General features: G+C 44.1%; 2 protein-coding genes across 7 annotated transcripts in view; one reads left to right on the forward strand and one right to left on the reverse strand.

The window, feature by feature from the left end:
* Positions 1 to 5,701, forward strand: part of Snx14 (sorting nexin 14) — a 57,125-nt gene extending 51,424 nt beyond the window's left edge. For 4 of the 5 annotated variants that reach the window (XM_050118907.1, XM_050118909.1, XM_050118908.1 and 1 more), the window contains 6 exons: positions 1 to 91; positions 317 to 481; positions 651 to 746; positions 1,967 to 2,058; positions 2,634 to 2,690; positions 5,504 to 5,701. The exon at positions 1 to 91 is cut by the window's left edge and continues 33 nt beyond it. In XM_050118907.1, the coding sequence (XP_049974864.1) occupies positions 1 to 91; positions 317 to 481; positions 651 to 746; positions 1,967 to 2,058; positions 2,634 to 2,690; positions 5,504 to 5,542 (540 nt within the window). In that variant the 3' untranslated portion in view covers positions 5,543 to 5,701. The remainder of the gene's footprint in view (positions 92 to 316; positions 482 to 650; positions 747 to 1,966; positions 2,059 to 2,633; positions 2,691 to 5,503) is intronic. The other variant, XM_050118911.1, reaches the window with a different exon arrangement.
* An 8,418-nt stretch (positions 5,702 to 14,119) lies between these two features.
* Nt5e (5'-nucleotidase ecto) lies at positions 14,120 to 60,204 on the reverse strand. 2 transcript variants are annotated; one of them, XM_050118905.1, is made up of 10 exons: positions 59,705 to 59,831; positions 36,534 to 36,628; positions 35,687 to 35,909; positions 32,780 to 32,968; positions 22,923 to 23,120; positions 21,755 to 21,909; positions 19,661 to 19,766; positions 18,802 to 18,951; positions 16,916 to 17,116; positions 14,120 to 16,010 (listed from the first exon to the last, which is right to left on the reverse strand). In XM_050118905.1, exons 2-10 carry the CDS (start codon positions 36,591 to 36,593, stop codon positions 15,847 to 15,849), a joined length of 1,446 nt encoding a protein of 481 aa, XP_049974862.1. In that variant the 5' UTR covers positions 36,594 to 36,628; positions 59,705 to 59,831; the 3' UTR covers positions 14,120 to 15,846. The 2 variants fall into 2 exon arrangements, with proteins under 2 accessions (XP_049974862.1, XP_049974861.1); XM_050118904.1 differs by lacking the exon at positions 36,534 to 36,628 and having other exon boundaries at positions 59,705 to 60,204.
* Between the last annotated feature and the right edge of the window lie 3,395 nt (positions 60,205 to 63,599).

Below are 63,599 nucleotides of genomic sequence, written 5' to 3' on the forward strand. Positions count from 1 at the left end.
CGTGCTGAGAATACAGAGCGAAAGCAAAATCAGAACTACTTCATGGAGGTGATGACTGTGGACGGAGTCTATGATTACCTGATGTATGTAGGTAAGGTCTAAATGGTCTTTGTTGTTCGTCATTAATCTGCCTCATGATGCAAATACAGCCCTACCTCAGCTTTGTGAAAGACACTTCTTTCACAGATTTACTACACTGGCCTTGAACATGTAGAAGTCATTAGTGATTGTAAATAAAACTGACCCTTGCTACTTGTATCATTTATCACCTTGAGCAACTACGGGTCTTAGCTGTTTCTCAATTGGTTTTCCTCAGGACGAGTAGTTTTTCAAATCCCAGATTGGCTTCATCATCTTTTAATGGGAACACGAATCCTCTTTAAAAACACACTGGAAATGTACACCGATTACTATCTTCAGTGCAAGCTGGAGCAGCTCTTTCAGGAGCACCGGCTGGTTTCTCTGATCACACTTCTCAGAGGTTTGTATCTATCGAGTCTTTGTTTTGTGTTTTGTGCTTGTGATTTTTATTTAGGTCTAAGAAAATAAGGGGTGGTTTTTGTTTTTTCAAAACTAGCATTTCTGCTATTAGAAAATACTTGTGTATGAACTGGAAAATAATTGTATAAATTTCTTGTACTCATTTTTAGATGCTATATTTTGTGAAAATACTGAACCTCGCTCCCTCCAAGATAAGCAAAAAGGAGCAAAACAGACTTTTGAAGAGATGATGAATTACATTCCGGGTATGAATAACTCAATTTTATATAGATCAGTACCCTCTGATGCTGGATTGTAACTATTGAAACTAGTAGTTATTATCAGTTTTTACATTAGAAATAATAGTTAGGACTCATATTAATTAATCCATTCACAAATGCAATTCATTCTTTTGTTGATACCATTAACATTTTGTTTGTTTGAGACAGAGTCTCAAGTTGTAGCCCAGGCTGGCTTTGAACTTGTTTCTGTCATTTGAGTGTTTGAATTTACATGCGTAGCTACCATATTTGGTTCATCCCTAACATTTATTACAAGGTTATTTTTACTCACACAATAATCAGGGGTTTTTTTGTTTGCTTGATTTTTTGTTTTTTTGAAACAGCAGCTGTCTTCCTAGTTGACTTGGAACGTGCTATGTAGACCAGGTTGGCTTAAAATCCTCCTACTTTTGCTCCAAATGATGAGGCTACAGGTGCCCACCACATTTGGTTATAGACATTTTCTGTACATTTCTATACATGTGTACAAAAATTCACAAATATCATTGGAATTTAAATTCTTTTGCTTGGGGGCTGGCAAGACGGCTCAATAGTTAAGAGTATAGTTTAGTGTATATAGCTGGTCAGTGGCAGTGCATGCCTTTAACCCCAGCATTGGGGGCAGAAGCAGGTGGATCTCTGAGTTTGAGGTCAACTTGGTCCACCGAGTAGCTTCCGGGGCAGCCAGTACTGTTACATAGAGAAACCCTGTCTTGATGTGTATGTGTGTTACATTCTGTCCTAGCAGAGAACATCACATTAAGTGGCTTTAACTCCAGCTCCAGAAACTAATGCTCTCTTCTGGCCTCTTTGGGCACTGTACTCATGTTCACATCTCTCCTCACAAACACAAACCATATACATTATTAAAAAATTTGATATTGTTTTATCATAATGTTTAATAATATATTATTATATATTAATGTATATTATACATATATTCTTTTTTTATCACTTAGTTGTAGTTGATTTATATGCTGCAGTATGTCCTGTGCATTGCAAACTTTCAAAAGGATTAATGACAACTACATTCTTTTGACTTGATCTTAAAACTTGTTTCTAGGAGCTTCTTGCAAACACTGGTTTGAGAAGTACTGGCTCACAGCTTTTATGGGGTGTCTGTGAGCAGAGAGGAGGCATTTCTTCTAAGAGGCAGTTAGTGATGAGTTGATATGAATTGTTTCACATGTGGCTTTCTTGTTTAGATCTGTTAGTCAAGTGTATTGGTGAAGAAACCAAGTATGAAAGCATCAGACTTCTGTTTGATGGCTTGCAGCAGCCAGTGCTCAACAAGCAGGTAAGTAGGCTAGCATTGGTGTGATTTGCTGAGCAATACGATGTCTGGTTTATACAAAATCAAATCCATATAATCTAAAAATCCAGATAGGAAAATCTATATATACAGTTTTTGCTGGTTATCTTTTTTTACAGCATGCAGTGTTAAAGTTAATATATCTTCCTAGTAGAAAAATTTGAACTTATAGAAGATTTATGACATGAGGTAACATTTAAATTTTGGTAATTCAAGTCATAAAATAACCAGTTAACATTTTTATCTATATAATGTCTATATATTTTGTTGAGATTTTAATATAATTTCAATGTTCTGCTTATTTATTTAAAATTTGTACAAAACAATTTACATAAAAATGGGTGAAGTATAATAATGTCAGTCTTTTTATTCACAAAGGTCTCTATCATGCATATAAGGGTAGAGCATTGTTAGTGGGTGTTAGATATATTTTATGCTTGTTTTACGTTGTCATCGCATTCCCTATTTTCTCACTTAGCGAGTACCACAGTCCTGGATTTTGTGTCTGTCATTTTTACTGTCTAGTATTTTACATCTTATTACGTGTTTTTGTACTGCAGCTGACCTATGTCTTGTTGGATATTGTGATACAGGAACTGTTTCCAGAGCTAAATAAGGTAATTGGAAAGCAGTAATTTATTTGTTCTTTTCTGAGTGGTGTCTGGACATTTAGTTAGAATTTAAGGAAACCATTATGACTGCAACCATTTGAAAGCTGAACAACCTAAGCCAAGTGTCTTTTTGTATTGTCCTTATGTGGATTTGGGGCAGCAGACGCTGAGAAGTCTCTGCCTTGACGTCTTCTTTTCCTAGCTACAAGCAGGCAGGAGCCATTGCTGTGCTCTCGATTGAAGACATCACTAATCTTAGCATTAAAATGGACCTAGCTGTTCAGATGATCATCTGCAATATCGTCTGCTGTATAAATCAGAGACTCAAATGTTTCTTGAACATGGATCTATGAATCCAAGAATACAAAATGAATTGGAGTTAGCCTGTGGTGTTACTACTGTATATAACCTTGAGGATGTTGAGCTTTTAAAAATATAATCAAAACATTTAATCCTTTAACATTTCATACATGTATATCATGTATTTACCTGTCTACTCTTTAATCCCGTAACTTCCTCTGGGCCGCCTCTCAACACATCTTCCTCCCAATTTCATTTCTTTTAAAATACCCCGCTGGGGCTGGGCAGTGGTGGCTCATGCCTTTAATCCCAGCACTTGGGAGGCAGAGGCAGGTGGATCTCTGTGAATTCCAGGTCAGCCTGGTCTACAAGAGCTAGTGCCAGGACAGGCTCCAAAACCATAGAGAAACCCTGTCTTGAAAAACCCAAAAATAAAAAAAAAAACCCCACTGGGTCCAGTTAGTGCTGCTCACGTGTGTATGGGGATGGGGCATCCAGCAGAGCGTGAGTACCCTCCCAGTGGTCACTCTTCAGAAGGATGGCTCCTCTTAACAGCCATCATCTGCCATTAGTTACCCAGGGTGGGGCCCTTCACCCCCTCCTGTATGACTGTTTTTTTAAGTGTTACTGATTAATTGATGGTGTGTGTTGGGCGTACATTCATGTGTACACATGTATACATACACACACAGTGCAAGTTCACAGAACAACTTGCAGGGCTGCTTTTCTCTTTCCACTGTGTGGGTATCAGGGATTGAACTCAGGTTGTTAGGTTTGGAAGCAATGCTCTTACTACTGAGCATCTTGTTCTAATGTATCTCCCCCCCCCCCCCCCCCCCCCCCGCACGCTTTTTTTTTTTTCCCCTTTTTGAGATGCCGGGGGTTGAACCTGGGCCTGATGTCTGACTGTCCTAACTTGTATGGGTGCCCAAGTTACTGTGAGTTCATTAGTGGGAGAGCATCTCACAGCACTGCTCCCCATCTCGGTCTAGGGCTCTTCTCCCTCCCCTTCTTCCTAGATGTTTCCTTAGCCTTGGGATGTGGGGTGATGCAAGGGCCCCATTTAGAACTGAGCACTCACAGTCACTGACTCCCAGCACTTGGACCAGTTAGAAGTCTGCACAAAAGCTCTGCCTACGGCTGAGAGCAGCACTAGTCTATGGGTATAATACGTGTTTAGAAGGTGCTTCTCAGCAAGACATTTTAGCAGTGGTACTAGGCCCCGTCTTACGGCCCATGACTTCTCCAGCCATTGCTTATTGACCAGATTTACAGTATTGGGCATGAATTCCTTGCTGTGGAGCAGGCCTTAAATCTAATTAGAAAAGGTTCTTTAGCCCCACAACAGTCACACTGCTATTGTACTCAGGGCATGTCTTGCCTGGCAAGTTCATATTGTAGCATGCAGGATCCAGCACTTGTTGGCTGGTCAACCTTTGATTACTTTTTTCCCTAGTAGCCTGTAAACGACTCTTTGGAACTTTGAAGCCTAGCCAGCAGGGGAGGAAGTTTCCCAGTCAATTTCAGATGTATGGTAGCCAAAGTGTGTGACATCCTTATAGGTAGGGTCTTATAATCTGATTATGTTGGACAACCATTACTTATTCTTTAATATTATTTATTATTATTATTATTATTTATTATTCATTATTTATTGTGTTTTTATTTCTTTGAGACAGAGTGTCTCTGTGAAACAGTACTGGCTATCCTCTGTAGACCAGGCTGGCCTCTAACTCACAGAGATCCACCTGCCTCTGCCTCCCAAGTGCTGGGATTAAAGGTGTGTGCCACCACCACCTGGCCTCTTATTTTTTTTAAAAGGTGTACTTATTTTTGTGTATACGTAAGTTTGTGTGTGCATAGGGGGTTGTATGTATGTGTCTGTGTGAGTGCGTGCATATTTGGAAGTCAAAGAATCAAAGCAATTCTCCTGTCTGTCTTCTTAGGAGTTATATTTACAAGTACAGTGCTTGGCTTGCTACATGGCTAATGGGGTCGTAATTGTAGTTCTTACACTTGTACAGCAGGAGCTGTTAACTGCTGAACCATCCCTCCAGCTCCCTTACTTTTTGACTAATCCCTTTAGTTAGATTAAAACAGACAGACTGTTGTCAAGGTTGTGGCATGGTAGTGAGAATCCACTTCCGTAGAGTAGGGAAACCAGACTTGGGCTGTTCATCTGTTGATTGTAAGTTTTCAAATTTTAGTAATATTAAATGTATTTTTAAAAGGTGGTAATGTTAAATATTTTATGTTAAATTACTTTGAAATGAATATCAGAAAACTTTTAGCTCTGAGATTTTTATCAGGTCTATGACCTCATAAGTGCATTGCTATTATCTGCTGCGCGTGCCTTAAGTATTTTGTTCTCTCTGTCTCTGTCTCTCTCTCTCACTTTGTGTGTGTGTGTGAGTGTGTGTACACTTTCTTATAGTATTACTGTAGTAGAGCTGTTAGGTAATTAAAAAATGAACCCTATCCTATTGTCTTCTATTAAGTGGACTTTATTTTTACTTTAGGTACAAAAGGAAGCTACCTCCATGACATCCTGGATGTAAACACTTGGTATAGAATATCATACCAGTATAATAAAAATGTACTTTTTCTTTCACTTTGTATATTTTTATAAATATCATGTACTTTAGTGTTTGAAATATATTTTTGTTTTAATAAAGACTAACAAACTTAATAGCAATAAAAAGTGATTAGTTATTATAGCTTTCTCTTTTATATTTACTGTCTTGATTCTACGAGAACATAAGTCATTTATCTCTAGGGTCTTTTTGAGTCTGTGTATATGTATGAGCATACACTGCGCATATGTGTTCATGTGTGTTCAGTACAGGTGTGTGGCTGCTCATGCTCATGTGTGCACCTGTGTGTGGAGGCTTGAGGTTAATATTGGGTATCTTTCTCCATCATCGTCTAGCTTGTTTACAGAGGCAGACTTTCTTACTGCCTCTGGAGCTTTGCAGATTTGGCTACTGTAGCCAGCCAGCTTGCTCCTGCCCTCCCAAGTCTCTGCCTCCTGAGTGCTGGGATTATAGGCATGCCCATGTGCTTGCTGATTTTATGTGGGCACTGGGGATTCAGACTGTGGTCCCCAGTCTTGCATCGCAAGCACTTTCATCACTGAGTTATTTCCCCAACCCCAAGGTGCTGCTTTGGAAAGAGGTCAAACAGGTAAGACCAACAATCTTTGCATTCTTTTGATTTGAATGTAGCTGCGTTTAGTGTGAAGACACAGAAGCAAATGGGCCGAAGTTCAAGTCTCTCCTTGTGTATTTAGCAGGACTAGTTCATGTATACATACCACAGCAACTAGCAAGACACAATCACTCATTTATTCTAATGCTGACTGCATCTGAAATCATAAATACACAGTCTGTTAATAATGCTGGACATATTAGACTTCTGTTTTTATTTTATATTGTAAAATTGAATATTTTTATCAAGTCAATAAAGATTAAATGCTTGCTTTCAACAATTTGAAGATTTACCTGTATCTAAATTAGAACACTTCAAAGACAATCTTAAAATGTGCTTTATAATTTTCAGAGGGTTTTCCAGCTAGTATTGACTTTACTGTATTCTTCTAACCATATACCTCCTTTTGGTAATTCTGTTTGTAGCAACTTATTTAAAATATGTTCTTCATGCAGTTCATACATTAAAGCACACATCAAAACAGATGGGAAAGAGTGGGCACAGTAAAGCATTTAAAATACACTAGGGCACCAGCCTTCTGAAAGGGGCCAAGACTAACTACTTTTGGAGTATCAAGTATTTCTTGATACTCCAGCAATAACAAGGACACGAAGATTAGAGAGATCCAAATGTGACTTCTACCTTCATAGTTCTCTGTGGTCTAACATTATCATCTACAAGACAATATTCACAGTTACCATGAAAATGCTGCATACAGAATGCCTTGAGGAAATAGGAACTGTGTTGTCTTTTCTTTTTCCTTTTATAATATGAATGACTTACTTAACTTTGTCTGAGTATCACATTTTTCTGTAAGTAGGGCTCACTCCTTGTTATGGTCTGAATTATATCTTTCCCAAATTCCTAGTGTTGAAACCACAAATCCCGCAGTGACTTTATTTGGAGACAGAGCCTTTCAGAAGGCAATTTAGGTTAAAAGAGTCATTTGGGTGGGGCCCTGCTGCAACAGGATTGATGCTTTCATGAGAAGTAAAGGAGGGCCTGAGAAGAGTACTCTGTGAGTAAAGTCACTTGCTGATAAGTCTAGCGACTTGAGGTGTTGGAAGAAAAGAATAGATTCCTCCCGGATGTCCTCTGACCTCAACGTAAATGTTACGGCACAATTCAGCTTACAGAAATGTACGTCAGCTTGGACGTGGAGGCAAGTCCCAACAGCTCACCAACAAGGCAGAGGCTGCTAAGCTACTTTATTCAGATATTTTATGTTTTGGGTTTTGAGACAGAATTTCATTATGTAGTCTAGGCTAGACTAGAACCTGCTACGTAGCCCAAGATTGGCCTTGAATTCTTGATCTTCCTCCTTCAACCTACTGAATGCTGGGATTAATAGGCGCATGTGCCATCATATTTTAACGGCTTTAATTTAAAAAGTTGTTTAAATAAACTGTAAAAATTATTTTAAAAAATGGTATAAATAGAAAAATACACACTGGAATTAACCAAATCCCAAAACTGTACAGCTCAGTGAACTTGTATACAGTTAGAATAGACATTGGGAGCAGCGGCTGTGGAACTTCACATTGGATCTTTTTTTTTTTTAAATATTTATTTATTTATTTATTTATTTATTTATTTATTTATTTATTTATTTATTTATTTATTTATTTATTTTTTATTATGTATACAATATTCTGTCTGTATGCCTGCAGGCCAGAAGAGGGCGCCAGACCTCTTTACAGATGGTTGTGAGCCACCATGTGGTTGCTGGGAATTGAACTTAGGACCTTTGGAAGAGCAGGCAATGCTCTTAACCTCTGAGCCATCTCTCCAGCCCTTCACATTGGATCTTATACTTTCACTATCGAATATATCTTCATGCACTTACCACCAGCTATGAAAAAATGTTTATATCCTCATCCATTACTCTTTTCCATTACCTGCATATAATCTGTCCTCATTCCCTAACACCTAGCCTTTCCTTTTCTCTTTTCCACATGTTATTCTGTACCCACATGTATATTTGTGTACATATATTATAGCTAGAGTCCACACTTGGAAAGATTTAACTAATGTTTTTAGATATTTTATTTTGTGTGTATGTACACCTTGTACATGCCTGGTGCCTAGGAAGCTTAGAGGGGACATCGGACCTCTTGGGACTGGAATTCCAGGCGCTTGTGAGCTACCATATGGGTGCTGGGAATTGAACCCCAGTCCTCTGTAAGAGCAGCCATTGCTTTGAACCACTGAGCCAATTCTCCAGCCCAAGATTTAAAGCCTGGCAAAATGAGAGACATTGAAGTTTCATCTGTAAGGGAATGAGCTCTAAGCACTGTGTGACCAATTTAGTTAATTGTCTAGCTTTTCTAATCCATTTTAGCAGTATAAGAATGAAATGTGTTATTTTCCTTGAGGGATTTGACAGTTTTTACTTAACACAGAATGTGCTTGACTTCTGCCTCCTACACCCACTTATGCATGTCTTCAGGGAAGCTTTCTGAAGTTCTCTCCTAATTGGAGCCAGTTTTTGTTTTTGGTGGCAATGACAGAAATTGACAGTTTTGTTTAGAGAGAATACAAAGTGTATCTTTATGAAATTCAGCCACAGAGGGGTAGTGGTAAAGCTGACCTATGTAGGAGTTTGCCAGCCCTTAATTCATATGGGGTCGCCGCATGGTTTTTGTCTTATCTTCAGTCCTGTTGACTGTTTATTGTTCATTTACCTTCATTTGGTGGAAGACAGCTTCAAACAACGGTGAAATCACTGTATGGACGACAGAAAAAGCTTTTTTTGCATTTCCATACATGTAAAAAAATGTCTGGCTGGAGAGATGGCTAAGAGGTCTTAAGTTCAACTCCCAGCAATCACATTGTGGCTCACAACCATCTATAATGAGATCTGGTGCCTCTTATGGCATACAGGCATATATGCAGGCAGAGTACTAGATACATAATAGAAGAATAAATCTTTAAAAAAAAATGCCACTACAGGTCTCTTACTGCCTTGGTTTCGGTAGCATTCTTATCAGTGGATCAATAACTTGAATCAAGATGAATGGCACCATCATTGTCAGACATAGGTTGGATGTTTGCTTCTGTGCCTAGGGGGTTGTAATTAGCTGTCCTACCTATTAGTAGGTGGGCCAGGAGAGGCGCAGTATCTACCAAAGTAAGGGTGGGAATGCCTCATAGGACAATAGAAGGTTGAGTTTCTGTTTTTAGAATTAATGTAGTTTTCTGTGTCATTATTCAGTGATGGACAGCCTAAGCACAGAGTTGTGCCCTGCTTACCCTCTGCTTCTTGTTTGTACCCCAGCAGTAACATCCTTTGTGCCTGGTACTGTTGGGGTACAAGATTTATTATGGGGATGGGGGCATGGAGGTTAGTTCTGCCTCAATTTGGTATGCCAGACCTTGTTGACTCCCCAAGGAAGCCTTACGCCCTCTGAGGAGTGGACAGGGAATGGGAAGGAGGGGAGATGGGGGACAGGAGAAAGGGAGGAACAGAGGGAGGGGGAACTGGAGTTGGTATGTAAAATGGGAAGTAAACTTTTTAATAAAAAAAGATAAATTGACTAGTGGTCTTTTGCAAATTTTGTGGGCTCATGGTAATTTTATAGTTTCTAATATTTCATGTAATACCATTCACCTGTGTGATGCGTGCCATAGTGTGTACATGAATGTCAGGAGACAGCTTTCAGGAGTCAGTCTTCTTCTACCATAGATTTTGGAGACTGAACTTGGTTAGTCAGGCTTACTCATGCTCAGCAAAAGTGAAGGCAACCTGAGTGTGTATCCTCTTAGCTTTGTTAACTTGATAACAGCCTAAGTCATCTGATACATGAGCCTCAGCTGAGGAATTATGTAGGTTAGATTGGCCTATGGGCATGTGTGTTGTGGGTTGACTTGACTATTGAGGAGGACCCAGCCCACTGTGGGCAGTGCTATTCCCTGGACTGTACAAAAAAGCAAACTAAACGTGACTCTGAGAGGGAACAGCAAGCAGTGTCCCTCTGGTTTCTGCTCCAGTTTCTGCCCTGACTTTCCTCGATGATGGACTTACCTGGGCATGTAAAGCCAAATAAACCCTCTCTTCCCTTGAGTTGCTTTCGGTCAGAGTGCTATCACAGAAACAGAAAAGAAACTATAGAACAAGATGGAAGATGAGAACAAACTCCATAAAGTTGCCTCTGACCTCCATCTTCACTGTGGTATTCTCCTGTTCTCCACACACACGCAATAGTTAATAATTTTAAAAAGTGAGTTTGGAAGCTGAGTGTGGTGGCAGTGCATGCCTTTAATTTCAGCACTCAGGAGATGGAGGCAGTCGGAGCTCTGTGAGTTTGAGACCAGCCTGGTCTACAAAGTGGATTCCAGAACAGCCAGGAATGTTACACAGAGAAACCTTGTCTTGGAAACCCAAGGTGGGGGAGAGGGGAATTGAGTTTGGGAATTTTTGTTTTGTGTGTGTGTTGGGGGGATGTTTTGAGTCAAGACCTCATTTTGTAACTGGTTGGTCTAGAACTTGCTATATAGGCCAGTCTACCCTCAAACTTTTTTTTATTATGAATTTTTAAATTTATTTTACATACCACCACAGTTTCCCCTCCCTCCTCTCTTATCGTTCTCTTTTCCCCACTCTCTTTCTACCACCCCATCCACTCCTCAGAAAGGGTAAGGCCTCCCAGCCGGGCGGTGTTGGCGCACGCCTTTAATCCCAGCACTCGGGAGGCAGAGGCAGGCGGATCTCTGTGAGTTCGAGACCAGCCTGGTCTACAGAGCTAGTTCCAGGACAGNCTCTCTTTCTTTCTTTCTTTCTTTCTTTCTTTCATGTGTGTGTGTGTCAGCAGGGGATGGGATGGGGGTGTTTCACTGTATATTCCTGGCTATCCTGGAACTCACGATGTAGACCAGGCTGGCCTCAAACTCACAGAGATCTGCCTGCTTCTGTTTTCTAAGTGCTAGGATTAAAAGTGTGCATCACTAATTACACTTGCCCTGCTTTTTGTTTTTTGTTTTTGAAACATGGTCTCATGTAGCCCAGGCTGGTCTAGAACATTTTATGTAGGGGAAGATGACCTCATACTTCTAATCTTCCTGCCTCTACTTCTCAAGTGCTTGAATTACAGGCTTCTTGTTAACACATCTGGCTTAAGACCCAGCTTCTTAAACTGTGGGTCATGAGCCCCTATGAGGTGGTGTGACTGAAGGGAGGGTCATGGAAAATCTGGCAACAGCAAAAGGTTTCTGAACATACAATGACCAAAAATTGATTCAAAACCAAACATACGATGGATCTGCATCTCGGACTTCACTGTAGCCTTGATCCTGCACACACGGTCACAGCAGGCAGTGCCAATGAATGGTAGCTGAGGCTCAGACTCCAGACTACTGTATATTGTGAACTACATTGTTGCTTTTGCTCTTATAAAAACACGATTTTGCTATTGAAAACAAAGGTTTGTAATACATTCTTGCCACCATTCCTCGGTACATAAGTAACAAGCTAGTCTGGTTTTGGAGTTTATTGTATCAGAGTGTGTTTGATTACAAAAAAGTTGCTGTTTGAATTGCTGGCTTGAGTTTCATAGAAAACATTGAGTTAACCTTGGTTAGGACAGAAAGTCCAACAATTTCTGAAGTGGTTCTAAACGTAATTCTGCCATTCTGTACTACGGATTTATACCAAGTGGCATTTTCAGGATTAAAGATAATAAAATCAAAATATTGATCAACTCTGAAAAAACCCTGAAGATGCTGAAATATCAAATATTCAGCCCAGATTTAAATCTTCACATAAAATAAGCAGATCCACCTCCTTAGTATTTAAATTTGCTTTGTCTTTAAAAAATTTGGTAAAATTATATGTATGCCAAAGAATTCTTTTAAATAAGAATTGGTGATTTGTTCAGTAGTAAAAATGCTTGAACTACGAGCCCGAATTCTATCCCGGGAACACACAGTAGAAAGAGAGAACCAGCTCCCCAGGGTTGTTCTCCGACCTCCACACATATGCTCGGGCGTGTCCATGCTCATACCCACAAGTGCGCATGCCATATATGTGCACACAATAATGAATTTTAAAAAGAAAGTCATTTTCTTTCTGACTTATTATGAAGAAGTTTGAAAAATGTATGACTGGTTTTATATATTCATATACCCGGGCCACATGAAAATATCCTGAGTAGGCAACGGAGAGATGAACAGTGGCTGCCAGGATGGGACGTGACACAGTCAGTCCAGGATCTGCTGAACATGCACAAAGCCCTGGACTCGAGTCCAGGCACCGTGTAACACTGGGTATGGTGGCTCCTGCCTGTAACCCCAGCATTCAGGAGGTGGAAGCATGAGGATCACAAGTTCAGGGTCATCCTTGGCCAGGTATGGAAGGGTTGGGGGACGCAGCACACTGACTGAGGCCTCCCTCCTCCCTCCAACCCCTGCCCAAGGTCAGGAGCACAGCAGTTCTAGTCCAGCTAATCTGTGATTATTTTGTGAACTCCATTTGTTTTAATTTTGTAGCCTTAACATAAATTCTCTTCCTTAACTATATGAAAAAGGTAAATTTCATATTCAGTGAATGTGTGCCTAAGTCCAGAGTCAATTGTACTAAAAGTAAGTTTTTATTTGTTTTTAAAGCCTGAACAATCCAATCTTTTGAAAGAGCTGTAACTGGCATGGTGGTATATGCCTTTAATGATAGCACGTGGGAGGAAGAGGCAGGTGAATCTCTGTGAGTTTGAGGCCAGCCTGGTCTACATAGTGAGACACTGTCTCAAAAAAACAATAAAAAACCTCCAAAAACCCCAAAACAAAAAAAACCACAACCAAAAACGAAGGAAAGATAGAAAAGAATCCGTTCAAACAACACTGGACACCTGCCTCTCACCTGTCAGCTAACCAGGCTATCAGGAGAAAAAAATGGGATATCAGCCAGATTGGTCAGGAGACCTGAGGCTTCTGAACGTCTGAAGCCTGGCAGAAAAGGAGTGAGAGAGCCTGCGTGGGACACAAGGGTCCTGGAGTGGAGTTCTGAAGCTGTCTGCAAGTGACCAAGTCTTAGCCTGTCTGAGAAGTGAAGACGCTGAGCTGGAGTGGAGGTGACAGTCATTCAGGGGACAGGAACAAGAGGCCGTGAGCCTTGCTCATACGACACTTCCTCACAGGATGAAGGCAGGGGCTGGTGTGGAGAAGGAGACAGGAAATTGGTGCTAACCACTCAGTGATATGGGAGGATGCTGAGAAGCCATTGGTACAGTGATAAGAAGGGGCAGGTTGTATGAGCCACACAGTTTACCATAGTAGCTTGCAGACATTGTTAAGTTCTACAAAAAAAAAAAAAAAAAAAAAGAAAAGAAAGGGTAAGGCCTCCCATGGGAGTCAACAAAGCATGTGCTCTCAAATGTACAGAAGAGATCTGCCTGTCTTTGTTTCTCCAGTGTTGGGATTAAAGGTATGGCTCACCACACCCAGCTGTGGTTTGCTTTTCCAACTATAATTCAGACTATATTCCTGACTTTATGTATTACTGTATTACGGAAGCTCTGGAGTGCTGGTCTCACTTTCTAGCACTGGTGCTGATCTTCCTGACCAGGACAGAGACAGACTTGAGCAGAATCAGCTGCTTTTGTTACCTAGGCTGTCACTCCAGGGAGCACTGATGACTGATGAGGTCACCTTACTACCTTGCTTGTTGTGACCTGCAGTCATGCCTGGAATCTCAGATTTGTATGACCTCATCTCTAGTATTTTATGCAGAGGTTGGTAGATTTTCACTGAGGAGCAAAACAAGGCTAGATGAAGAAAAGTCAAGAGACTTTCCTCTCCTGCTTAAAAATTTTATATATTTTTCTTCTCAGTTTTGAAGTGACAAAGGACTTCCAGATGACAAAGAAGCAATCCTGGTGAAAAATTGTCTTTGCTATATTGTGTTGTGGGTTTGAGAAAAGTAAGACCAAAGACAGGAGTATATCTGCAGTTTTATTGTTTAGAGTTTATAATAAGTAGTTCAAGTCGTTTCTCAACACTGTGGCACAAAACATATATATGTATATATATACACACACATATTCAGAAAAATTACAAAATATTACTTAAAAAATTATGCTGTAATAAGATTTTTCCTCATTTACTGGCCAAACATAAACATATACCTCAAATGCACCTTTATTTTTTTACATACTTTTTGACATTTCTGTTTATAACTAGTCTGTACATTCACAGAGCTGAAGGCAATGTTTTACTGCAACAGACTTCATAAAAGGACTGAAATTTTAAAATGTTTTGTGTCAAAAGTACTTATTTGTAAACACTAGGAAACGTTTCCTGTCCAAACATCTAGCTGTTGTTTCGTGGTTAAGTGAAGGCTCCCGTTTCTTGATTACTGATGCATTGCTGGCCATACTCACTTGGTCACAGGACCATCTTAGTCAGGTGTTCTGTGGGCATAGATTATTTCATTAGTCTGGGTATCTCTTCGGCATCCCTTAGGGCTCACTGTTGGTACTCTTGTATCTGGACTTGAGTGTGCCTTATAGTGGTTACTTGGGGTTTGGGTCTCAGTGACTTCAAATGTTTGTACCACTTCTTAAAATCACTGTTGCCTTCCAGAATGCTGGAGTTTTCCATGATGAACTTGGTATGACTGGGTACAGATTTAAAATTACAGTTTGTTTTAGAAAGTTCTCTCATGACACCTCCAAGTGAGGAAGAAGGAAGGAGAGAGAGGCAGGGCTTCTGCTCCGTTGTCAGTGTTTATGAAACACATCTAAATGCCCATCCTCTCTTCTGTAATGCACCAGTCCTGCTCATGTCCTCCCCTCCCTTCCTCTCCTACTCCTTGACTGGCTGCCTTTTACAGTCCCTGAACTAACCTGTTACTTGCTTTATACCGTGACTTGTCAAAGGCGCATTGGTGTTGTGAGACAGGATCCTGTCCAGTGTCCAGTCTTTCAAAATTTGTAGACAATAGGAACCCGAAAGAAAGGATAGTGTGGCGGGCAGAAATAAACCAGAGATTTGTCATCTGGGCCCATTGCCAGGAAGAGAGGAGTCTTGATGTAGGAGAGAGTATTGACTTTGAGGTCAAAAGACCTAGGTACAGGTTTTAGATGCATCATTTGGGGGATACATAGCCTTGAATGCGCCAACCCTTTCTGCTTACATATCAAAGGAAACAGCATTTGCTTATCTACAAAAATCTCCATGTAAATTATAATGTTTTCTGTTTGTGAGAGCCTTGCCGCCTAACTGACTGGCCTGAAACTGTGTAGGTCAGGCTGGCTTGGAACTTGGCAGCCATCCTCTTCTCCCTCCCAAGTGCTGTGACTACAGGCATGGGCCACCACAGCTGGCAATGACAAAGTTCTATGTAAACATCAGTTGTTTGATGGATTATAAATAAATAGAAAGTGGAGAATTATTTTTGTGGTTTAAAGATAACAAAATGTGTTATGTGGATATGTAAATTACATCTAGTTGTTTTCTTCCCCCACTCCCAAAAAGGACCCAGTTGCTTCTGTTTGACTTTCTATCTGCTCACTGAGTTGCTGGCCTTGACGAATGATGCCATAGTGATAGTCTCTTCCTAGCAAAGTGCTGAGGATCAGCTAGGAGCCTTGAGGATGGTAAGAGCCAGATTTGAATATCACTGGAAGAATAATGTAGTTTGATATCAAGGACAAGGAGCTTTCCGTTATTGGTACAAAACAAGGATCACTGCACAAAACGAAAGAAGTACTAAAGGAAAGCTTCCCTGGTAAAGGCTTCCTGCAGAGAACTTGATCCGCCCTTCAACTGCCGGGTAAACTACTTTCATTTTTGAGATATATTCAGAAACCACGCTGATATCTTGGTCACCTGGGGAAAAAAAGCACATACGTTATTTTAACTCTAGAAAAATGACCTGTTAGCAGCAAGAAGAAAAATAAAGTCTCTGAAGCCCTTGAAAATGAAAAGAGAAGACACTTTTTCATTTCAGGATAAAGCACCTCAGAAGACTTTGGTCTTCTGGTAATTCTAAGTGTAAAGAATCTGATTGCTCTTCCGTGTTACAGATGAGAACTTCAGCACTGGGTAATTGGAGGAGTGCAGTTGTCTCAGCTCCAAGGTTTCTAAGAGGTTGTTGGCATCACCGCTACAATCCGCTCTAGAGCCAAAGGCAAGGGGGACCTGGGCCAAGAGTTATCTGAGAAATAAAAGTGGCTTTCTCCTGCTGTCTGCTCAACACCGTCTCCACATACTTGGATGATGGGACACTGGAGGTTTCTTTCCCAGAAGAGGATAGAGAAGTAAGACTTGCTTAGACAAACCCATGACAACTCCCCAGAATCTTACTATAATTTCAATTCTCCATGTGGATGTATTCATTGAAGCTATTTAATACCTGGCAATGCTAACGCATGGTAGTTTACTGTAAAGAAAAAAAATACTGGGCCGTTGTGATGGCACGTGACTTTAATCGCATCCCTTGGGCAGGAGGATCTGTGAGTACCAGGCCAGCCTGATCTGCATAGCAAGCTCCAGGCCAGCCATGACTACATGCCATGTATGTTTCTATGTCACTATGTGCCTTCCCTTGGGTCAGATAGATGTGAACGTGTGTGCTGGGGAAGAGAGAACAGAACACTCCTCAGTGTTGTACCATTGTTAGCAACCTCCAAAGCAGGAGGGAGCAACAACAAAGGTAGAAGGTCCCTTTTCTTACCCCATCTGCTCAGTTCTGTTGTGCTAAACAGAGGAGAGGAAGAGGTGCTCATGCTTACCAGAGTCATGTTTTAATAATTCATCTTTTATCATCTGGAATCCATCTCCACCATTGACCAGGTAGCTCGGGAGGATCACTTTATACACTGTATCCATTTTCAGAGGCTCATAACTGGGCACTCGACACATGGTGCAAAGAACATCTAATTGTACCACTCTGTCCCAGGGTTTTCGGGTGAGATCATACACCACGTGGATTCCTAGAAGAGAAATGAGTCCATTTTTTCTTCCTGAATCCAAAGAGACTTTTTGCCTATGAAAGGGATTTTGACCAAGATCTAGACTCAGGATATTAGGCTTGTGCTACTGTAGTTCCTGTGTGAGTGAAATTTAATTCGTAATGTCGGCAGTGGTGTAACTACCCTTAGTTACTTTCATCCTTGAGGCCTCCAGTAGATGGGAGAACCACCAAAGGAGAACTGACCTCAGAAAGGCAAAGGTGATTTTGCTGGGAGAAACCCCAGTATTTTTCCTCTTTATAATCCTGAATTCACTGGTCCAGATATGACTCACTGGGTTTGGAAAGTGAGGTGTGCATCATTGGGAAATGCAACGGAGCATCTGTAACAGCTTTGAAGACCGAATGTCATAATTCTGATTTGGAGATTTTTCACAAATACTCATTCTTAGCATGAGAGCATCAGAACGGCATAGGTCCTTGGCTCTGCCCTGGGAAAATGTTCTGTGTCAGGGCTATCCCACAGACAGCAGGCCAGGGTCTCCTGCCAGACAACAGCACTCATCAAGCAGTTCCAGGAATAAAATGAAAATGAAGCTGGGTGTGGGCGTACCTTCTTGGAACTCCCAGCCTGTGGAGGCCCCGAAACAGGAGAGTCACTACCACACATTTGAAGTCAGGAGGTCAGGTTGAGCTAAGTAGTTTGAGTCTATCTTAAAGAACATATTGAGACTCTGTCAAAAATAAAAAATAAAACAAACAAAAAAGGCAGCCAACATGAAGCCAGGCACAGTGGGACATAACTGTAATCCCACCATTACCGGAGGATCAGGATTTAAAGACCAACTTTGGCTATATACTTTAAAGTCATTCTGTGCTACATAAGATCCTGTCTCAACATGAACAAAGCAAGATGAATAAAAGTGAGAAAATAAGGCAAGAAAATTATTTTGGAGTAAAATAAGTTTACTACTTTAAGTATTAACTCTGGATTGTGGAATTGGTTACTAAGAAAAACATTTCAGAATCCTTCTGGAGCTGGGACATAGCAGTGCATTTTCCCAGCATACATGAGGCCTCAGGTTCAATTCCCAACAGCACAAAATAAAATAAACTAGAAAATGTTTGCCTTGCATGTGTTTAATCTCCAGCACTCCCCACACCCACCGTCAGTGAAGAAAGAAGCCTTTAGCAGTGTGAGGAACATTCATTTCCATTCTCCCCTGCAGTCAAAGAGAAAGCAGGTCTGGGGTTGGTGACATGCCTCTCCCTGCCCCCCCCCCCCCCAATCAGGATTAGAGTAGACTGTGTCTTTGCTCTACCTTTGTTCCTTTGAACCCTAATATGGTCCCGGACAGCTAACAATAATGGAGAGCTTTTGTTTTTGCTTAAGAATGTTACCTGCACCCTACAAGTAAGAGTCCAACAGAAAGACCTCATGCCAGCTGATCTGATGAGTGTTCAGGAGGTCAGCTCCCATGGATGCCTTTCCAAAGTCCAAATCATGGTTGGCAAAAACTACTCATTGCCAAGGGCTTGGACCCTTAGCCTTCACCTCGCCTCAATGGCTCCAGGAGTCCATAGTCATCGAAAGATGGGGTTGGCTGTGAGGAAACCCTAGTAAGCCCAGCCACAGAGGTAAGGAGCTGAACCAACCAGGAAAGCCCACGTCACCGGACGACATGTTCTGCAGGATGTGCCACTTACCGCCCACTTGCAGGAACTCCCCAGTGGACTGGCCGTAGCGATGCACGCTGTGTTCAAAAGCTTTCTTCAGGGTGGAACCTTTTATTTGGACCAGGTCAAATGTCCCTCCAAAGGGCAGCACAGCAGCCAGGTTCTCCCAGGTGATTGTGCCTTAGGCAGTTATAGATGCATCAGGAAAGAAAAAGAGACCTGTTTAAGAACCTGTTTCCCCAGAGACCACCTCACTTGAGTTGAGCAAATAAAGGGAGGGGGTGTCACAGCCACTGTGTTTAACTTTGGGAGGGAGCGCACTGGAAGGTTCTGCTCTGTTGTCCACCATCGGGCAAGGCGGTTGAGTTTGCAAAGGACCAAGTCCACTGTTCTCAGCCTTGGATCTCCTGGCTTGGGCTGGATCTTCTTCAGTAGCTGGTTAAACATTGTTCAGTTCTACACAGGCAGTGTGTTCTAGCCACCTGCCCTATTGTCGCAAATGAGCCTGGGGCCTTCTAGTGATGGGGTTTGACAGTACGTCCATAAGGACTGCAACAGAGCCTTAAGCACTGTCTATAAAAACTGGGTTTGTTGTAATGTATGATAGGACCGTGGGTATCTGTGAATATGGGAAGTGTGTCTTTGAGATGACTTCCAGCATGAGTTGGTCTTTTTGTTTCCAAATGTAAAAAATGTTCAATACTTTTTAATAAAACAGCAACAGTTATTAGATTTAGACCAGCCTTAGGTTTAGCATTTATGTGAAGACGTTTGAGAAAGCATGTGTGTCCCAAAAGCACTGGGCTTGAATGGCAGCTAACACAAACTTAAAGGACTGGCGGAACAAAGGGACAACATAGACAGCTAAGGAAACTGGACCTGTGCATACCATTGTTCTTCTCTTCAATGGGGGACCGGATGCCACCTCCATTTAAAATGCACATGGACACATGGTTCCAGAACATTTCATCCGGGTGTCTGAGGTTGTTGTTAATCTGCAATAGTAGCAGAAATTTAGTTACTTTGGGTCTTTCTTGGTATCAGTTCCAGGAATCCAGTTATCTCTACAGAGAACAAAGTATTCATCCCTCGCTCCCGTTTCCCCAGAAGTTTCCCAACTGTAAGTAAAACAAATTGTATACATTATTAACCAAAAACAATTATTAGTCTATCTTCTATTGGTCTCCAATTAGTCGGAAGCAAAAGTATATTGTGACCAGTCCTGTGTCACACTCTCAAGACAGGGGGCTCTTTACTTACTCCTCAAACCTATCCCCTAAGCTAGGGTGCATAGCCGGTGTCAACTGCTCCAGGATGGACTGGTCTGTGGAGCTGCTCTTCCAGGGCAGCAGGACCTTCCAGCCTGCTCATCACCTACCTTATGCCATACAGTTCCCCCATATTGGCAATCTTGGAGGCACAGGAATGGCCTCCTGAAGCTGGGGAAAATCAGGTTCATTTTTTTTTAAATATTTATTTATTATGTATACAATATTCTGTTGTGTGTATGCCTGCAGGCCAGAAGAGAGCATCAGATCTCATTACAGGTGGTTGTGAGCCACCATGTGGTTGCTGGGAATTGAACTCAGGACCTTTGGAAGAGCAGGCAATGCTCTTAACCACTGAGCCATCTCTCCAGCCCCAATCAGGTTCATTTTTACTTTACTTTTACAAAACACACATTCAGTTAAGCAGGTAAATGCATGCTTTTGTCTATTTGTTTTGAGGCAGGGTCTATTTTTGTAGTTCTTGCTATTCTACGACTTGCTATATAAACCAGGCTAGCCTCAAACTTGGAGAAATCTGCCTGCTTCTGCGTCCCAAATGTTGGGATTAAAAGCATACACCACCATATATGGCCTTAAACCAGTTATTTTTTAAATTTTTTTAATATATTTTAAGTGTATAAGTGTTTTACCTGCATGCATGTTATGTGTACCACATGTGTGCCTTTGGAGGTCAGAAGAGGGCATCAGATCCACTGGGACTGAGGTTACAGATGGTTGTGAGCAACTGTGTGGGTGCTTGGAATTGAACCCAGGTCCAAGTAATGTCAAGCTCTGAACCAACTCTCCTGCCTCAAAATGTGTGCTTTCTAATTTTTAAAACAAGCACAAAAGGAAAGTTAGATTTACCCCAGCCTCTTTGACAGAAAGGTTAAGTGCTGGTAGCACCCTGGGGTGTTTCTTTGAAGATGTTTCTCTAGATGTTTCTGTCTGTTTGTTTTCCATACTGATTTCATGGCGCTCAGTAACCAGCCTGAGCCTCTCTTGGAGGGCGTTCATGCTGTCACCCGCTCGCTGGAGTTTGTGGAGTGTGGTTGTATCACAGAAAGCGACACCAGCAGGATACTGACACCGGCACACACACACCATGGGTGAGACCATGGGAACAGTCCAACATAGAGACCTTTGCTCAGCACAGCCCCACAAAGCCATGTTGGCCAATTGGCTCCAGAAAAAAAAAAATGCTCTTCATGAATGACCTTGCTCTAGCTTGAGACTTATTATAATTATGTATGTCATTCTGTGCTTGGGAAAGACATGCAAGTTATACGAGGCCCATGTTCTTTAGAGCCAAGAAGACAAATCAGGGAAAACTGTCCTGCCAAGTCAGGTCCAAGCAGATGTGCTTGATCTACTATGTAACATCTGGCAGCAGCAGAGGGATGGGTGGGTTCCTGTCATGATCTGTAAGATCATCTTACAGAAAGAAACACTCCAAATTTAGACATCTAGGAAAGACATGCTTTTAAAGGTTTTAGTTCTTGTAAAGCAATAATGAGATGGTCTCCTAATCTCTCTGAGCCTCCTCGCCAAAGTAATCAGTATGAAACCAGTCATGCTTCAAACTTCCGTCTGGGTTTTAAGTGTATCAGAATCCTTAATTCTGCTGCCATCACTTTGTCCCTTGTTGCCTCTACTCTCCATCTCCCTTTCTTCCCTCCCTAGATGCAGGTGCTCTGCCCCTGCAGACAGCTCACCATAGCATCACAGATCAGGTTGCCCATGTTGCATTCTTTAAACCGGCATGTCTGAGTGGAGCCATCCAGGTAGACGATTGTTCGCCCTAGTTCCTGGGTAGAATAATTATCTAACTTTATCCTCCAGTTGTTAATGTCAGCTTTGATGACTGCATCTAAAAGGACAGAAAGGAAGGACCATCAGAAAGGTGCAAACGAAAGGAAAGCCCTGTCATTAAAGCAGATCTTCTAGTGGGTAAATTCTAGAGAAATCAAGCATTGTCAGGCTTCCCTGCTGAGAGCATGCATTAGTACATTTTGGTTTGGACTATGAAATTCCTTAGGGAATTTCATTTTCTGACATTAATACCTGGATATTTCTTACCTCAAGGATGCCTTTGAGCATCTCGGCATCCACTCAACATCTGGGTGAGTACTGTCAGCCCACCTAGGATGACACCATGGTGGTGTCATGGGTTGAAATGTTGGGCAAGTACAGAGCATCTGCTGAGGGTGTGGTTCCTAGCTTGCTTCCTTGCTAGCTGCTTATGTTGTGACGGAGCACAGACTCTGCTGGGTACAGTGGAACCTCCTTGCCCATCCTTGTGAGCTGATGATAGCAAACATAAAAGGGCTGGTAGAGTCACAACATCATGCTCACAAAGACCATGTGTGTGAAAATGGATGGCAAAATGATGCTTTTGTTCTGAGTCTCAAAGCCAGACATGCTGCTGTACACTGTAACCCCAGCCCGGGCTATGTATGGAGAAGCTCTTCTCAAAACAACAACAAGAGGTATTTCCTTGTCTCATGAATGAAGAAGAAGCTGAGGCCCACACCACACTATCACTGCCTCTTGTTAGGGAGCTACTCTGTCCTATTTGAACTGCTTTTTTTCGCTCTCCTACTCCTCTCTAGACAGGAGCTGGCAGTGACTTTTGCCTTGCCAGACAAAGCTTTTGAAAAGCAGAGAGAGCAGTGGTACATAGAGCAGACTCGGAAAAGCAAGTGAGGATTTGGACGTTGGGAATTTGAAATTTCCTTATGAATAAAGAGAGTAAACACAATGGAGAAGCTAAGCTCTTCACAAGTATTACAGGCATTTCCTGAAACAAAGCAAGAGGAAGAAGGGGATTGAAGATCTAGCCACGTAACTTGCCACGTTTGGTAGACTCTCCCCAGATCTCACCTTCAGGGATGCTGCTGTTCAGAAGAATGGGGTTTCCATGTGAACTGACGACATTCCCTTTGTTATCAAACTCCACCTTCAGATAGCCTAGGTATTTGCCAAAAGCATAGGCCTGGACCACGGGGACCTTCCGGCCATCATCGGAGGTGACTATGAATGGGTAATTCCCAGCAGGAGTTTCTTTGGAAGGTGGAGTTCCTGAAATAAAAGAGGCAAAGTTGATCAGGTCAGCCTTCGCACATGGCAGGCCACTTGCTGGATGACAGCGACTTTTAACTTGATGACTCGCCATCTGCTGTTCTGCGTGGTTGGTCTTTCAGAGCCCTGTGGGACGTTTGTCACTAGTTCCAAATGCCCTTTTTGGCATACAAATCCTGCTCAGTGGGCATTTACTAAGCTGTTTCTAAGTCTGGGGTATTGTGCCTGGTGATCTGATGTGGGTCATACAAAAACAGAATACTGCTAAGATTATCCCTCTACCGTGCAGACTCCATCTCTGTTCCCCCTGGCTGGATGAATTAATCAAACCATTCGGACAGTTTTCGGAAGAACCTGCGAGCCACTCATCACCCAGAGGCCTCCTTGCTTGCCCGAGGGTCAGAGTGGCCACAGGGGAGGCACAATGCCCAGCGTCTCTTCACTTGCCATGTTGAATTTATTCTTAAGCATTTATTTGTGTGGGAGGAGGTCATGTGTATGGGTCCCAGGAATCAAACTCAGGTCCTCAGGCTTGGCAGCAGGCTCCTTACCCTGCTGAGCCATCTCACTGACCTGTATGTTTAAGTTAACTTCACCCCTCTTTGGTGTTCAGTGTGCTTCGTTTGCTTTGATTTGCTTTTGAGACATCTTCTGAAGAGCACTGTGTAGTTGTGATCTTTGACTTTATAATCCTACTGTTTCCACCTCCTGCATAAATGCTGGGGTTACAGAGGTATGCCCCAGCATGCGATTCATGATTAATATCAAATTTCTGTGGAAGTGACATAGTTTGGGCTGCTTAGAATCAGATTATGAAATTAATACCCTTGGCCCACTACACACATGACTGGTCTCACTTACTGGATGTCCCCAGAAGGTCCAGAGAACTTCAGGACGTGATTCATTTCACATATGAATCAGTTCTGAGAGACGTCTGTGATATAACACATTTAGTTGTCCAAGCTTCCCACAGGGCAGGGCAGGTTATTAACTGCACTTTGCAGACAAGAAGACTGACTACTGTGCAGATACCCATGGGCACTTGCTGCAATGTGATGCGGAGCTGACTAGGAACCGAAGCTCTGAGAAGCTGTAAGCTGGTTGGCGCAGACCTCTTAGAAAATGACATGCAAAGCCAGGTTTGTACCTTCGTGTCCCAAGCTTTCAGGGTCTTTCTGTTTACCTAAGAAAAGCTAAGGAGGCATGGTATGAAGAATTTACTCTGCCCCGTCAACTTCAAGGACAGAAGCATTGCAAATACCAGCATTACGCAAGCTGGGCTAGCTGCTTCCCGAGTTAATGTTTCGCTTCATGCAGATGACCTAAAACATGGTAGAGTCACAGGGAAGAGGGACACTTCTAATCTAAACCTTTTCTTCCTCTTCTGTGCTTTTCTGCAAGGATAGACCCTGCCCTTCACTGCAAAGGACTAGGTATATTTAGGGCAGCCTCTTCCTAGCATTGCCAGGGCTTCCTCTTCTGGGCAATGTTTGGAAAGCTGCAATTTCTCTGACTGTCCACAGAGTGGCAGAGAATGTCCCATCCAAGTGGAAAAGAGATTAACAAATTGCAGAAACCAGGCATCTCGCAGTTTCTTGGAAATGAAAGAGAATGGCAAGCCAGACTTTTTGTCTTGTTCTTCTTCCCCATCCCCTTCCATGGAAATAGCTTAAACAGATTGTTAAAAGTCAGGGACCTGACAATCCTGTCAAATGCTTCATTACACAGCAGCACCCATCTGGGAGGGAGCACCTACTTTCTAATTCAGAAAAGTCTTTATGTTCCTTTTCTGAGAACAAAAGACATGTGAAGGTTATCTCACAAGTCAGGAAAGGCAAGGCGCTTCCTTTGTGGTTGAGGTAATATCGGGTCTGGTAGCTAATCCCTGCCTCCACCAAGGATGAGCCTTTTTTACTCCTCCATGAGTTTAGCAACTCCAGGAAACCACTGGCAGGGAAAACAATCTAGGGCTTCAAGTTTCCCACACTGTTTCATGCTAGTCAGCCAAAGGCCTAAAAAGTTTGTTACTTTCACAGTGCTGGAGGTCAAATCCAGGGCTTGTGCGCTAGAGAAACACTACCACCGTTCTACACCCCCCAGTCCTTCAGCCAAAGGTTCTCACACCTAAAATACTGTCTCCACATGAAGCCACACTTTGTCTTTAGGTATGTGGCTTATCATCTTGGCATAAGAGGAAATGTGTATAGATTGTGTTCTAGTAACCGAGACTCAACCTGTGTGGCTGTGGTGCATTGGACACACATGTGAACATGAACCCTCCATTTCCCAGGGCCGTCTAAGTGTCCAAAGAGACTTCAGCAGGGGGCTGCCCTCAGTCAAGGAATGCATGATTCCAATTAGGGTCTGGACAACTGTTAGATACCTTTGGAGGATTTTTAAAACAAAATTATATTTAAAAATAATATAGTAGTTCAAGCTTAAGATTAATGGTTAAAGTTTATAGAGTCCTGTACAATCAGAAGCAGTGTTGTAGAATATTTGGAAAAAGAAGAACAAAATTTTATTGATTCTCCATCTTTAAAATTCTGAAAATTTAAAGAAAATATATTTATGAGTAGCAGTGAGGGGAGAAATTGGTGGCAGCCTATGTATTAGGAAGAAACCACCTTGTTTAGTAAATTCAGTGTTCTCCAGAGAAACAGGACTATGTCCATGTATATAAAGAAGGTAGGGGACAGAGTCTCAGAACTTAAAACTGGGGTATTTGTCTTAGATGTACATTTCCAAGCCCATTTCCGCCCTATCTTACCTTGATCCATCCCTATGGCATTTGGGGGGGGGGGAAGTTACGCCACTATCATTATTTTTTGTTAAGGAAAGCTTGTGCTCAAAGAGATGACATAAATTGTCAGTATTGACTGAACTGGGGAGCAAACTGAGCCTGTAAGAGAATTGAGCCCTTTTCACAACCCCAAGCCACATTCCAGTAAAAGAGAAAAATGAAATCCTGTACACAAGACCACCAAGAGCAGAGCTAAGGGGGCGCAAGCTTCCATCCTGTGCAGTTCACAGGAGTTGATCAACTCTCCTCAGATAACAGACCTACTTGCCCAGGGATCCTGACCGCATTTATTTACAGTCATTCTCTTCCGAGCCTGGTTTTCAATAGACTCATCTCGGAAAGCAGCCTCATGAGGAGCGAGACCACTGACCACTGCTGTGTGCTTGCAAAATGATGTGGCTTTGTTCGAAAGGAAGCGGGTGCTGAAGCTGGCTCAGGCAGAGGCTATCTAAAGGGCAGGAGTGAGTGACCACTGGAATGAGGAAGGCCCCTGCGCTGACCTAAGAAACACCCAGGGAGATCACTGAGGCCACTGGTCAGACTGCTGCCCTTTGAGTCTCAGCAGTTCTTATCAAGGGCCTGGAAACAGTTACTTGGAGACTGTTTCTCTGTCCTGTGCACGTATTAAGGTCGCTTTGGAAAGGCAAGATTGTCTAAAGCCCAACTTTTCTTTCTTTCTTTCTTTCTTTCTTTCTTTCTTTCTTTCTTTCTTTCTTTCTCTCTCTCTCTCTCTCTCTCTCTCTCTCTCTCTCTCTCTCTCTTTCTTTCTTTCTTTCTTTCTTTCTCTCTTTCTCTCTCTCTCTCTCTCTCTCTCTCTCTCTCTCTCTCTCTCTCTTTCTTTCTTTCTTTCTTTCTTTCTTTCATGTGTGTGTGTGTCAGCAGGGGATGGGATGGGGGTGTTTCACTGTATATTCCTGGCTATCCTGGAACTCACGATGTAGACCAGGCTGGCCTCAAACTCACAGAGATCTGCCTGCTTCTGTTTTCTAAGTGCTAGGATTAAAAGTGTGCATCACTAATTACACTTGCCCTGCTTTTTGTTTTTTGTTTTTGAAACATGGTCTCATGTAGCCCAGGCTGGTCTAGAACATTTTATGTAGGGGAAGATGACCTCATACTTCTAATCTTCCTGCCTCTACTTCTCAAGTGCTTGAATTACAGGCTTCTTGTTAACACATCTGGCTTAAGACCCAGCTTCTTAAACTGTGGGTCATGAGCCCCTATGAGGTGGTGTGACTGAAGGGAGGGTCATGGAAAATCTGGCAACAGCAAAAGGTTTCTGAACATACAATGACCAAAAATTGATTCAAAACCAAACATACGATGGATCTGCATCTCGGACTTCACTGTAGCCTTGATCCTGCACACACGGTCACAGCAGGCAGTGCCAATGAATGGTAGCTGAGGCTCAGACTCCAGACTACTGTATATTGTGAACTACATTGTTGCTTTTGCTCTTATAAAAACACGATTTTGCTATTGAAAACAAAGGTTTGTAATACATTCTTGCCACCATTCCTCGGTACATAAGTAACAAGCTAGTCTGGTTTTGGAGTTTATTGTATCAGAGTGTGTTTGATTACAAAAAAGTTGCTGTTTGAATTGCTGGCTTGAGTTTCATAGAAAACATTGAGTTAACCTTGGTTAGGACAGAAAGTCCAACAATTTCTGAAGTGGTTCTAAACGTAATTCTGCCATTCTGTACTACGGATTTATACCAAGTGGCATTTTCAGGATTAAAGATAATAAAATCAAAATATTGATCAACTCTGAAAAAACCCTGAAGATGCTGAAATATCAAATATTCAGCCCAGATTTAAATCTTCACATAAAATAAGCAGATCCACCTCCTTAGTATTTAAATTTGCTTTGTCTTTAAAAAATTTGGTAAAATTATATGTATGCCAAAGAATTCTTTTAAATAAGAATTGGTGATTTGTTCAGTAGTAAAAATGCTTGAACTACGAGCCCGAATTCTATCCCGGGAACACACAGTAGAAAGAGAGAACCAGCTCCCCAGGGTTGTTCTCCGACCTCCACACATATGCTCGGGCGTGTCCATGCTCATACCCACAAGTGCGCATGCCATATATGTGCACACAATAATGAATTTTAAAAAGAAAGTCATTTTCTTTCTGACTTATTATGAAGAAGTTTGAAAAATGTATGACTGGTTTTATATATTCATATACCCGGGCCACATGAAAATATCCTGAGTAGGCAACGGAGAGATGAACAGTGGCTGCCAGGATGGGACGTGACACAGTCAGTCCAGGATCTGCTGAACATGCACAAAGCCCTGGACTCGAGTCCAGGCACCGTGTAACACTGGGTATGGTGGCTCCTGCCTGTAACCCCAGCATTCAGGAGGTGGAAGCATGAGGATCACAAGTTCAGGGTCATCCTTGGCCAGGTATGGAAGGGTTGGGGGACGCAGCACACTGACTGAGGCCTCCCTCCTCCCTCCAACCCCTGCCCAAGGTCAGGAGCACAGCAGTTCTAGTCCAGCTAATCTGTGATTATTTTGTGAACTCCATTTGTTTTAATTTTGTAGCCTTAACATAAATTCTCTTCCTTAACTATATGAAAAAGGTAAATTTCATATTCAGTGAATGTGTGCCTAAGTCCAGAGTCAATTGTACTAAAAGTAAGTTTTTATTTGTTTTTAAAGCCTGAACAATCCAATCTTTTGAAAGAGCTGTAACTGGCATGGTGGTATATGCCTTTAATGATAGCACGTGGGAGGAAGAGGCAGGTGAATCTCTGTGAGTTTGAGGCCAGCCTGGTCTACATAGTGAGACACTGTCTCAAAAAAACAATAAAAAACCTCCAAAAACCCCAAAACAAAAAAAACCACAACCAAAAACGAAGGAAAGATAGAAAAGAATCCGTTCAAACAACACTGGACACCTGCCTCTCACCTGTCAGCTAACCAGGCTATCAGGAGAAAAAAATGGGATATCAGCCAGATTGGTCAGGAGACCTGAGGCTTCTGAACGTCTGAAGCCTGGCAGAAAAGGAGTGAGAGAGCCTGCGTGGGACACAAGGGTCCTGGAGTGGAGTTCTGAAGCTGTCTGCAAGTGACCAAGTCTTAGCCTGTCTGAGAAGTGAAGACGCTGAGCTGGAGTGGAGGTGACAGTCATTCAGGGGACAGGAACAAGAGGCCGTGAGCCTTGCTCATACGACACTTCCTCACAGGATGAAGGCAGGGGCTGGTGTGGAGAAGGAGACAGGAAATTGGTGCTAACCACTCAGTGATATGGGAGGATGCTGAGAAGCCATTGGTACAGTGATAAGAAGGGGCAGGTTGTATGAGCCACACAGTTTACCATAGTAGCTTGCAGACATTGTTAAGTTCTACAAAAAAAAAAAAAAAAAAAAAAAGATTTCCTAAAATCTTGAACAGTAAATAGTTAGCCACTGCATGTTTGCCTTTTTAGGGACATTATGTCAGAAAAGAAGGGGGTCACACATTCCCAGTGCTGAGCCCTTTGCTGAACTGCAGATAGAACCTGATGTCTGCACTTGTCCAAGACCACACAGACTTGAAGAACCAAATGTCCGGTGCTCCGGGAGGCAGACAGGAAGCAGCTCATTAGGAGTCTTTCCAAGAATCATAAAGACACTGGGCGGTGGTGGCACACAGCAGCACTCAATGGAAGAGGCAGGTGGATTTCTGTGAGTTCCAGGACACCTGGTTTACAAAGTGAATTCCAGGATAGCCAAGGCTATACAGAAGAACCTTGCCTCAAAAAACAAATATCAAAAACAAACAAGAAGACAAGACAGCCTTCTGCATGCCTGCTGCAGATTCCAACTTGAACTCATTTTCTTACCTTTTTCACGAACCACTTTGTGACTCCAGGATGTACCGCCTTCCGAGACAGCATTTGCCTCTCGGGCCTCATTCCTGCAGCTCTAACACTTTGCAAGCCTGGCTGGGAAGCTCCCTCCTCTTCATTGGAGGGGGTAATTTATGCACTGTGAGCCATTTAACTCATTTACATACGAGGGTGGGAGTTGAGGAGGGAAGGAAACTAACTTAGTGGGCAGTAACAAGCACAAAAGGTTAAATAACATAAAATATCAGGGTGCTATTCAGGTGCTTTGGGGGATGTTTTCCTTTGGGTTTGTGTATGTGTTGTGTGCTGAGATGTTTCTTATATTTCAAATTTTGAGCTGGGAATGGTGGTTCATGCCTGTAATCTCAGCACTTGGGAGGCTAATATAGAAGAACTTCCATGAGTTTGAGTCTAGCCTGGATTACAACATAAATTCCAGACTGGCCTGGACTACAGTGAGTTCTAATCTCTAAACACAAAAGGATCTATTCATAGGCTGGGTTTTTTCTCTATTTAATAAGTAATATTTAAAAACTATTATTTTAGCTTCATACAAACTTCATAAAATAGTGTGGTGGAAATCACATAAGCTTTGTGTGTGTGTGTGTGTGTGTGTGTGTGTGTGTGTGTGTGTGTGGGTGGGTGTGAAAGAGAGAGAGGGAGGGGGAGAGAGAGCGCCATGGCACATATGAGGTCACAGGACAACTTTTGGGAGCAGTTTCTTTCTTTCCACCATTGCGTGGGCTCTGAGGACAGAACCCAGGTCTCCAGACTTGTGCAGCAAGTACCTTTATCTGCTGAGTCATCTTGTCAGCCTAAATCTTTTTTAAGATTGCAAAAAAAATATTGCTTAAATATGTAAGTAGGTCTCTTCTACTATTATGCGGTTTAATTGATAAGTTAGATCCTCAAAAGAGAACCAAAAATACATTTTCATGAAAACAAGTTTGATCTTTGAAATCTATTACAAAATGTGGAATAAACAACTGAGATTCAGGTTAGTGTCTAAGAGACTGGAACAATCTATTCAGGAGTTACAGATAAGCCAGCTACAGCTTGTCCTTAGATCTCTTATCCTATGTTGCAGGACTTCACTGTCTGGGGCAATAGTTATAAGAACAAAAGGATGACAGGTACTCCCCACCCAGCTTTTTGGGTTAGCAGGGCCCCCCAGTAAATAGCCATACAGATGCCATAAGATAGCATAGATCAAGATGGTGTAAGGGCACACCAAAGTGGCATGGTATGCCTGTAACAGCAGTGCTTGGTGTTATGCTATTGGAAGGGGCAAAGCAGGGGGCGGGGAGGGGGTCTTAAATCAAGGTTAGCCTAATCAACACAACATGTATCATGTCAGCCAGTACTACATAGTGAGTCTCATGAGTGAGACTCTCAATAGAAGCAAAACAGAACCATGAAGTGGGGGAGAGAGGGAAAGGAAGAGAGGTGGAGAAGGAAAGGGAGGGGTGAAGAAGATGGGGGAAGGACAAGAGAAGACAAGAACCGGGGATGGTGGGACATGCCTGTATCTTATAATTTTAGTACTTGGGAGCTGGAGGTGGGAGCATTAGGAGTTGAAGGTCAGCCTCAGTTACACAGGGCTGACTTGGGCTCCCATCTCCAGATAAAAAGAAACAAAACGACAATAAAAGAAGCAGTAGAACAACAACAAAGCAGGATATCCTGGATGTTTGGGGAAATTTCACTTTATACGTATCTGTATGAGAGTGCACACACATATTTGAACACATATTTTATTAGAGCCTCCTGTAAAATGTCATGCTTACTATGGATCACAGCCAAACCTGTAAAGACTGAAGTGACGGGAGAGCCAACCTGTTCCTGCCGTGAGTTACAGACTTCTGATACTGCTGTGGGGGAAAGCTAGGAAAACGCCCAGGTTTTGAAAGAGTCTTATCCATAGGGGTGGCATAGAATTAAAATTAGGGCAGGTAAATAGAAGGACCTACCTGAGTCTGTTGTGACTTGGATGTGACTTGTCCCCTTTGTGCTCATGTGTGAGCAGCTTAGTCCTCATTGGTGACACTGAGGGACAGTGTCTGATGTGAGGTGATGAGGCCATTAGGGCCACTACCCTCAGAAGAGATCAATGCGGTTCTCTTGAGACCACAGTTAGTTCTAGGAGCGGGAGTGGTTGTAAAGGGAGGCCACCACATGCATGTTCCTTCTGCACTGCCCACTTCCCTTCCTGATTCTCTGCCATGTTGTAATGCAGCCAAGAGGATGTTCACCCAAGGCCAAACTAGTGAAGTCAACTACTCTGAGTTTTTAATCTCCAGAGTTGTGCTAGACTCCTCATTAGGAAGCCAGAGGGGGTCAGTGACCTGTCTGTTCAAGGTCATTCAGGCGAGTTAGGAATGAGGACTTTCCACCCAATATTAGGTTTATTTTCTTTTAATAATTTGTACTGTATCTCATTTTCTGATTCCAAATATAACATTCAGCATTTAAAAATACTAATAGCAATAATGATAATAATAATAGTAATAATACCTTCCAAATCAGATACAGCAGTGCATGCTTATAATCCTATCACTCTCTCAAGAGGCAGAGACAGGAGAATCACGAGATTGGAGCTAATCTGAGCTAGATAGTGACATTCGGTCTTTGAAAACCAAAAGTTGGGGATATAAACGCTTAAAATACAGAAAGCCCTGGGTTCAGGTCTAAGAATTAATACAATTTAAAAATCTTTTAAAAAGCCCATCATAAACTGACCTTTGGCTCAATATCAGTACTCTTTTCATTTGATTATGTGTGCTATACACTTATAGCATTGATTTTTAATCATGAAATGAATGAATTCTTGGAATGTCTCCCAGTAAGACTATCTGTCATTATTCAATGTAAATTACATTTATATGGCATATTACAGCTTTTACAATATATATTACACACTAAATAGTAATAGTAACAATTAAAAAAGGCAAAGAGAGAGAGAAAAATAACTGACCCGAACATCCTAGCTTGCAGAATGCATTTGAAACAATTACCTGTGTAAAGAAAGGTGTTGGAGTGTCCTCCCACCACGACGTCCACGCCTTTCACTTTCTGAGCAATGAGTTTATCCATTTCAAAACCAGAGTGTCCAAGTGCAATGATTTTGCTCACATTTAGAGTTTTTAGCTTATCTACTTCAGGTTGCAATGCGGTGATTTCATCTTCAAAGACTAAATTTGTCCCTAAGAAAGAAAATTAATAAAGTGGATATTAAAATAGTTTCACTATACTGTTTGTATACCAACACACTAAGCATATTATATTTCTTATTAAAGCTCTCTAGCTATAGAGAATAAATGTATGAATACATCTAGTACAAAAGCCCTGGCAAATAAGGAAAACTTAAATCAATGTCACTGGTTGCATTACCTAATATTAGGTTAAAGTTAATATTAATATTAGTTAAATATTAAATATTGGGTTAAATATTTATATTAAATTAAATATTGGGTTAAAGTTATAGATGATATATATATACTTTTTGAATCATTTATTTCTGTGTGCTGATATATATGTCACAGAATGTGCATGGAGGTCAGAGGACAATTTTCAGATTTGATCCTCTTTGCTCACTACATGGCTGTTAGGGATCAAACTGAGACCATCAGGTTAGGTAGGGAACACCTACATCTGTTGAACGCTCTTACTGAGCCATATGATACACTTGCGTAAACTCAGTCTCACACTAGGAGTATACTTCAGGTATGGTTTGCTTCCTTGTCTTGTATATCTAGATCATCACAATAACCATGTCAAAAAAATGTGTCAGCACAAAAGCATGGTGTCCACAGCTTCTCTTAACTTCATTGCTTTGTCTGGAAACTTGGGGCATTCTGTCTTCACACCTAAGATGTCAACAAGAAATGCCAATTTCAAACAGTGGTCTTTAGACTTATTTATTTGGGGATGTATGTGCCGTGGCTGCTTGTGGACATTAGTGGACAACCTGTAGGAGTCAGTTGTCTCTTTCTACCTTGTGGGTTCCCGGGATTGAACATCAGATGTGGTGGCAAGTGCCCTTACCCACAGAGCTGTCTCGCTGGCCCTTGAAAACTAACCAGCACGGTAGATAACTGCTCACTTGCGGGCAGCATTAGAATAGACTGGAGTGCTGTGTTGCAGAGAGGCCTCATCTAAACATTGCTGGCCCTGGGAGTGGGTACATACTTCATGGAACTCGCTCTGCTACTCAGTGCTAATGTATGCCACCGGCTCTGGCTAGCACAGACTGGGTATTCCTATGCTGAAACATGAACAGGACCTCCCAGTCTGTAGCCAAAACTTAGCAAGTCCTTAGGTCTTACAGCTTCAGTGGTCATGAAGGGATCGCAAAGATGCTTTTCTCAAGTCACATCCAGCACTCTGCAGCAAGGCAGTCCTCCAGTGGATCTAGGCGCCCTCATGCTAATTTTTAAGAAACCAGTACTAAAATGAAGATGCCCCGAATGCAAAAATCTCATAAAGAACATTCAAAATGTAAGTTAGCAAAGCCCAGGGTGAAAATCAAGAGTGTTTCCAAACATCAGCAGACTACTAAAGAGGCATCCCTTGTCCGTCGCCGTGTTCAGGACTCCAGACGGATAGCTGGGAAGTTAGCAGCTCCCAGACAGAACGGCCTGACAGAGCTGAAATAGCTCAGGGCAAGCAACACGGAAAACCCCAGGAGAGGCGATGCTCTGCCTCAGTTGCCTACTGTGGAAATGTCAAGGATTATCTGATTCTCCTCCGTAACCCCAAGCCTCCTTGGGGCTTCCCCAGACAGCCCTCACTGCTGAGGCTCTGTGGAGTTACTCTTCCTGTGGCCGTGATAAAATACCCCGACAAAAGCAGCTTATGTCAGCTCCCGCTTTGAGGACACGCGCTGTCATCTTGGGGGAAGTCCTGGTGGCAGAAGCTTGAGGCAGCTGGTCACATGCCATCCACAGTCAGAAAGCAGGGACGGCTGAACGCTGGGGCTCAGCTAGGTTCTTCCTTTTCTTTTTATGCAGCCCAAGACCAAACCCTAGGGAATGGTGCCATCTTTCTTTATGGTGGATCTTCCCACCACAATTAAGACAATACCCCACGAGTGTGCCTGGTGATGCCCGTGAAGCTGACCATTAACACTGGCTGTCACAGCCCTGCTATCTGTCTGCCTTCTCTGGGCATTCTTCTGAAATAGTAAGGTGTACCCCTCCTCCTGCCACGTAGGCCCTCCCTTCTGGTCTCCTTTTCCTTCACCTCACTACTTCCTGACATATCCTCGTTTAGTTATTCTCTTACTAAATGTGTGAGGACAGGGGATACAGACTTCTTGGTTGCTGTTCCTAGCAGCTAGAACAGTGTGAGGAGCACAGGTTCCCAGCGGGAGGGAGCAGGGAGGAATAGTGTGGAAAGAATACTGCCTCCTTCTCCTTTGGCTAGTCCAACAGAATAGTTTCAAGAAACGCCTTGGGTCTGGGCACTACATATATAGAATGCATGGGATGTGTTTTAGAATGCCAGGAGAAGAATTATGTGTAAACACACACACACACACACACACACACACACACAGAGGAATTTCATCACCTAGCTAAACTAAATTAAACGTGTTAGGAATCAATGTGCATGCTCCAACCACTAGAACTGGAAAAATGTACTCGGGGCTAGAGATCTATGAGATCTTCTTGTTCCAGGATTCACCAACAATTTTGAATACATGGAATTAAGGAAAGACACTGTTTAGTCAACACAGTCAACAGCTAAGTTCACTGAGCAGAGACAGTGACACCCTTCGGAGGTAACTTAGAACAACACAGACTCTGCCAGCCTGGTTTGCTAACCACCATTCTCTGCATACCACAGTTCATAAAGGCGTGGCCAAGCTCTGCTTTACCACATCTGTTTCCAAGTATGAGTGCCATGAAAGTAGAAGGTACCTGGATTTGAGAGGAAGGGGGTTTCCTTAGAAGTATAGCCAACAATCCCCACTTTCTCACCACCGACAGGAAGAATTCGATATGGCAAATACAATCCGGCTATCTGGCGATCTAGTGACCCCTTTGCCTTAATGTTTGCGCTCAGAATTGGAAAATTGGCCCTTTTGAGGAGGGGATCAATCAGTCCTTCCACACCGTTATCAAATTCATGGTTTCCCAGTGCCTAAGTAAAATGGAAAAGAAAAAAGGATTAAGTACCCTGAATTTGCCAATGGAAGTATATTTTTAAACAGATCATGATTAGCCCAGCAGCTCCTGAAATGGGCTGGGCTCTCCGAGACTTGACCCCTTACCTCCAGAAATATGACTTGGGGCCCTGGGGTGAGGCCCAGGGACACTGAGATCACAGGTAGGTACAGCATTGTTGCCCAGGGCTTGGCATCTAGCGAGCTGCCGTGAATGTGCATATTCACAGCCCTCCCTCCAAACACTGTCCCGCTACCCTCCAGTCACACAGCTTCACAGACCACCGTTACCAGGCCCTACCTGGCTTGTTCCTGGTGCTCTCTGCAATTAGCCCATGCTTCAGACCTAATCGGTCAACCTACCAGCATTTTGGTAGGATGCTGACACCCCCAGAATCTCTTTCCACATCGCTTCCTTTGGGTTATTACCCAAGTTTTCAGTTTCTCCTCTTAAGGACTTCTCCAATTCTCCTGGGGAAATTAGGACTGACAGGGAGGAGCCTGCTTCCTGTTCTAGTACATCCCCGGGCACTCTGCCCTCTGAGCATGTTAGAAAGCGTGGAAACATTACAGGTAAGTGGAAAGACAAAGAAATCCCTTACTCTGGAGCCTGGTAGAGCCTCCTTCCAGCTGAGAATCAAGAATTCCAGCACAATTAACATTGGCCATGAAGGTTACTGACTGAGGGACAACATTCCTGTTATATAGAAAAAAAGTTGTTTTCAAATGAGAATGTTAAAATATCAATGAACCATGCTTAAGGCTTGCTCTTGTTCTTCCTTTTTTCTTTTTGGAACTATTACAACCAGCATTTTTAATTAAAGAAGAATATTATAAATTGTATAAAAGTATTTAATTTTTCTTTTTTTATTAGCATTTTTTTCTTTAGGTTGCATTCTGACCACAGTTTCCCCTCCCCCCCTCCGCTTGTTCCCTCCCCCTTACTCCTATCTACCCACTCCCCATCCACCCTCTCCTCCTGCTCTCTCTCAGTTCAGAAAGGGCCAGGCCTCCCGTGGGCTTGAGCCTATGCTCACTGGGCTGTGCTCTGGCTGTCCTCCTGAAGAAAGGGAGGGCAGATAGTCTGAGCCAGGGGTCAAGGTCATGATGGAGGAACCCACAGAGACAACTGACCTGAGCTTCTGGGAGCTCACAGACTCTGGACCAACAGTTAGGGAGCCTGCAAGGGACTGACCTAGGTCCTCTGCATGTGTGTGACAGCTGTGTAGCCCGATTTCTTTGTAAGGCTCCTAGCAGTGAGATCAGGACCTGTCCCTGACTCTTAGCTGGCTTTTAGGAAGCTGTTCCCATTACCCTGCCCAGCCTTTATACAGGGGAGGAGCTCGTCCTACCTCCACTTGATGGGCCATGCTATGTTCTTACGCTTTTTAAGCATTTTCTGGCAGTCTCTCAAATAAAACTAAAATGTTGTTTACAGTAAAAACAGTTTCAATGTTCCCTATTCTCTTGTGACCTTTACCCTGTCAGCTGTAATCCTAGCCAACACATAGAAGAACCACCCTGTGATCTCATTTACCCAAAAAGAAAAGTTTCCTAAGCTACCTTTGAGGTGCAATTTCAGAAGTCACCAAAACCAGTACGTGTGGCTATTATAATGACAAGGACATCTCTGTCTCGAGCAGCCCACACCCAAGGGTGCGTGCCCTTTTCCTAGGCACCTCTGTTAATGCCCATGGTCACACCTATTTGGAATTTTCTTCCTCCTATAGTAATCTGCTACAGCCCTGTTTCACACTGGTTTGTCTTGAAGTTCTTTTCCATCTTTGAGTAAAGTTCTGTAAAAGGAACCTCTCAGACAGACACAAGCAGCTGCCTCTGACAGCCTTGTTTTATGCATCTTGAAGTGCTGGAGTGGCGCGGCCTCACCCCGGAGGACCGCCACCTGCCAGGCTCTGCCCCACAGGGCACTCTAATGGCTGAAACTGTTGGACCGGATGCAGGTGGTTAAGCTTCTCCCTACAGAGTAAAAAGCCCAAGCTCAGTTGGAAAACCCACCAACCTCCACCCTAGGAATTTGTTGTGGAATATTTGTTTAACTAGCCAAAGGGGTGTTACATTTGTTTATGCTGTAGAATGTTACTTTAGCATGTGAAAGTGTGTTACAATTGTTTCTGCTGCCTTTGTTAACAACATAAAGAAGTGTTACATTTGTTTGTGCTGCAGTTTAGTATGTAAAGACGTGTTGTTGCATTCATTTCACCTTGCCTGTCTAAGGCACCTGATTGGTCTAATTAAAAAGCCGAATGGCCAATAGCTAGGCAGGAGAGGGACAGGCAGCCTGGTGGGCAGAGAGATTAGGAGAAGAAGTCTAGGCTAGAGAGAGAACAAGGGAGAAAAAGGGACATGACTGCCTGGCCAGAAGCCAGGCAGCTGCCAGCCAGGCAGGAAAATAGGACATACAGAAAGAAAGGTAAAAAGCCCCAAGGAAAAATGTAGATAAAGACAAGCAGATTACAATAAGAGCTAAGCTAAGGCTGAGCATTCATAACTAATAATAAGTCTCTGTGTCATGATTTGGGAGCTGGTTAGTGGCCCAAAAGAAAGCCCACTACAGAAATCTCTACTCTGGAAATCTCTATACCTCCACCCAGAAACCCCCTATAAACTCTGTCTTCTGCTCAGTTCTCTGCTGCTTCTCCCCTGAGCAGAGGCAGCCACCCTCCTGGATTTTTCCCTCCCAATAAATCTCTTGGATGATATTGTTGTGCTGTGTGACTTTGTAGTATTCCTTGGCTTCCAATTGCCAGGCTACCTTTCCCTTCAGAACTGTAACACTTATCCTGGGGAAACCTTCTCTGCTGGAGTAGATCTGTTAACACTTTTTTTGGGGCAGCCTTTCCCCTCAGAACTGCAACACTTCCTTTGGGGAAGCTTTCCCCCTTGTTCCCAGAAGCTTATGTTGAGAAAGAACCTCCTGGTGAGGTACCCATGAGACCATCAGCAGGTTCTAGATCCGCTCTGGGTACAGGGCTTCAGGTGGAGCAGAGATGGTGTCAAGCTTCACTAGTATGATATGCCCACCCCTGGAGTCACAGCAGCTTCCCCAGAAAGCCCTCTACCACTTCCTCACTTGGCCTCCTGGATAAAGCCAGCTTTGGGCAGTCACACACTTGGTTTGACTGCTAAGGCCATTTTACTATTGCAGCACTTAAATTTACAAAGATTATCTGAACCACCTTGGTCTGTTTCACTCTGTGGGTCATCTGAGAAAAGGCCTGGAAGCATTGGCTGGAGCAGTGGCTCTCCATGACCGCCCCCCCCCACCACCACAAAATTACTCTCATTGCTCCTTCATCACTGTAATTTTCGCTACTGTTATGAATAGTAACCAGTTTTTGGAGATGGATGTTTACCAAAGGGTCGCGACTCACAGGTTGAGAACCACTGGGCTAATGACCCTTGAAGCTAACGAGGACCACGGTGCATTCTCTTTTGCCACACTCTCTCATCCCAGTAGGGCAGGGAAGCACGACAAATAGTTTAGTAAGATGAGCTTCCACTTGGCTTGTGCTATGCCCCACCCCTCCTCTAACTCTGCTCTTGGCAGCCTGCCATTCCACAAGCTCTGTGCACGTACCCATCGCTAAACAATTCACCTCGTAACCTGTTAGCAACCAGGGACCCTGCCTTCATTGAGCCGCACACGCACCCCTCTCCAGACAATGGAATTAAGGTCCTTCTCCCCTTAACAACCATCAAACCCAGGCAATTTCTATTAAGTCATAATTTAGGTACGAGGAGGGTATCTAGGTATGAGGGTAGGGACGTGATCTGGCCTGAGCACGTTTAGGATGCATGCTGGGTAAGGCAAACTGTATCCTGTAAGTGAACTTTGAATGATATTTCCTTGTTATTTTGCAATTCATGTGTGCCTTTATTACAATGCTTTTAACAAGAAGACAAAAACTTAGAAAACCTGGGCTGGGCATGACCACCAGTCACGTGATACCAGTGTACTCCATGGCTATACTGTGGGGTCATCTGTTGTCTGTCCTGGGCTCGACTGAATGCTCCAAATCTACCTTGTCCTTTTTGTTCTGCTCAGCACGCTGTTTCTTCACCTGGCACACTATCTCACTGGGCACCTGTCACTCAAAGGGCTGTGCATGCATCCTCAAGGAAGCATTAAGGTTTGCCTGGTGTGTTCATAATTTCTGAACGTGAACTTTTCTCTGCCTCTGATGCTTTATGCACTCACCTCTTCCTCTGATTGAGTTAACGGCTCTAAAAGCTGATAAAGTCCTAAAGGCTCTCTCAGGCTCGGGCAAATGCTCTTCTTTCTGCTAGTCTTAAAACATCATTTTCTTTCTATGGCGAAATAAATACCCTTTGTTATATAATAATCTTAAGTATAGAGTTTTGTTTTTAGTGAATGTTTCTACAGTTTAAAAACTTTAGCTGAGCAGTGGTGGCACAGGTCTTTAATCCCAACACTCGGGAGACAGAGGCGGGTGGATCGCTGTGAGTTTGGGCCCAGCCTGGTCTACAAGAGCTAGTTCCAGGACAGGCTCCAAAGCTACAGAGAAACCCTGTCTCGAAAAACCGAAAAAAAAAAAACCCAACAACCAACTTTGCTGTTGATTGGTTTGGGTTTATTTGAGTCTTACTGTGTAGCTCAGGATGACCTCGAACTCACAGTCTTGCATTAGCCTCCAGAATACCGGATTATGGTCCTGCATGACGTCATGTGGTTCCACAGTTCTCTGTGGAAGATCGACCGTCTTATCAGTGCTGTTCTATCCCTAGAGTACGGCAACCGTTCAAGTTTTCATTTGTTGCTTCTTCAGTGACTTGAGGGCAGTCCCTGAGAGTAGTGACTGTGGCTGTCGTTTTGATTTTGTATCCTTTGGGGAGAGCCGCTAGATTCGTGGCCGTCAGCACTCTGGATAGAGGATCAAACAGCCCTATTCACACTCTCCTTCAGCTCCGAATTTAAAATCTCTGTTGAATATTCTGACGTCTAGGTCTGCAAGTCAGCGGTCACGTGCCCACTTTCCCTTGGCGTTTCAGCAGAACCCCAGCTTTCCATACCCAAAGAATCCTCTCTGGGACTTGCCATGTGGGCTAGTGGCCCCAAGTGTCAGGTCCCAAGTCTCCCTTCCCCCAAATGGCAGTGCTGGTGACATTGTTCTACAGAGAAGGACAATCCCAGCCAACCAAGCACTGCACAACCATGCCCTTCTTCTGGCTCCCCTGGCTCTCTCCTCCCACAAGATAGCTGTTGAGGGCCCCACCACTTGAGTGCCTCGTAATACACTAATTTTGAGGAAGAGAAACGATGACAAATCCTTATAGTCTGATACACCATATCAAAGGAAGGGGAAATTGTCACAGTTGCCACACAAAAGGCAGGAGGGTGGAGATAGCCATGAGTTGGTGGAGTTCATTCTGGGAAGGCTGCTTCCTCTTGGTAAAACACGCCTATTGTCCTGGTTTTCTTTTGGTTACTGTAATAAACACAATGACCACAAACAGCTTGACCAGGAAAGGACATACAGTTGACGGCGCATTACTGAGCAAAGTGAGGGCAGAAACTCAAGACAGAAGTCTGATGCAGAGGCCATGGAGGAGTGCTGCTTGCTCTGCCTGCTTACTTACACAACCCAGGCCCACCTGCTCAGGGTAACGCTGCCCACAGCAGGCTGGGCCTCTCCCATCACTCACAAGTGCCCCACATATGTGTTCACAGGCCAGTCTGATGGAGACAATTCCTCAGTCGAGGTCCCCTCCTTAGTGTGTGCCAAGTTCTTTCTTTCTTTCTTTCTTTCTTTCTTTCTTTCTTTCTTTCTTTCTTCCTTCCTTCCTTCCTTCCTTCCTTCCTTCCTTCCTTTCTTTCTTTCTTTTTTTCTTTCTTTCTTTCTTCCCTCCTTCCTTTCTTCATTTATTTTTGTGACAGGATTTTTCTATGCACTTCTAGCTGGTCTAGAAGTCTCTAGGTAGACTAAAGTAACCTTGATCACAGAGATTCTGTCTTTGTCTCCTCAGTATAAGGACTAAATGTGTGTGCCACCACACCCAACTCTATTTCTTTTCCTTTTCCTTTTTTTTTTCTTTTGAATCAATCCTATTACATGATTTTTAGTCAAAAGAATGGCACTGAGTTGTACCTTTGGCCCTGGCTGGGAACATGACATTGCAAACTGCTCAACAGGTTAAAAGATCATAGATTTTTCTATTGCTTCTTCTCTTAAATCAACCAAAATGGGCCCGCCAATCACCTGGACAGAAAAATGCCCCTCCAACAGTCCTAACTTTAAGAAACGTGATACACCTGGAGACATGTTTAAAAAGATGAGAAGGATAGTTACCCCTTAGTAGTTTAGCACCCCCAGAGGACCCTTTCTCCATGCAATTGCTTTACAGATCTTCCTTGCTAAGCCTGCGGGCTTTCTGACTCAGAAAGTGTAGCTTTTCCCTCCTCCCTCCTCCCTTCGCCCCTCCTCCCACTCAGCTGTGTTGATGAGGATGTGTGTATGTGTTGGGTGTGGGGATGTGGTGTGTGCATGTGACCATGGGGACGTGTATCTGTGCACATGCATGGGGAGACCAGAGCAGGGTGAGGTCAGGTGTGGGGATGTGGTGTGTGCATGTGACCATGGGGACGTGTATCTGTGCACATGCATGGGGAGACCAGAGCAGGGTGAGGTCAGGTGCTTTCCCCTATGACGCTCCTGCTTACTTCCCTGAGAGATAGACTCTCACTGAGCCAGGAACCCAGTGTTTTGGCTAGGCCGGTTGGCATGGAGCTCAGTATCTGCCTATCTCTGGCTCCAGTACTGAGGAAATAGACCTACACAAACCATACCTGGCCAGTCCTCCTGATTACAGAGCAAGGATTTGCGTCAAGGGTTTATCCACTAAGCCGTCTTCCCATCCTTCCTCCTCTTTGCATCTCCCTTTTTTTGGATATCAGTCAAAAATCCTAAAGCCAGTTGCCATGAAACCGGGCATCCTCACAATCTCCGAAGACAGCACACATTTAGCTGCTCCTTCCCTGCCCTGTGCAGCTGCCTAGCCATCTTCCACTGCTAAGCCCGTTTGCTTTCCTAGCATCTGACTCAGAAGGCACAGTTCTTCCATCTTCTCTAGCTTCCACCAGCAGCCACTGAGATCTCTAGTTTGTCTTGCCTGCTATGTTGTTTTTTCTCTCAAATTCCAATAAAATTGTCCTCATATCCTCCTGAGTCTGTTTTAAAAGGGACCCCATGTTCCCTGGTAACATGTCCCATAGCCTCCCTTGGCCCCGAGTGCTCCATTTCCCTCTAACCCATCGCTATTGTCTCAGCGCAGCCCTTCTCCTTCTCTCTAGAGCTGGACCGTGACTTCCTAACCAGGCTTTTGACATTGCCCTTCTCTTCCCTAAACCATCCTCTGTGTTGCTGCCAGAGTGAGCTTTCTGAGCTGCAGATTAGGTGTTGCCACTCTGCCCCACAGAAGCATGAGCTCCCTTAGGATTGCACCCCAACCTTCTAGGCCTCGCGAAGCTCTTCTTTGTGGACTGGCATCATCTCTTTCGGTCTCACTTCTGGCACTACCCCTGACCCCACCGGCCCTGCACTCTGTGAAAGGAAATAGGATTGGCTCTGCCACTTATGACCAGGCATGTGGAAACACATTTCTAAGTGATAACATCCTCTGAGAGGGCAATAATGGGTAAAATGAAAGTGGTAACTAATACATTGCCAGTCCTTGTTAGGCACCTGAGATACGACACATGAGGGAACGAGGAAAAAAGGACTTAAAAAAAAATAAACTGAAAAAAAAAAACCAAGAAAAAACATTGCTGTTTGCTATGATATTTACTATTACTATGCTTGTTTTACACATGAACATAACTGAGATGTGGTGAAGAACTTGGAGGTCACACAATCTGTCAGTGCAGAGCCAGGTCTAGAACCACTTCCACACGACTTCAAGCTCTTAGCCTTTGTGTCCTCAATCGACCATAGGACAACAGCAAACATTCAAAAAGTGAAGGAGAGGGAAAGGCAATATGAACCTTCACTGTCTGTAGTTGTCTAAGATGATGGTTAAACAGTCAACAGCAATGGAGCTAGAGACATGGCTCAGTTGGTAGAGTATTTATCTAACCAAATGAAGTTCTGAGTTATCTCACCAGAACTACATAAACTGGGCATGACCTGTAACCCTAGAATTTTAAAGGTAGACACAGGAGAATCAGATAGCAAGTTCAAGGTCAGCCTGTGAGATGAAACCCTGTCTCAAAAAAAAAAAAAAAAAAAAAAACAGCCTATCCTTGTTGCTTTGTGTTTGGTGACAGATGAATGACATTAGGAGCACACTCAGATCCAGCAGGCTCTTGCTGCTCCTTGTAGCGTCTTTATCACTTTATACACCTAAGGATCCTCCCAGGAGGGATGCTCTGAGAATCCCCGTCGGAGGAAATGGCCATCTTCAGGAGCCATCTCCCCTGCCCTCTGGGTGGTCAGTCTCTTTGAACCACAGCAGGATACTCTGCTGGGTGAGCAGAGGAACAGGAGAATCACTCACAAGTGCCTCTTTTTCTCCCCTTACAGTTAACTTTTCCTACGAATGTTCACGCAGAAAATTCCATGTATGAATATTTCATATTTCCTCTTCCCCACTTGGGATTTCTCCTGCTGCCTTACTCCTCTTGCAGTAGGAGAACTTTATAATCTATCAGCTCTTCAGGGATACCACACTTAGCACCAGATTCCCCACACCGCTGGCTCACAGCAGCAGGCACTCTGGGAGTGAGCTAAATGGATGGCTCTTATTTACCCATCATTAGCTTTTATAGTAATGACGTGAAAATGCCCGAGAAAGGGCTGTCCAGGAGAAGAACACTGAGCAATAATGATGGAGAGACAGAAAGAAGAGACAGCTACCCCTCGATATACATGGGGAAATGTTTCCAGGTCCCTTGAAAAACCACAGCCCCTCATTGGTAGGAAATGGCATGACATTTGCCTTTGGCTTATACATATGTTCCCATGAGGTTTGAGTCATCCTTAGCCTGTTTAAGTTGCCTTGCACAACACAACTGCTATGTAATGTCATGCACATGGTTAGATCATAATGCTTGGGGAATACTAATAAGAAGATTATCTGTGCATATTCAATATGGGCATTTCCTCCAGTTACCTTGGAACTGCTTTTAGTATCCACCAAAATTATGAATTTGAGACTGCCCTGTGGTGGTTCCTTGCCTTTTTTGAGGGGGGAGTAACTTTCTGGAAGTTCTCATCTACAAACTGAAGCTCTCTGAAGCCCCATCTACACTGAAAGGCCCATAGACTGCTTGACCTTGGCTGACTAGAACATTGTGATTGTGGGGTGGTGGAATGTTGTGGGTCACAAGCCAAGGTCCCCTTGGGCTATTTTTAGTCTCTTTTAATAGCTACTGACTGTCAACCTCTATATCTGACCTCATATCCTCTTGGTAAAAACTCCTGGAATTTATCATCCTGCTAAACTTGACAGTTCTAATCTTAATAATGGGAATATTTTTTTTTTTTGAGACAGGGTTTCATCTCACAGGCTGACCTTGAACTTGCTATCTGATTCTCCCGTGGGAATACTTTTAAAATACTAGGATTAAAGATCATGCCCAGTTTATGTGGTTCTGGTGAGATAACTCAGAACTTCATTTGGTTAGATAAATACTCTACCAACTGAGCCCCATCTCTAGCTCCATTGCTATTGATTGTTTAACCATCATCTTAGGCAAGAACCTGCTATGATCTGGAATCACCTTCTTTTTTTGCTTTGTGAAAAGACTTGCAGACAGACAAATTCCAGGACTTATATCTAGTAGTCAAAAGGATGTGAGGTCAAATAGAAAGGTTGATAGTAAGTGGTTACTGAGTGAGACTAAAGCTAGCCCGAGATGATCTTGGCTCTTGATCCGCAACATTCCATCACCCCACAGTTACAATGTTCTAGTCAGCTGAGGTCAAAGAGTCCACAGGCTTCTGTACAAATTGAGCTTCATTTATTTATTCATCTTATTCATTAATTAATCTGAGTCTTTTGACAACTTTGGATATTTGCCAAATGCACTTTTCTGTAACTTATGAGAGATGAACTTAGCAAAAATAACCTCCTGTATTTCCAACAGAAAAATCACTGATTGCGATCTCAGCAACTGGTCCAGTCCTGGCTCCTCCTTCTTCCTCTTTTGAGGAAAACACACAAAAAGAAAAGAACTGATGATCTTAAAGAAAGACATTTTGCATACTATCCATTTAGCCTGGTGTGGTGGTTTGAGTAGGAATGGTCCCCATTGGCTGATATATTGGTCATCAGGTAGTGGCACTATTTAACTGGGTTCAGGAGGTGAGGTGTGGCCTTGTTGGAGTAAGTGTGGTCTTATGGGAGGAAACTCATCACTGTGTGTGTGTGTGTGTGTGTGTGTGTGTGTGTGTGTGTGTTGGAGGGGAAGACTTTTAAGGTTTCAAGAGCCCAGCTGAGCCACACGGCTCTTTTTTCTTCCTGCTGTCTAAGGGTCTGAATATAGAGCTGTTGGCTCCTTCCCCAGCACCAGGTCTGCTTGCATGCAGCCATGCTCCCTGCATGAGAATGGAGTAAATCTCTGAAACAGTAAGCTAGACCAGTTAAATGCTTTCCTTTATAAGAGTTGCCATGGTCACAGTTTTTTTTTTTTTTCTTCACAGCAGTAGAACACTGACTAAGACACCTGGAATGTCTGACTTCCCAACACCCCAAAACTCTACTTGCCACTTAAAGTCAGAAATAAATGAAAATGAGGGCTCAGTTCTTCTGTGATTCAGAGCTCCATGGACCCTGAATGGACTCTGAGGACTACTTATGTTTCTCCTGCCTTCTGTAGGTATAAAGTATTTACACAGGCTGTGGGTGGCTTGCAAAAGCCCTTTAACCTTGGAGGAATCTTCTGTTGACTGTAGGTAAGTCTCAGAGAGTCCTGTGAATTAGCAACAGAGGGATGAAGCTATTTGAAGGCTCCTGGTGCCAAGGTTCTTGTTTTGATTATTAAAAACACACTGTAATTAGGAGAAATGGAAAACTTGTGCCTAAAGTTTGGCTTGGAATTCTCATGCATTCTGTTGCAAGCCGACGCTCCTTTCCCTCTGAGGAAAAGCAATGAGCATATGCAGAGGAAACTGTAGATAGTTGTGAAATTATCTCATCTGTATTCACTTAATTTCTAACATACTATATGTTGAAAGAATCCCAAGCAATATTCAGTTATTAACTTTTGGATAGCAATGAAATGGGAGGTAGCTCGGACCCACTCAAGTTAAAGTATAAACAAATACCAGAACACACAAGGTGTCACACCCTTTTCCTTGTCTGTGGCAGATGCCTGTTAATAGATTGAGCTGCTCTTTTCTGAAGAATTTAGATCCAGCCTCTGACTCTCCCTTAACCCAGTAATAAAGGGAACAACTGTCAACCAACCAACGATGTCATTTTTCACGCCTTCGCTAAGATAGTAATTATGAGCACGGAATCTATTTGTAACTAGTAAAATGTACTTTTAAGCAGCAACAAAGGCTAGAGGCATAATTTTAAACAAGGACAGACTGCGTCTGACTTTTCTCTCTTAACCACACTCAGCTGCTGCTGCTGCTGAGCTTACACTGGCTCACAGGAGGTGATGTACCAGTGCCTACAGGAGGTGCGCCAGGCATTGATTCACTCACGTGCAAACGTGCAAATGCTCTAGTTGGTGCTGAATGAATGGGTGTGTGGAGCAGTTAACGAGAGTGTTCCGCAGGGTACCTGCTAAGCTAGCACGGCTCTGCAGTTTGAAGGAGACACAGAGGTCAGTGTCTACCTGATTATCCACCGAAGGACTCTCGGTACTCTGAAATAGTTTATTTAGCAAAATTTCCCATTTTCTGAATCTCCAAGTTGCAGCCAATAGGTCAACACAATCTCTGTCCTCTTTCTTCAGTAGTTAAGCCACGTACATTGATTTGTCCCCACAGCCCATGAAACGTGTCTAACAGAGAGGAGTACTTATTGAACATCTACTACTAGTGAATGAGGATTCAAATAAACAGCTGGTGGCGGGGGGGGGGGGGGGGGGGGGAGGAAAAAGAAAGAATTAATAAGTTAACTCCAAGGCTGGGCGTGGTGGCACACACCTTTGATCACAGCGTTTGAGAGGCAGAAACAGGCAGATCTGTAGGAGTTCGAGGCCAGCCTGGTCTACACACCAGGTTCCAGGTCAGTGAGGGCTACATAGTAATACCCTGTCTCAAACAAACAAAAACACAAACCCCAAGGCTATAATTATTGGTTTAGTTGCCAGGGGGGCCTTGTTTGGGAGATCTCCAACCCTGGGCCTGTATTGTGTCCTCTGTGTTTTATAAACACGGTCATATAACTCAGTCCCAGGCCCCTGCTACCAAGCAGAATTCTGCTTTGAAAGCCTCATAAGTGCCATGGCCACAAAATGAACATCTGAGCAGGAAAATGAGCAGCAGAAGCAGGTGGAGCCACTCAGCCCCTGGAGCTAAAAGAACTTCCATAGCCACTACACAGTTAAAGAAAGCCCTGAGGTAGTCAGATTGCTTAGGAGCTCTTGGCCAGCTTTTTAGGTCTCTGGTCACTTTACTTTGACTGCTGGCTGGAGACTTTTCCCATCTCTTTTTGACAGCTTCATGTAGCATAGGTTGGCCTTCCACATGCTAAGTAGTCAAGGATGACCCCGAACTCCTGATCCTCCTGCCTCTACCTCCCAAGTGCTTGATTACAGGGCGACCATGCTTGGTTTCTGCAGTGCTGGAGATGATCCTCAGGGCTTCCTGCATAGTGGCTAAATGCTCTGCCGCTAGCTACATCTCTAGTCCCATGGTAGAATTTTTACTCTAACTACATCAGAAAACTTGGGCTTTTATGAACTATTTAAATGACTCCTTCTCCCTTTTCGTCCTGCCTAGCAAAGTAGGCAGGCGATCAAGGAGTGGAGAGGAGGCCTGTTCCTCCTCTCCCCTGGCCGTGCCCCTTGGTTTATTTCAGGGGACACTATGGAGTCAGCTGGAGTACTTTGTAGGTCATGCTCCTCCCTTCTACGCCTTCTCTACTCCCAATTATCTGCTGACCAAGGATGCCCCTGCTACATCAGCCACCAGCAGAGCATTGAAAGAACGGCTGTAAAAGAGCCCCTGTAGAGGACACACACGGCCCTCAGTGTGGGAACCACCCAGGAACATAGTGACATAGACAACTCTACCCCATCCATGTCCTACCCCAGTGCCCCAATGTGATGCTGCTTCCGCGGCTGCTCTGCCCCTCAGGTTATACTTCTCCCATGCTCTGTCTGCAGTGCCAAACTGCCCACTCCCCACATACAGTCCACTTCAGGATCTTCTAGCTAGTCCTCCAGCCACCGGCCCATGGCTTCATCGATGAACTGCAGGCCACCAGAGTGTGTCCCAGACAACCCACCCACCTCTTGCCTCTGAGTTAATTTCACCCCATACTTTCAACTTTCTAAGAAAATAAACATTCCTGCCTGATGGAGGAAGGTCATTGGTTAAAAAATAAACTGCTTGGCCCTCATAGGTTAGAACATAGGTGGGTGGAGTAAACAGAACAGAATGCTGGGAGGAAGAGGAAGTGAGCTCAGACTCGATAGCTCTCCTCTCTGGGGCAGACGCGATGAAGCTCCGACCCAGGATGGACGTAGGCTGGCTATAATCTTCCTGGTAAGCGCACCTCGGTGCTACACACATTAATAGAAATGGGCCAGGCAGTGTTTAAATGAATACAGTTTGTGTGTTGTTATTTCGGGGTATAAGCTAGCCAAGTGGCCAGGAGCCGGGTGGCAGGAATGCAGCCCGCAGCTCATACAACACCTGCCTCTTTGGATACTGTGGTGGTTTGAAAGAAAATGGTCCCCAAAGGGAGTGGCACTTTTAGGAGGTGTGGCCTTGTTGGAGTAGGTGTGGTCTTGTCAGAGGAAGTGTGTCACTGTGGAGGCAGGCTTTGAGGTCTCATATATGCTCAAACTATGCCCAATGAGACAGACCACTTCCTGTTGTTGGTGCATCAAGATGTAAGAACTTTCAGCTCCTTTTCTAGCACCATGTCTGCCTGCACGCTGACTTGCTTCCCACCATGATGCTAATGGACCAAACCTCTGAACTGTAAGTGAACCCCCACAATTAAATGCTTTCCTCTATAAGCGTTGCCGTGGTCATGGCGTTTCTTCATAGCAATAGAAACCCTAACAAAGACAAATACCATGTAGACCCTCCATGCCCTTTTGGTGATGTCCTTAGCTGCATAATCCATTTTGCTTAACTTCCAGGTACCCTCAGCTCTAAGAAACTTAAATCCCCCAAGTGCACTGAGATGCGGAGGATGCCTCAGTGACATGTTCCCTGCAGACCCCTTCTAGTGTGCCCACAAGACCTCAGGCACATCTTTCAAGCTGCTTGCCCTCACTGTGACTGTGTGTTCACACATCAGCTGTCTTTGTACCCTCAGGGATACCAGGTGAGTCATGCCAGTGTCTACTGAATGAGAATCAAACCACTTGCTCTGTCTTCTGCTTTTAAATGGGCTCCATGTTTCTCTGTTAGGATGTGTGAGCCATTAAAACTTTTCAGAAGGCAGGATATGAAATGAACTTGATAAATAATAGGCACGTGATGCCTCCGTTTTCTAGTGAGAGAAACCAGGTTGCTAGGCAACTGGTGAGATATCTAGCTAACTGCTTTCTTACCTCCAGCTCCTCTCTAGACAACTGTCAGGTTCTTGTGTTTTCATTTCCTATGTTTTAATTTACAAGTTACCTTCACGTGTTTGTTAACATCTTTGTGGCACTTGTCGGTGAATGGAACACACTTTTATAAAAAACATAAATCGGGGCATGGTGGTACATACAGGTAAATCCAGCATCTGGAATTTGAGCCCATGCTGGGTACACAACTCACCTTATCTCAAAACAACAACAGCAAAATGTTGAGTTGTTCTCTGTGTGTCTGGGGTGTGAGGACATAAACTATTTGGGTTTCACAATGGGAATATGAAAGAAGATGGAACCTTGTAAAAATTCTATTTTTATCAGAAATCTAAGGTAACTGTTTTGTCTATCAAAGGTCACCTTTATATGAATTAGATAATAAGTATCTTTTAGCTTTGTTTTGTTCATAGAAGAATACAAAAGTATCAATAAATTTAAAATATGGGGGATTAAAGAAAGGAAAAAAAAACAAGACAAAGTTTGACACAAGGAAGTTCATGTTTTTGTGTTGTTCACTAGCCTGTCACTACACCAGGCCATTTTATCTTAATAGTGCTATGAAACAGGTGCTATTATTTTCCATTTTCATAGATGGGGAAACTGAAGCACTGATTCCCACAACTAGCAAGTGGCAGAGCTGAGACCTGAGAAACGGTAGTGAGGCTTGAGTAGTCATACAGGGCCTTTACTGTGCCTAACTGCTGCCAATCTGCATGAATGGTAGAGGTGAGCATCATTTCACTCCTTGCTAGTTTTTCCAAGGCTCTGGGATGCCAAGTAACAATATCATAATCTTTGTCCTATGGATGCTTGAAGGGCAGACTGGAAGCAAGGATAGAACCAGCATGCACATCCATCCACCTCTTCATCCATCCACTCAAGCACCACCCATCTATACATCCATACACCTATGCATCATCTAGCCATCTACCTACCTGTCCACTCACTCAAACACCATCCATCTATCCATCCATGCATCCCTACATCATCTATCCATCTGCCTGCCTTTTCACCTACCTAAGTATCTTCCATACATCTATCCACGAACCATCCATCCATGCATGCATCCACCCATGCATCAAACACATGGGAGACACATATGTGAAGATACAGGTACATGATGTATCTTAAGAACTGCAGAATATCAGAGGACAAGCTTCATGGAAGGGAGCAAAGGCTCACTAAGAAGTAACCTCAATGGCATATAAGCACCTCTACCTTCTGAGCCATCTTGTAGCCCACCTTTCGTTTTTCTCATGACAAAATAAGACAATTATCTGGGTTTGGTTCCTAGCATAGGGTGGGAGTTGCCGGGAGATCACATTGTCATCTAGAACTCTTCCAAGCTTCTAAACTAACACTGCTAATTTGCACACTCTCCCCAAACATTTTGGGAATGCCCTTAAAAAGAGAGGCCTAGGGCTGGAGAGATGGCTCAGAGGTTAAGAGCATTGCCTGCTCTTCCAAAGGTCCTGAGTTCAATTCCCGGCAACCACATGGTGGCTCACAACCATCTGTAAAGAGGTCTGGTGCCCTCTTCTGGCTGCAGACATGCACAAAGACAGAATATTGTATACATAATCACAGACAGAATATTGTATATATAATAAATAAATAAATATTTTTTTAAAAAAAGAGAGGCCTAGTAAGCAACTGAATATAAATGTGAATATAAATGCGCGCTCTCTCTGTCTCTCTCTCTCTCATCATTATGTGTGTGTATGATTGATGTGTGTGTATGTGGACATATGTGCGGAGGTCAAAGGACCACTCTGGGGAATCAGTTCTCTTCATCTTCTTGGGGCTTGAACTCGGATTCTTAGGCTTGCTTGGCAAGGGCTTTTACCAGCGGAGCCATCTTTCTGGCCCTTTACTCTCTCTTTACTATCTCTAGGCCTGTCCTGCTCTGTGGTTGAAAGGAGCCTGAATGGGCACTACCCACGGGAATGCATTCTAAGCACCAAGCTTCACCTCTGAGCCTATACATTATCCTCAGCACTTGGCACAGAGCTGGCGCCTAGTGGCACTCCATGAAGATCTGTGGGCTGATTAGATAACTCCAAAGCAACAACCTGGGAGTAGGCTGCTGCCTCTCCGGTTCCCCAGGGCATCATTTCTGCTACTCGGAGAACAACTCTCCACAGAGCACTCTGGGTGTCTTTTCCCTTGAAGATAGTGACCAAAAGGGAGCACCTGGGAGGAGGCTTAAGCTATCTCTCCACCAGGAAATGGTTGCCTCATCCTCAAGTATCTGTGAGATCTGGTAGGGAGAAGTGAGAGTCACCAAGCAAACTTGACTTTGAGTGTAAAATTAAGTTCAAAGACATACTGAGTAGGAGGCAGATCAGGAGCAGACAGAGGACTGGGCAGGAGCTGAGGTGCTGAGAACTCAAATGCAAGAGACCTCTCTTTTTAACCCTAGTTTTTAGACAGAGAAACCACTTCTTTACTCACACAGGTGACATAAAACCTGACTGTGGGTTGAAGCTGTGGCTTAGTGGCAAGGTACTTGCCTAGCATGCTCAACATCTCAGGGCTTAAAATAGCAGCCTTCCCTTGACAAGAGTGTCTGTGGCTTGATTGTTCCCACCCAAACTCACACTGACATTTCATCTTCATCGGGAGGTGTCAAGAAGTAGGACCTTTAGGAGGTGTCGGGTCGTGGCTGGATTACTGGGTTATACTAAGAGTGGCTTTGTTGTAAAAACCATTTTGGCTGTGCAGCTTGCATTTCTCTTCTCTCCAGAAAGCCTAGCATTGTCTCAGGACCCTGTAGTGAGTACCTACCAGCAAGGAGGGTGGAACAGCCTGATCTTAAACTTCCCAGAGGTCAGAAACCTGAGTGACGATGTCTCCTCTTTTCCTTATAGAGCCTTCAATCTTATGTATCTTATAATAAGTAACAGAGAACCCAAGAACGAAGGGAGGAACTTAGATGAACCGATGGCCCTGTGTAGTAGTATCAAAAGCTGCCCACTACACTGATGCCCCTGACTCGAGCATTCTTAGGCATCTTTGCCTTACACCTGTCCTACTTGGGTGGTATTGTTTCTGTTTGGTTTTGGTCAGCTTGGACAGAAGCTCAAGTTATCTGGGAAGAGGAACCTCTGTTGAGAAAATGCCTCCATTCAGGTTGCCTGTAGGCAAGGCTGAACAAGCCAGGACTAGGGAGTCAGTAAGTATCATTACTCTGAGGTTTATGCTTCAGTTCTTGCCTGCAGGTTCCTGTCCTTCTTGCATTCCTGCCTCTTTGATGCCCCTCAGGGGTGGACTGTTAGCAGGAAGTGTAAGGTGATATAAACATTTTCTTCCCTAAGTTTCTTTTGTTTGGCCATGGTATTTTGTCATAGCAGCAGAAGCCATCACTGAGACAAGACCCTCTTCTCAACCATCCCCACCCACAGCATATGAACAGAGACCCCTCTCTCTGGATGAGCACTGCCAAGTGCTCTTTGTCATCAGCTCTTCTTCACCTATGCACCTGTGGGATGAATCCCTTCTTCTTTTTAACCCAACTACAGGGGCTCAAACTCAGGTTATCAGGCTTGCACACAGTACTTTTTCGGGCTGAGTCAGCTCATGGGCCCAATAGCTGAAGCTTTTCCTTATTCTGCTTTCTTTCTTTTCTTTTTTTCGCAACAACCAGTTCTCCAGTTTTCTGAAAACACTGACTAGGTGTCCAACAATTCAGTCCTGACACTGGCCTGCCTTGACTTGGTGCCATTTCCCATGAGTCACCGGGCTTTGCCGCACAAAACCGTGCTCATTCTGGCACCCAGTCCAGAGGTTTGAGCCACCTGTACTTCTTCTAACAGACCAGTTACAAATCGGGGTTCCCATGATCTCATCCCCACATTTGATAGCTACCTAGAGGAATTTATGGAACTTCAAAGATCATTATTACTGTTTTTTTTTTTTTTTTTTTTTTTTTTTTTTTTTTTTTTNTTTTTTTTTTTTTTTTTTTTTTTTTTTTTTTTTTATGAAGGATACACTTAGGAATAGCCAAATGGAAAAATAAATGTCCAGGGCAAGGCACAGGGCATAGGAAAAACAGAGCTCCAACGCCCTTTCAGGCACCCTACCCTCCCAAAACTCCAGGTGCTCAACAACCCCAGAGCTCACCAAATTCTGTGTTTAAGGAAGAGCCTCCTGTCAGAATTTAATCTCCAGCCCCACCCCCCTGCAGGTGGGTGGCGAGGTTAGAAATTCCCACTAACCCCTAATCTAACCATTAGACACCTGTTAGGTGGTCTATCTAGAGTTCCAGGTCAAAACAAACTCGTTAGCTTAAACTATTAGCCTCAGCGATTATCAAAGGGGCTCATTATGAATAACAAAAGACACTTCCTGCCACTTTGGAAACTCTTGTTTAAGCAGCAGGGGACCACAGTCACCTTCCGGAGAAGCCACAGGCTTCTCTGATCTCTGAGACCAAGGAGCTCATCTCAAGGGTCTGTAAACCTCTACCTCAGTCTGGCCACACTTTCCCACGGTGGTCCAGGCCTCCACACCTGTGCCCTTCACGGAACAGAAGCATCTCACAGCTCATTAAACCATTCCTCAGCACTCCTATTTTTAGACGTGAGCCTCTGGGCTGTGCTGCGTCAGTCCTCTCATTAAAATGTTGCCTGAGGAGGAAGCGGCAGTCAATTTTCACAGGCTGATGTCTTCGAAGGCAGGGAAGACAGCAGCAATTGCATTCCCAGTAAGAGTCTTGGTGATTGGAGCTTAAATGAACAAACTGTTACGTAAGCTTTCAAGAACTTAGAAGCAGGATAAACAGACAAACAAAAGAATTTTTGATTATTAGCTATATCAAATAAGGGATTTCTGTTTTAAGAGGCACAGAGTTGAGCAACACTGACAGGCACAGTAGCATCATCACATTTGTGTCTAAAATTGACCAGAGATCAATAGTTAGAGTGCTTCAAAACAAATCAAATCCAATGGAAAAGAAACGAAAAAAAAAATCCGTAAACATGCCACCTGAGAAGAGGAAACCCAAAAGATTCACAATCCTATCAAAAGATGCTGAAAATTCCTAATTATTAGAAAAACACGAGCTACTGACAATATGGACAGAGGTAAGAACAGGCAAAGTTGGGGCTTGAGGAGACGGTTTAGTGGTTAAGAGCACCTGCTACTCTTGCAGAGGAAAGGAATTTGGTGCCCAGCACTCACATCAGATGGCTAACAACTTCCAGTGACTTCATCTCTCCAGAGGTTCTGATGCCCTCTCTGGCCTCCACAGGCGCCAACACACGTGATTGTACACACACAAACACATGAAAATAAAAACATCTTTTTTTTTTAAAGAAGAAGAAGAGGTAAAGATACAGAGATTAATCCTCTGCCTTGATGTTGTCTGAGGAGCAAAGTAGTAGGCTTTAAGCCACAGCTGGCAATCCCTTGCCAAAGGAAGAACCAAGCACACACGGTGACCAGTAACTTTGCACTGGGGTGTGGAGATCCTCACAGTGGAATCTGCTGAATTTGTGTGGCAGGGGATTGGTTAGAGCATCTCCAGATCTACCAGAGTCTGATATGAGAAGAGGTCACCATGCACCATGACACACAGGGACCCTGCACACACAGAGTGAGGTGGGAAAATCATAAGTGCAAGGTTACTGTGGTGGTTTGAACGAGAATAGCCCCCATAGGCTCTTACGCTCGCTCGAATATTTGGTCCCCAGTTGGTGGAATTGTTTGGGAAGGATTAGAAGGTGTGACCTTATTGGAGGAGATGTATCATTGGGGGAGGGCTTTAGGGCTTCAAAAGACACACACCATTCTCAGTGTGCCCCTCTCTGCCTGCCTCCTTGGAGATGTGAGCTCTCAGTTGTTGCTGATACTATGCCTTTGCTCTGCCATAATGAACTCTAACCCTCTGAAACTGTAAGTCCAATTAAATGCTTTCTTTAGCCTTGGTCATGGTATTTTGTCACAGCAATAGAAAAGTAACTAAGACAGGAATCAGCATTGGTGAGGTGGAGGCAGAGGTTCAAGGGACATCCTGTACCACACAGTAAGGTAGAGGCCAGTTAAGGCTATGTGAGACCTTAAAAAGAAAACTATGCTAAAAGGAACAGTCTAGACAACAGTACTTAGAAAAGACGGTGGAGGGGCAGCTGGCGGTAGTCTGTGCTAGGCTGTCTGACCCACCTAGCCTGGCAGATGCCATGTTCTCTTCTTTCCAAACCCCAAGGTATAGGAACTAAGCTTCAGTGAGCATTCACTGTGCAAGGGGCTAGGAGTTTCTCATGGCACCATGTGCTGTTTACAGGCGGAGGGTTAGCACCCCTCTTCTCCAGTTAAGGAACATGAGGCTCAGAAATAACCAGGACAAAAGGAAGAAAAGAAGAATATTCCCAAGCAACTGAGCCTCCTTGCAATCTTTTTCTGCCTTCCTTCTTCTAGTTTCTAAATAATTGAAAAAAAAAATCAGTACTGTGATTTCCTGACCGCTGAGCTATTTTATGTAATAGCTTGGTGTGTCTTCCTCTTATACCTCAGGGGACACTAGTCCATCCACCAGCATAGACAGCTACACCACCTGGCTGCTTCTGTCATCTCCTCCCAGTTTCTGCCAGCAGCAGGGCCCAAGGGGGGGGGGGGTCTTCAAGCTCCTCCTGGTCCTCTGCAGCCATCAGAGCAGTTCTCTTGGGAGTGTGGCAGGCTCGAGAATACAAACTATCTCCAAGGCTCCTACTCTAATTTCCGAGGCTTTAGGGAATTGTGAATATCCCTTTCCAGCTGTTCATGCTGATGGGATCTCCACGTATCCCAGAATCAAGACATAGCAGGTGTCCGGGGGATTTTATAACAGAAGAGCAATAACCTCCTCAGGCTTTAGTATTAATATGTGCAAATGCTCTGTAAGATATTTAGTATGAATATGTGCTGCATGCTACGACAGCTCGCGCTCATGCAGGTCAATCCATGCGCTTTAAACTCGCCCACAACTCATCCCACAGATAAATTCTGACGGCAGCTATGGAAAAAGCTGTGGACTTTGTCTTTCCATTTCCTCCTCCCACTCTTGACACGGGTCAGTGTAGCTTCCTCTTCCCAGTCCAATTATTTTGAGGGAAATTTGTAAGAAGACGAGCTCCAACATAACAGCACATTGTTGTGGCCTCACCTAGCAGCAGAGTGAGTTCGTGAGGTCTTCGAGAGGGACCCGTGTTTACTAAGGAGTATTTACACAACGGAGGGGAAAAGAGTGTTAGAAAGAGGAAATGCTGCAAAGTGGCGGTTTATACATGAAATCAAAACAAACTCCTACAGTGTTTATCCTACCCTTCTGGGGGAAGGAGAGACGTGAGCTAGTTAACAATCCAATTATGTAAACGTTTGTACTGCCATACTGCTTACAGAGCTTCAAGCAGGCCTAGCGGTGGGGAAAAAAAAAAAAAAAAAAAAGAGGGCTGAGAGACCACAGAGCTCTTGAGACCTGCGGTTCTTCTTCTGTCAAGCTGCTTCGGAACAGGGCCTTTCTCCATCAGCTCTGGAGGCTTGGAGGCCTAGAATGTCCTTGCTTTTAGAACCTCTAAAGCAGCGTTCGCTGGGAGGGAGCACTCCCCTTCTCTGACCTCTGTGCGGTTCCTGTACACAGCGGGTAGTCTGCCTTGGGAACCTTCCTTTCCCTTCCATGCCCTCTGATTTCATCGAGTTCTGGGTACCCACCCTGTTATTTCTCTTGCAAAGCTCTTATGTTTTTGTGGTGATTGTTCTCATCCCCCCCCCCTCCCGCCCCCGCCCCCACCTCGCAGAATCGTTTACATTAGGAATTCACACCAGGTTGATCATGAGTGGTGGATCGATTAGTTTTTACATCTCGGTTACATTTGATTGTTTTTCACCCCTTCTCAACAAGCAACGCACATTTCCGACAGAGTATTGGGAGGGGGGGGGTAAACATCCCCCCCCCCCCCCCCCCCCGCCCTAGACGGGGATTTCGTTTCAGCTATCAAGCCTGTTCTGGAACTAGCTCTTGTAGACCAGGCTGGCCTCGAACTCACAGGGATCCGCCTGCTGGGATTAAAGGCGCGCGCCACCACCGCCCCGCATTAAATTTGAACATTTTAAGATCTCTCTCTCTTCCTTCTTCCCTTTGAGACAGAATCTCCCGTTCCCTAGTCTGGCTGTCTACGTCAGCACACCTGGCCCTCAGGCCTCCCCTAGGCTTGGCCCGCAGATCTAGTTTGCGCAATGCTATGGATTACACAGGGCCAGTGGAATTCTAAGGAAGCACTCTGAAAATCCAGCTGTGCCCCCGGATCCCTTATCCCTCAAGCTGGGCTCTTCTAGAATCTCTACAGTCAAGAGGGTTTTATTGAACCCTTGAAATCCAGATTCTCCGCATTTGTGTTCTCTCTGATATTTCTTTTTCCTCGAACCCGCGTGGCAGTGTCTGGGAGCAGCAAGAACAAACGTGGAGATCATATTGTGTGCACACAGTACTTTGAGGTAAATATTTTTCTTTCCATTTTATAGAAGATTCGACCACTGAGGCCTAATAAATAACTTACATAGGGTTACACTGGAAATCTACCTAAGAAGGTGAGTTTGTAGCGCTCAGACTTCAAGGCCAATTGGGTGTGGTGTCTATCTGCCCTCTCCCCCTTGGGGCCCTGGTGACCTGAATAAAAATTTTTTTTTACCCGATGTCCCTTTCAGTAAAGTGGGGATGAGACGTTCTTTGAATGATCGAGCAGATGGAGTTGTGGAGGAGACAGATCCGTCATCAGCCCTCAACTTCCAGTGTCCCTACCTACACCCTGCCCTCCTCTTGCTAAATCATTCCGTAGGCAGGATCCCTCTTTTAATGCTCAGATCACCGTGGGTCCCCAAAAACACCAGTTTAAGACTATCATACAAGGGACGCGGTCTGCATCGACGCACCACACTGGCCTGAGTCGAATTCCACTTGCTCATCTGCGAATCCTTTCTCGGCCAGGGTACTAGGGAGTTCTCCAGCCCCTCCCTCTGGGCCTGGGGCTCCTACCCCGGTAACCTTCTTCTTACCATGGCATCATAGCGCAGGGTGTTCATGAAGTGTGACACTTCAAGACCTTTGTAAACGGTGAACCAGATGGTGCCTTGGTACTGGTCGCCGGCATCCAGTAGCAGCACGTTGGGTTCTTCCTTGCGGATCTGCTGCACCTTGGTGTAGAGCCTCGCCACGCCGCCCACGCACTGGCTGGCGTTGAGGCACTTGGTGGAGTCCTCGCTGGTCTGCTCCAGCCGGCTGTGCACGTCGTTGGTGTGCAGGATCGTGAGCTCCCAGGCTCTGGCTGCCGGCCACAGCAACAGCAGCGCGCTTAGGGCGATGTGTAGCCACTTGGGCGGCGGAGCGGCCGCCGGAGCAGCCGCTGGATGCATGGCTGTCTAGAACGCCTTGAGTTGGTGGACTGGCCCGGGGCCCGACGAGCTCCGGCTACCCCGGCCTCCCCTAGACTGCGGGGAGGAATAGGGAGAGGCGGGGCCGGACGCGCCTCCTCCAGCCCAAGGCCCTCCTGCTGGCAGGCGCACTCCGGGAGTCACCCGACCCGACCCTGGCACCCCAGGCACCCGGGAGCGACTGGCCTGGCACACGCAGCCGGCAGGAACAGAGAGGAGGTTGTTCGCTCGGTGAGCGGGCACCTTCGGGAGCCGGTTCCGTAGACCCCGGCGGCGTTAGCAGCTGCAGGAGCCGCCTCACCGATCTTCACCTCTTGAGGACACCGATTTCTCTAAAAGAGTGTACTGCTTGTGTGGCGCTGTGGCTTGTTGCCGAAAGAGAAGAGAGACGGGGTGGGAGAGAGAGGAGTCCAGAGCTCACCCGGGAGGAGCGCTCCGCAGTTACCGCGGTGGGACCAGGACGCCACGAGGGCGGAGATGCTTTGTAGGTTTGAGGAGGCAACTGCTCCACGATGCTCAGATCTGGAATCTCAGAAGTCAAGCAAGCTTTTACCCACAGCGAAAACCTTAGCGATAAAACCCCTGCGGTGGCGGTTCATGGCCAGCTCTGAAAGCTAACGCGGATCTTAGGGTCTAAACCCTTGACAGTTAAGCGCGTTGCTGCCCTGTGCTTTTCCAGTCTTCTTTCCTCTCTGTACAAACTTTTGAGATTTTGAATATATGCTATGGTGTGTGTGTGTGTGTGTGTGTGATTGCACAGCTTTTTAGCAGTAATAGTGGCAATCCGTATTTGTTATTAATAAATCGTCATCATTAGGTGTAAATTACTACACGATTTCCACGTCTAACGGATTAACTCTTGCGTTTGAATGAAGTAAAACCAATAAACTAGCAGCTTTGGGAAAGGAATGAGAATTAGTTTGGTTCTCATGTGTTCTGCACATGATGTAGACGATATCTAATCTCCACACATCTCCAGAATGCACCAGGCCAGTCTTGTTTTACACACACACACACACACACACACACACACACACACACACACACACACACTGGGGCATGCCCCTAATCCTAGGACTCAGGAGGCTGAGTCAGGAGAGCTGAAAGTCCATGAACAGTCTGGGCTGCATAGCAAGATCCTATCTCACCCACCACTAAGTTGTTTTCCAATTGCAGTAAGATATACATCATATAAATACACATGACATGCATTATCACTTACTATCTTAAGCATACAGTTTAATGGCATTAAGGATATTCACCACCATTCATTTCCCAGAGCTTTTTCATCTTCCTGAGATGGCATCTTAAAGTCATTAAACAGCGACTCCCACCCTGCATGGTGGCCAACACCTATAATTATAGTACTTGGGAGTCCCAAGTAGGAAAACCGTCTGGGCCACACTTAGTGAGTTCTTGGGCTGTTAGTGAAGCCCTGTCTCAGAAAAACCCAAACAAACAAACAAAAACAACGACCCTCCATTTCCTTCCTTTCCAACTCCTCCCCCACAACCAGCGTTCTATTACCAGTTTGTATGGATTTGATCATTCTAAGCACCTTCTAGTTGTCCTTTTTTTTCTTCTGACTGTTTTGCTTCAGTTGGCCTCATGTCTTCAAGACTCAGCACGTCAGCATTTCCTTCCTTTCAGAAGCCAAGTAGCATTTCACTCTAGGTGTGTTTTTGAACACTCACACGTTCATAGCAGCTTACTCATAAGAGGCGAAAGCAGAAACAGTCAAGGGTCCGTGGCTGATGAAATGGCCCTGGGGTCAGTAGTTGGGAGATGAGCTAGGGGCCTGCTGTGTCGCCCGTTCTCACGTGCAATGGGCAGATTCTGCACATCTTCGCCACTACCCTTTCCATTTTCTTTCGTTTGTTTTAAATGATAGCCACCTTGAGGCGTGTGTACTATCTCATTGTGGTTTCTATTTGCATTCCCCACTGGTTAGGAATGTTAAACACCGTTTTCACAAGCTTATTGACCATATGTATCATTTCTTGTTGACATTTCCTTAAAAATTTTTTTTATTAGCCAGGCAGTGGTAGTGCACACTTTTAATCCTAGCCCTTGGGAGGCAGAGGCAGGCGGATCTCTGTGAGTTCAGGGACAGTCTGGTCAACAGAATGAGTTCCAGGACAGCTAGGGTTACACAGAGCAACCCTATCGTGAAAAAAAGATTTAAAATTACATTTATTCATTCATTTTGTGTGTATATGTGTGTGCATGTGGCACATGTGCAGAGGCCAGAAGACAATTCTTAAGGTGAATCTTGGTGATCAAACTCAGGTCATGAGGCTTGCAAGTATCTTTACCCACAGAGCTGTTTCGATGGCCTTCTGTTCATATCTTTTGTGTCTGTTTTAGTTGAGTTGTAGAGAGGTTTCTCCTCTTCTTTGACAAAGGTTCATGTATTCAAGATGGCCGCCAGTTCATTATATAGCCTAGTATGATCTTGAACTCTAGTCTTCTTGTGGCTGTCTTCCTAGTGCTGGAGATAAAAGCATGCTTCACTATGCGGTGCTGGGGATTGAACCCAGGGCTTCCTGTATACCAGGCAATTACCCTACCAACTGAGCTCTGTCCTAAGCGCTGTAGGAATTCAGTATATACAGATATGTAATTCGAAGATATTAGTGCCCACTCAGTGCTGTATCATCCTGCAGGAGAGGAGAGCCTCAGCATGTCCCTGAAACATCCTCCTTTCATTCCCACGACTCTCACCAAATCAAGGAAACAGTGAAACATGACTTAGAGAGACGAGGACGTTTCAATAAGGACCATCTGGAGGACCACTGACTCCTTTCTATGAGCGCTGGGATTGGGGCAAACTGGTGTTATCTAGGCAAGAATGCGCTTCCTGCATTCTCTAAGTCAGCTAGGCTGAACTAATAAACATGCCACGTACACCTGGCATGCTGAACTGATGATGTCACTGCATGAGTAGTCTAATTTATAAAACTCTTGTCTCTGTAGTGAGCAGGGTGGATCAAAGTGCTGTGAAGATAAGGCTGGCTCTCTGTCACCAGACTGTGAGTGTGCCCTTGGTTCAGCTGTCCACTCTAGGACCTTTGCAGCCCATCGTCTGCTGGAAATCTGGGGTAGTTTTTTATCTGGTCCTTTGTCACAGGATGCTGCTTACCTGCTTTGTTTAGCCATAATTCATATAAAGTTTTAATAATCTTTATGTCTCAAATTTGGCTTCCAGGCATTTTCTTCTCTCTCCACATCCTACTCTGACATAGGTACGTTGTGGATGCTACAAATACCTTTCTTTTCCATTGCTGAAACACACCAGTGTTGATGTACAGATGCTTTTCTCTCTCTCTCTCTCTCTCTCCTCTCTCTCTCTCTCTCTCTCTCTCTCTCTCTCTCTCTCTCTCTCTCCCCCCCTCTCTCTCTCTCCCTCTCTCTCTCTCCCTCTCTCTCTCTCCCTCTCTCTCTCTCTCTTCCTCTCTCTCTCTCTCTTCCTCTCTCTCTCTCTCTTCCTCTCTCTCTCTCTCTTCCTCTCTCTCTCTCT

Source organism: Alexandromys fortis, unplaced genomic scaffold, assembly GCF_014885135.2.
Source record: "Alexandromys fortis isolate MF-2015 unplaced genomic scaffold, M_Fortis_MF-2015_v1.1 scaffold_164, whole genome shotgun sequence".
NCBI lineage: Eukaryota > Metazoa > Chordata > Mammalia > Rodentia > Cricetidae > Alexandromys > Alexandromys fortis.

Coding starts and splice junctions, on each gene's coding strand:
- Nt5e (XM_050118904.1), bottom strand. CDS start 60,061: ATGCATCCAGCGGCTGCTCCGGCGGCCGCTCCGCCGCCCAAGTGGCTA. Junction 32,969..35,686: donor CCCCTTCCTCTCAAATCCAG/GTACCTTCTACT, acceptor TTTCTTTCTTAG/GGACAAATTTAGTCTTTGAA. Junction 16,011..16,915: donor ATTATTAAAACATGACTCTG/GTAAGCATGAGC, acceptor TTTTTTCCCCAG/GTGACCAAGATATCAGCGTG.